Genomic DNA, 70,957 nt, shown 5'->3' on the forward strand with positions numbered 1-70,957 from the left:
TCCCGGTTACGAGGTAATGTTTATACTATATGGCATTTCCTTTTCTTTTCTTTTCTTTCTATCTTTTTTATTCTTCATAAATTCCACGCAGCCCTGGCATATATGGAATGCATTAGTGGATGGGAGATCAGAACAAAACCAATGTCAATTCTTAATGTGGGGTTATAGGAATGTCGTACTTAGAAACCTGAATCCCTCGTTTAAACGTTAATCCATTTATATCACCAGAGATGCGTGTGGTAGTCATTTTATAAGTACTTGCGGGGTATAGGGGTAAGGGTTGAAATTCAAATCTTCAAGAGAGAGTTTTACACATATATACACTTATATTAGGTTAGAGTAGAATTTTTATATTTAAAAAAATAAAAATAAAAAATCATTAATCCATTAAACAAAATTTAGCTACAAAATTGGTTGTAACTTAAGGTTACAAATTCACTCAATAAAATAAATATTATAACATATTTTGACAATCTAACCGTTGAATTACATGTTCTTTGCACTCTTAATATCCATCTTAAATTTTGTGTCAATTGGATATTATTTACTATATGATCTACAAACTTATATTTTGTGTATAATTTTAAATAACAAAAACTTATAATTTAAAAAATTTATTGATGACATATTTATTAATCTTTAATTTTCTTGAAATTTTGCAAGTATAGAGAATATAAAAAGAAGATGTAATTTAATGATAGATTTGTCAAAATTCATCTCCAGTAAAAAAATATTAAGTTTGTAGCCTAAAGTTATAACTAATTTTGTATCTAAATTTTGTCCTAACCCATTTATCTTAAGAGCAATCAACTCAAAGGGATTAACTTGGAAGAGGTTTATACCAAGGTTGATCGTAAAATAAAGGCACTTATGACAGATATTGGTTTACATTTTCATATTTCAGAAACCATTTTCCACCTCATCCAAAATTTATCAATTGAACCTCCACTCTTTACCCCTATTGTTTGTCACCCAAAATTTATCAACTGAGTATGCATTTGGATTGCATTTCTGGTTTGTGCGTTTGTGTTTTCCTCTTCTTTTTTTTTAGAAGCGCGTTTCACGTGGGAATTTTTCTGTCAGTGGGTCCCATGCACAGTGCACGGGACCAACTACCTCTTTGAGGAGCAAAATTTTCACTGGAATGACAGAGTGCATGAGACCAACTACCTATTTGACCAGCAGAAGTGTACAGGACCCACTATCTCTTTGACGAGCAAAATTTTCACTGGAATGACAAAGTGCACGAGATCAACTACCTTTTTGACCAGCAAAAGTTTCACTGGAATGTGTCTGTCATGCACTGTTTATGGAACCCACAAACATTTTTTGTTCAACAAACTTTCATTAAAATAGGTCTCATGGTACTATTCACACATTTAAAAATTATTTTGTTACAGTGTTTTCAGTTTTCAGCAAAATAAATGATATAAACGGACCTTGAATCTCCACCCACTAATGTCTTTGGTTTTCAGTGGTCAACCACTGTCATCGGTGTCTGCTAATTACCAATCACGATTTTTTTTTAATATAAAATATATTTTCCATAGCATTTTTTGGGAGAATTTTCATAAATGTAGCCAAAACATTTAAAAATAATTTCTTATATTTTCATTTGAAAACATTTTTCATCGAATCAAACACAGATTCATCCTCTAACATATATCTGATTGAACAACAAGATAAGCAATAGCAACTTTAGAATTGAAAAGTTACTTGATTAGTTGATTTGGTTGATTTATTTATTTTTTTATTTTTTTCCTTGATTAAGAAACTCTATATTGTTTTTTGTTTTTTTTTTTTTATAGGTAATAAGAGTATTATTAAAAAAATTGATAAACAGGAGAAAAAAAATACAAGGTGTTCATGATGGTGAACACAAGGAAATGCAACAAACAAACAAATAGTAACAAACAACAAGAAAAAACTTAAAGTGCAATACTAAGAGAAGAAATAAACTCCAAGATAGTGGAACAATACGAGAAGTCCCAACACCTAGACCAATCAAATAAAGTCTTTTGGCATAGAGCTTGTAATTGAACCAAGGATTTCTCAGTATCCTCAAAAGAGCGCCAATTTCTTTCTGTCCAAACAATACACATCAAACAGCCAGGAACCATAGTCTTGACTCTCTCTGCTTGCACATCTAGTTTGATGTTTGAATCCTTTTCATGAAAGGATTCAAAATGGCAAATCTGATTATATGACTTGTCAAAACGGCAAAACTTGTTCATTTACTATGTTTAGTATTGGTGGGCAGAAGTCGCTATTTTGCATCATGGGGAGGTTTATGTGCAAAATTCGAAAACATGGACGTATATGGTGTTATATTTTTTAATTACAATTAAATTTAATTCAATTATCTGTTGAATTTAATGAACTTAATTGTGAAACCCAATGTACTAACTTAACTTTAATTCTTTACCATGTCCATCTGTTTGCATCACATAGAAAACAGCACTGGCTTGCATTGACTCTGGCAGTTTCCAAGGGATCTTCTGTGTATTGATGAACAAGTTCCTGTTGCTTCCGTTTTCTTGTGATTTATCTTCTTTTTTTTTTCTTTTTCTTTTTTTGTGTTATGATCTTTTCATGCATCAGTCACTGAGGAAATGTCGTTACTTTTACTAAGATATCTGCTATAAATGGTGCTAAAAGAGCCTTTATTTCATTTTTGCTTATTGATTTGTACACGAATGGATTTACATTTTCTTTGGGAGTTCTGTGGGTATATGGAATGAAAAAAGGAACGTTATAGTGTCGTTTCTGGTTCAAAACTGTAGATTTTTTTCTGATAGTGGGGGATTTGAACCCTAGTTCTTCTCATAAAAGAGAGCAAGCAATATCATTGAGTTATAAGTCCACTACTAACCTCTGAGATCCAATGGAGGAGAGGGAGTTGAATCCTAGTTCTTCTCATAAAAGAGAGCAAGCAATGTCATTGGGTTATAAGTCCATTATTAACCTTTGAGATACTATAGGAAAGAGGGGATTTGAACCCTAGTTCCTCTCATAAAAGAGAATAAGCAATATCATTGATTTTTAAGTTAAATACCTACCTCTGGGATTGTAACTTCTGCTCTAAAGGGACTAACCTGATCTGGACATTAAATTATGTCATTAAGCTAATATGCATTCCCCTTTATGTTATTATGAATTTTTGGAATAACAATTTTTTTTTTTTTAAATAAAAAAAATTCAGTAGTTACAATAATGGGGTTAGGGGATTTGAACCTTGGTTATTTTTATAAAAAATACTAAGAGGTATCTGTTGAGTTATAAAGCTTTTGGCAAAGAGAAGCAAATAATTATTTGCTAAAAACAAGATATATTATATATCACAATAGAAGACCTAGGCTGGGCATTCAAGAAAATTCATCAAACTTTATACTAGATGGCCCCACAATAGAAGTGTTCGGTTGCTACATCAATGTTATACTAAAAGGCTCCATTGAAGAGATAGACCACTAGTGTAAGGCATTGTTTGTTTGTTTGTTTGTTTGTTTGTGTGTGTGTGTGTGTGTGGATACGAGGCAATTTTTATACTATATGGCATTTCCCTTTCTTTTCTTTTCTTTCTATCTTTTTTATTCTTCATAAATTCCACGCAGCACTGGCATATATGGAATGCATTAGTGGATGGAAGATCAGAACAAAACCAATGTCAATTCGTAATGTGGGGTTATAGGAATGTCGTACTTAGAAACCCGAATCCCTTGTTTAAACGTTAACCCATTTATACCACCACGCATCTTTGGCGTGATAGTCACTTCACAAGTACAAGTACTTGCAGGATATAAGGGGTAAAGGCTGAAATTCAAATCTTCAAGAGGGAGCTTTACACACATATATATTTATATTAGGCTAGAGTATAATTTTTATCTTTTAAAAATAAAAAATCTTTAACCCATTAGACAAAGTTTAGTTACAAAATTGGTTGTAGCTTAAAGTTACAAACTCACTCAATAAAATAAATATTACAACATATTTTGACAATCTAACCGTTGAATTGCATGTTCTTTACACTCTTAATACACATCTTAAATTTTGTGTCAATCGGATATTATTTACTATATGATCTATAAGCTTATATTTTGTGTATAATTTTAAATTACAAAAACTTGTAATTTAAAACATTTATTGATGACATAGTTATTAATATTTAATTTTCTTGATATTTTGCAAGTATGGAGAATATAAAAAGAAGATGTAATTTAATGATAGATTTGTCAAAATTCATCTCCAGTAAAAAAAATAATAAGTTTGTAGCATAAAGTTACAACTAATTTTGTATATAAATTTTGTCCTAAACCATTTATCTTAAGAGCAATCATCTCAAAGGGATTAACTTGGAATAGGTTTATACCAAGGTTGATCGTAAAATAAAGGCACTTATGACAGATATTGGTTTACGTTTTCATATTTCAGAAACCATTTTCCACCTCATCCAAAATTTATCAATTGAACCTTCACTCTTTACCCCTATTGTCTGTCACCCAAAATTTATCAACTGAGTATGCGTTTGGATTGCATTTTTGGTTTGTGCGTTTGCGTTTTCCTCTTCTTCTTTTTTTTATTGAGAAGCGTGTTTCACATGGAAATTTTTCTGTTAGTGGGTCCTGTGCATAGTGCATGGGACCCACTACCTTTTTGACGAGCAAAATTTTCACTGGAATGACAGAGTGCACGGGACCAACTACCTCTTTGACTAGCAAAATTTTCACTGGAATGTGTCTATCATGCACTGTTTATGGGAGCCACAAACATTTTTGTTCAATAAAACTTTCATTAAAATGGGTTTCATGGTACTATTTACACATTTAAAAATTATTTTGTTACAGTGTTTTCAGTTTTCAACAAAATAAGTAGTATCCAAACGGACCCTGAATCTCCACCCATTAATGTCTTCCGTTTTCGGTGGTCAACCACTGTCGTCGATGTTTGCTGATTACCAATCATGATTTTTTTTTTTAATATAAAATATATTTTCCATAGCATTTTTTAGGAGAATTTTCATAAATGTAGCCAAAACATTTAAAAATAATTTCTTATATTTTCATTTGAAAACATTTTTCATTGAATCAAACACTGATTCATCCTCTATCATATATCTGACTGAACAACAAGATAAGCAATAGTAACTTTGGAATTGAAAAGTTACTTGATTTGGTTGATTTTTTTTATTTTTTATTTTTTTTTACTTGATTAAGAAACTCTATATTGTTTTTTTTTTTTTTTGGATAGGAAATAAGAGTATTATTAAACAAATTGATAAACAAAAGAAAGCAAATACAAGGTGTTCATGATGGTGAACATAAGGAAATGCAAAAAACAAACAAACAGCAACAAACAACAAGAAAAAACTTAAAGTGCAATACTAAGAGAAGAAATAAACTCCAAGATAGTGGAACAATTCGAGAAGCCCCAACACCTAGACCAATCAAATAAAGTCTTTTTGTATAGAGCTTGTAATTGAACTAAGGATTTCTTGGTATCCTCAAAAGAGTGCCCATTTCTTTCCGTCCAAACAATCCACATCAAACAGCAAGGAACCATATTCTAGATGTCTGAATTAAATTTTTCCAGCCAAAAGCTCCAACAGTACACCAAGCCTTCCATAAGAACTGAATTGAAAATTTGTTGCAAATAAGGTGTCTACATCTTTTTAAAATTAAAAAAAAAAATAATAATAGTTGCGTGTTTTGAAACTTCAAATCTAAGACAAAGTGGACTTTGAGAAATTGATTTTCTAACAGTTATTTACGAAGTACCAAGTCTTAAATTATTTAACTTTGAGGAAAAAAAAAAAAAGAAAAAAAAAGGCTTACGAGTATGTGAATTGTGAAGGACTAGAATTTTAAAATTTAAAACTTTTTACTTTTCTTGAGCACGACGAAATATTATTAACTCATTTGATGGCTTAAAGTTTGATTTTTTTTTTCCTATAAAAAGAAAATTTATTTTAGGGGTTTGTCATGTGCTGTAATTATATCATTGGACAAATACATAAGTTTTGAATGTGAATAATTATAAAAATTTCTTTATAAAAATAAATAAACAAATAAAACATCAACCACGCTCATTCAAAAATAGAAGAAATTATAAGATCTACATGATGGACAAGTGATGTGGTTCACTATTCCACTAAAAAATTTTCACTTGTTTAAAATTGTTAGTTAAATTTTTTTTTTTTAAACAGAAATTAATTACTGATTCAGCAATTTTAAACAAGTGAAAGTTTTTAGAGGAATGGTGGATCACATTACTTGTCTACCAGAAGACTCTAATTTTTCCAAAAATAGTGTGTGATAAGACTAGTGGTGATTTTTTTTTTTTTTTTTTTTTGAGAATACACGCAAGGGAGAAGAAATGTGGTTTTAACATAAAGTAACATTACAAATTCCCCTCAAAATACATTATACTTTTAAGAGAAGACTAATTGTGATTGATATAAAATAAACCTATATATTTTGTCTATAAGCTTAAGCCAATGAGATTTTGACATGTAAATGATTAAAATTAATTCTCTCTGGGAACAATCATAATTAATTACTACTATCTTCTAAAAAAATATTAATTACTACTAATCATATGTGTTTAACCCCAGTTCTAATAATGTATGATTTGACTTAATGTTTTAATTTGGTGGTCCGATTTTTCATATGATGAGTCCCTTTAATCGTTAGGAGTTCTAATGATGTTTGAAATTAAGCTCTTATTCATCTAACAATTTAATTGACATTTATATCATTTCTTGTCAACATTACCATTTTACCCTTGAGCAATGAGCTGCTTACACACACACACATATATTGTCAACATTACCATTTTACCTTGAGCAATGAGCTGCTTACACACACACACACACATATATATATATATATATTTAAAGCAAAAATTTTATGTATTAAAACATGAAATCTAAGACAAAGTGGACTTTGAGAAATTGATTTTTTTGAGGTGGGTGTAGAAGTACAAAGTCGTATATTGTTTGTTTGTTTTCTTTTAAGATTTAGCATGTTTTTTTTTAGAATCATTAAGATTTAGCATGTTAACTGTGAAGGATTGGATTTTTGAGATTTAGATATTTTATTTTTTCTTATTAAAAAAAGGGTAAAATGCCCTTATACCCTTGGCATATAGTAAAATTAGACTCATTGCACCCGATTTTCAATAAATGACATTTCACCTTCAAATGATAAAAATAATTAACACCCGCACACTTTTTAAAAATAATTTTTGGGACAAAGTGTCAATTATTTTAATCATTTAGATGGTAGAAAATGGGGCATATGTCATTTATTTTGATCCTTTGAGGGTGGAGTGTTATTTATTTGAAATTGGGTATAAGTAGTTTAATTTTGCTATATCTTAATGGTTTCAAGAAAAATAAATTTAGGCAAAAATATCATTTTGGTTTCTACATTTTGTTACTTTCAATTTGATCTATACATTTTTGTAGTAGTTAATGTAGTCTTTATTGTTATTTTACTAATGAAAAATGCTTATGTGACACATATTGCACTGTTGGATTGTCTAATATAAAATGAATAAATACGATGTTGATGTGTCTAAATTTTATTGGTCCATATCAATGATTAGATGGCAAAACATGTCACGTATTTACAAATATTTTTCTTTTTTACCAATTTTTTTTTTGTTTTCTTTTAATTTTATTGGACAAAGTTAAAGTCGAATTGAGTGATGACGAAAACAAATCTTTCATTGTCAAAATAGAGGCGCTACGTAGAAAGTGTTGTTGCTCTGAGTTGATGCTAGAGACTTCAATTCCAATGTTGAGCTCTCTCGCTTGTCTAGATTATCCCCCAATTTGAGTTGTTTGGGTCTTTTTGTTTCGAAGGTGGTGGTTTTGCTTTATGGTGCTAGGTGTTGAAATGATGGTGGTTGGGTGGTGACTAGTGGTAGATTTGGTTTTTACAATATTTTTGGTAGATTTAGGTATTGTCATTTGTTTGGTTAAAAAGAAACTGTAAGAAAATTAAATGAAAAGAAAAAGGGAAATTTTGTTTGATTTATGGTATATTTATTAGAATTTGTTATTGTGATTAAAATTTATGATTTGTTGTTGAAGATTTTATGAAATTAGGTATGGAGTGTTTGATTTGTTTTGTGTTTGGTTGCCATGAAAGAGAGGGAGAAAATTGCAAGTAAGCTTTTTCTATTTTTTTAATTGAGGAAATAATTTTTTGCTTCCTTTTCTAATTTTTATTACTTTTTCTTTAAAATGCTGATGTGGTATTTTAAATGTTAAACAAACATTTTTAAATTTTATTTTACTAGTCAAGTCAACTTTAAGTATGCCAATTGTGTAATTTGTGTGCTACATAAGTATTTTTTATTAATGAGATAATGATAATTACTAAATTGTCTGCAAGTTGAAAATAATATGACTTAGATTAATTGCTATTAAAATGTAGGAACTAAATTGAAAGTGACTCAAAATGTAGGAACCAAAATGATATTCTATTTTTTATTTTTTAAATCCTAAAAAGAGGATTTTAATAAATATTGTCAACTTGTACATTTGGAGGGTTTAAATATTGTTTATTTTAAGTGTTTGTTATTGTTATGTCATTGGTTCAATACATAACTTTCGAATGTTGATAATTAGAAAATTTTCTTTAAATTTTTTTTAAATCTGAACAGCACATAATACATGTGATAGGATTAGTTGTAATTTTGTTTTTTGATGGGAGGATTAGTTGTAATTTTTTTATTTGATGGGAAGGATTAGTTGTAAATTGTAATTGATCTCAAATAAAACTAAAAAATTAAATGAAAATCATAAAGCGTATTATAAGCATAAAATCACATTGTTTTGGTAAGTAGTGTTCAGATCTAAAGCTTCTATGTTTTTGTACAAGTAGATTAAACTCTATTAGGTTTTATCATTAAATTGAGCCTATATAAGAATCCGGTTAGAGATATATGTGGCGTCCAAGAGCAAATCATGGAGAAAGAGACTTGATGAACATCATCTTTGCTTTGGGCCGAGTTGACTCACATCAAAAATAGTCCAAGAGCCTTTACCTACAAGACTTTTTCCCCTGACAAGTTTTTAAAAGATTTAAAAAATAAAAATAAAAATAAAAGCAATTTTATTTAAAATAATATAGAATATTGATGTTGTGAATAATTATTAATAAATAAAAAAGTGATATTAATGATCACAAAACTTTTTCCCCTACAAGTTTTTAAAAGATTTAAAAAATAAAAATAAAAATAAAAGCAATTTTATTTAGAATATAATGTAAAAGGGTTAAAGATTTAGGAGAAGGGGGATTTGAAATTGTGTATATTGTTGAATAAGCAAAGCAAGCTGTTGAAATCATATTTAGTTGTTTAGTTGATTTGGCTGTTCTGACCACCACCCAAACCCTCTCCTCACCCTTTTCTTCTCTCTCTCTCTCTCTCTGCACAAGTGCTCTCTCAAATACTGATTTCCCAAACCCTAGATTCCCAGAAACTCCAAAAAATCCCCAATTTCACAACCACCTCTCTCTCTCTCTCTCTGCGTGTTCTCGGAGCTCTCTCTAATCCACAGTGAGTGTGTGTGTTCGCTTTGCTTCTTTAGATCTTTCTCTCTCTCTATCTTTCTTGTTCTTGCTCAAGTTTCGCGACCCGACGACCGTTCGATTCCTGATATGGCGGAAGGCAAGCTCGATCTGCCAGACGATCTCCTCTCATCTAAGCCGTCCGATCACTCCTGGTCCGCCAAAGGTACTACCTGCTACTACTACTACTTCACCCCGCTCTTCTCGCTCTTTACTTCATTCTTTTGCTTTCAATGTTTATCGTTGCTTTTCTTTTTTCCTTCTCGATTTGCGTACGTATTTGATGGATTTGATAGATGCGGATTCGATGCGAGGTTTAGGGCTTTGTTGATCTGAAACCATCTCTTATTCCTTGTGCTCCACTATTTCATTTTCTGTTTTTTTTTTTCAACCTCAGCTTCGTCAATTAGGGTTTACTCCATTTTTTTTTTTTACATTTTTGTTTCTGTTTATTGCTCAGACTTCAGATCAAAGCGCGAATTTTTATTTATTTTTTGAATTTGGTTATTTGATTGATTTGCTGTTTTTCAATTTCTGGTTTATGCGGGGATTAGGAATTTGCATGTATTGCATATAATTTCGTTTTGAAATTGTGTTTAAAGTAGTTTCTTTGTCACTTCGTTTCGGTTTAATTTAGTGGAATTGGCATTGATTTCGTGCTTGTGATTTGGGAATGTAGTTATTGATTTTTTAGCTTTCATATATTTAGAGCTATGAAGATTTTGGTTCAGTGCTTGGAGTGTTTTTTTAGTGCCCAATTCAGCTCTTTTTATCTTTCAGCGAAAGTTTATTGTTAGTTATTTTCTCTCTATTGGATTGCTTGTATGCTGAACTATGTTTGTTACATTGAAAATGAAAGCTTAACATTTATTTTTGTGCTTTAATCTATGTTCATACTGTGCCAGTGGAAGCTTCGGGTGGGAATGATGAGGATAAGGTGCTTATGGGGTTACTTGATGAGTCAAAAGGTACCATTGTATTGTTTGATTCGTTTGATGTGAAATGATGAACTATTGAGGCCTATCCGTGTTTGTTGCTATTACTTGGTCTCTTGTTTTTGGTCTGATGTTTTTAATTTTCATTATTGCAGATCAATCAGCGTCAGAAAGCAGCATACCTCTATCTCCCCAGTGGCTTTATGCCAAACCGACTGAGCCTAAGATGGTATAACTTTAATCTGGCCTGCTAGAAAGCATAGTTCTATTTCTAATTCCTTTTTTTTAGTTGTTAATAAAATAATGTAGATGAACTTAAGCTATTGTTTTGTATCTATATTGTTGGTTAATATTTCACATCTTTTAAAATATAAAATAATTATAAATAATTATATTATTATTTGCTGTGGAATTGTACTTGTATGTTCTTATTATGTGTCTGTTAGAGGATTTTTTTTATTATAATATAATCTTGTTTTTACTTCAGTAACCCCCCCCCCCCCCCCCACCCTTCCTTTTTTTTCTTGGTAGTTCTGGATTTAGGCTTTATGCTATATGCATGTATGCCATATATGCATATATGCCTACTTCCCACGGCTGTAGTCCAAAGTGCATTCTCTTAGTTACCTGTTAATCATCAGATATTCTCATAGGCATTAGAATATATTTAGTTGCACAGGTAAAAGTCTCAAATTTAAGAGGCATTTTTCAGTTTGGGGTATGCATCTCAGGGTATGTTGGCTGCAGCTTCCCTTTTGTATATCATATTTCAATTTCAAGTAACAGGAGAACGATGAAAAAATTAAGTGCAAATACTGTTGTACATTTTGTCTGATATGTGAAAATTGATATTTTGTAAGTTCTGTAACTTTTGCCTACTATATTTATCATTGATGTTTTATCCTAATTTTTATTTGTGAGAAGGTTGGGTTGACATGGTTTGGACGTGATTTGGAAGCTTGGGAACACATTTGTGTGAAAGAACTTTAATATTATTGTGGAACATTTGTGTGAAAGAACTTTAATATTATTGTGCAAGTAAAAAGGCAAAGGGATGCCTCGAATGATATGGGTTGAAATTATAGGGAAAGACATGGTCATGTGGTAAATGGGAAATGATGGAGGTGATAGGAAGCTTTTTTTTTTTTTTTTTTTTTTGGAGGATTAGTAACAAAGGAACTCCATTAATATAAAGAATACAAGAAAAGGGCTAAGGTCCAAGTACACAGGGATTATACAAAGGACTCTCTAAGCGACCAAGTTTGGAACACTATATTTCTTTGTCTCAAGTGGACCATTTGGATGGAATACAATTCTCAGTCTTTTGAAGGGGTTAAATACCTGTTACTTCAATTGAAGCATTTTTCCCCTTAAATCACTTTTTGATTGGATTAAGAACATTGGGGATCTTACTTATTCTTTCTTGTAGTTCCTAGATCTTTGTAATTTTAGGATTTAACTTTTAATTTGTTATCTCGTGTACTCCCCATGTACCTCCGTTCTTGCACTTCTACCTGTTCTTTTAAAATAAACTTATAAAAATAATTAAACAGGGACATAGTATAGATAGAATTAGTGTTGAAAAAGGATCCATTTAGCCAACCCCTAGTAGTTGAGATTAAGGCTTGAGTTCAGCTGATCTCCTACTCCATACAAATTTATGTCCAAAGAAGATAATGAGTAGTGTTTTATTCTTTACTTGGTATTGCTTAAGTGTTTACTTTTAGAAAGCATATGATTTGTTTGATTTCTCTTCTGTGTCTAAATATAGACCCATATTTTGGTATAATAGCTAGGCTCTTAGCCCATCCTTAAGTTGGTACCATGCCAGATGTCTGTGCCTTCTTTTCAATTGATTCTTGCCCTACCTCTGCTTTTCAATTCAAGTGGAGTCCGTGATCAGTGTTTAATGTAGCAGAATACATTGTGTTTATATACTCATCCACTTGCCAGTCCTATTTCATGAATTTTAAAGCAACTTCCGCAATTTGATGATGGAATTTTTTATGATGTTTGAAATTTATTAGACAGCTGATTTTCAGTTTATATTTTTTCTGCTCATTCATTTTATGATTTTTAGTATTTTCATCTTATGACAGTATGATAAGGTTCATTTGGAGATTCACAATTTGACATTCAGTCATAAGGAATTATATATTTAGTGTAATTTCATTGTTGACAGGAAACACGTGGGCCAACTTCAGTGTCTCTTGGTAACCCTACCGATCCCAATCAAAAAGACAATTGGCGTCTGGATGGATCTGAGGACAAAAAGGATTGGAGGAGGACTGCTGCTGACAGTGAAATTAGCCGCCGCTGGCGTGAAGAGGAAAGAGAAACTGGCTTACTTGGTGGTAGAAGAGATCGTAGGAAGGCTGAGCGCCGTGTTGACAATGTCTCAATGAGAGAAACCGTCGAGAGTAGGGCATTGCCTACCTCGGATCGGTGGCATGATGGTCGTAATTCTGGGCATGAAACACGGCGTGATAGCAAATGGTCTTCTAGGTGGGGCCCTGAGGACAAAGATAAGGAATCCCGAACTGAGAAGAGGACAGATCTGGAGAAAGAAGATGCTCACAATGACAATCAATCTTTTGTGGGTAGCAACCGTTCAGTTTCTGAGCGTGATTCTGATTCTCGTGATAAATGGAGGCCACGCCATAGAATGGAGGTTCATTCTGGTGGTTCAAATGCCTACCGTGCTGCACCTGGATTTGGACTTGAGAGAGGACGAGTAGAAGGTTCAAACATGGGATTTACCCTTGGACGAGGGAGGTCAAATGTTGTTGGGAGAGGTTCATCTACTGGTTCCATTGGTGCTGCAGATAAAAGTGAAAGTGTCCCGGGGAGACCAAGCCACTCTGTTGATTCTTTTTGCTACCCAAGGGGAAAGCTTCTTGACATATATCGGAGGCAAAAGCTTGATCCATCTTTTACAATTATGCCAGACGATATGGAGGAATTAGCCCCCATTACTGAAGTAGGCTTTATAGAACCATTGGCTTTTGTTGCTCCTGATGCTGAACAGGAGGTAATGATGGAATTCCTGTATTTAATTTTCTTGTTCTTCTGGTGCCATTTTTTTTTTAATCAGTGATGTCAATTTTGTGTAATAACAAAACTATTCTTTTTCGTATAATTTTCTAAAATCTTTTGCGCCTTGTAATTGGGTCATGTGATGCTAACAGGCCATCCTTGGTGATATACGGAGGGGAAAGCTCACTAGTAGCGGGATGGTGTACAGTTTGTATAGAAAGGGGAGATCAACTGAAAATGTTACAGGTATTCTCGGCTCAAATGCTATGCTTTTAATTTCTGCTTGTATTCTTGGTCTAAATCTTTAAAAACATTCCTTTTATAGGTGTTGAAGACTTAGACTACACTGAGCAAAATCAGGGTATCCTACTCCCAACTTCCAATGATGAGGCTGCTGATACTTCACAAGAAGCTGCAACTGATGATGCATATCAAGCTGACGATGATGGTACCTTGTGGAAATATAGTTCCAAGAGGAATGCAGTAGATGGTGAGTTACTGTTTAACTTAGCATTTGGAGCTCATATTTTGAACCACTTTATACAACTTTGCTAGCTAATTCTATTTCTTAAAGATTCTAAATGTACTTCATTTACAGAAAAATATATTAAAGAAGCAAAAGTTAATGTTATTGGAGCAATCAATGGGCTGGAAGATGGATTAGCCCCAATAATTTCAGAAAGTAATGGTGTCTGTGGTGCCACAGAGATTGATGGTGCTCAGCATAGTGCTTCTCAGATGAATATTGGTGAAAAATGGCAGATGGCGGATTCTGATTTTGCCAAACATGTTCAGTTTGATGGCATTGAGTTTTCCACTTCATTTGACCTAAGATCCAAACTTCCCGATGATTCAAATTCTCTCTTTGTTGTGCCCTCTCCTGAGCAGAATCAAAGTAGAAACAGTCAGGCAAATGACTTGGATAGGGTAGCCCCACCAGAGGAGTTAAGTTTGTACTACGTTGACCCTCAGGGGGTGACCCAGGGACCATTTGTTGGGGCTGACATCATTTTATGGTTTGAACAAGGTTTCTTTGGGACAGACTTGCCAGTCCGCTTGGCAGATGCTCCTGAAGGAACACCTTTCCAAGAATTGGGCAAGGTATTGCCTTACCTGAAAGTCAAAGACGGATATGACAATAGCACTGAACCAAACTCTAAGCTAGAACAATGTGGTGCCTTTGAGGAACAGTTGGACACTAGTTTACCTGCTTCTGCTTCTCTTATGGAAATTAATTCATCTTCAGTAAATGACCTGTGCCCAACATCGACTGAGTTTAACAGCCTTTCAGCACAGCATGTTCAGTCAAGAGTATCTGAGCCTGAAGTTTCATTACAACTGCCACATTCTGAGGGTCAAAGCTTCCATAAGCTCATTACACAAGACGAAGGTTTATTTCCTATTATTAATGTTTCCTTTTTTCAAATTAAAAAAAAATTGGGTCTGTTTCCTTTCCAATCTTACTAATGAATGATTTTCGTTTTTCCTCCCTTCAGAAATTGTGTTTCCTGGAAGACCTGCAGACAAGGGATATTCTATTGCAAAATCTTCTGGGAGCAGTCGTCATTCTACAGACAATCCTATCAGCCACCCTTCTCTTCCAAATGAATTGACAGAACCTGGTGTATCAATTCAGAATGATAATAAGTTGCACCCCTTTGGCTTGCTCTGGTCTGAGCTTGAAGGTCATACAAAACATGCGAAGTCATCCGCTCCATCCACCATGGGAAGGGCTGCTCCATTTGGTGCTATGGGTGATCCAGCTCTTGCTGCAGAGACGTGGTCTGATGTTTATAGGAAAAATGCTCATGTTGACCCCAACTTGTATCAAGATGCCATGGCTGCTCGTCATTTGTCACTCATGGAACAGGAATCCAACCATTTTGATTTAGCAGAGCAGCTTATGGCACAACAATTTCAGCAGCAGCAGCAGCAGCAACTCCAACAACGATCTATGTTGTCTCCTCATGCACACATAAATGAATCAGTTTTAGAACATGTGCCTACTCAGAATCTTTTACACCAACAGTTGGCCAATCGTTCTGCCCCAGATTTGGATCATCTTTTGACACTTCAGCTGCAACAGCAGCGGCAAATTCAGTTCCAACAACAACATCAATTGCATCAACAGCAGCAGTTTCATCAACAGCAAAAGCTTTTGCAGGAGCAAAAGCTTTTGCAGGAGCAAAAGATTCTGCAGGAACAAAAGCTTTTGCAGGAACAAAAGCTTTTGCAGGAGCAACAGCAATCTCAAGTCCGGCAGGTGCTTCTTGAACAGTTGTTTCGAAGTCAAATGCATGATCCTGGCCTTGGGCAGTCACATGTTGATCCACTCAGAGCCAATCATCAGGCTGTATTAGAGCAGCTTCTTCTACAAGAAATGCAACAACGGTCTCATCATCCTTCAAGGCATAATGAACCATCTTTAGAGCAGATTATGCAAGCTAAATTTGGTCATATGCCACAACAAGATCATCAGAGAGATTTATATGAGCTTATATCACGTGCACAGCATGGACATCAGTCATTGGAGCAACAGCTTCTTCAACAAGACCAGCTGCAGGCCAGGCAGCTGTCAATGGGATTGAGGCAGCGGACTAATATTGAAGGAGAAAGGCATATTGGTTCTATGTGGCCAGCAGATGAATCTGATCAGTTTCTAAGGACTCATGCTGGTCCTCACCGAACTCACTCTTCAGGGTTTGGCCCAATGGATGTTTATCAGCGACAACAGAGGCCATCCCATGAGGAGCAGCTGAATCAACTTGAAAGGAATCTTTCATTTCAGGAGCGGCTTCGGCAAGGTCTTTATGACCCTAGCTCACTGCCATTTGAGCGGTCAGTTTCTATGCCTGCTGGTGCTCCAGGGATGAATCTGGATGTTCTAGCTATGGCTCGTGCTCATGGTTTGGATATGCAGGAATCAAGTGCACGTATGCAATCTGCTGGTCAAGTGGGTACATTTTCATCTGGCATCCACCCTCATAATCCCCATCATCCTTTGATTCCCAACCAATTTCATGGCCCTCAATTGGATGCAATTGAGGGCCGTTGGCCTGAGAACAATGAGCAGCTAGAGAATGACTGGATGGAATCCCGGGTTCAACAATTGCATATCAATCCAGAACGTCAGAAAAGGGAGTCAGAAGTTAAAATGACTTCTAGAGATCCAACTTTATGGATGTCAGAAGGATTTAATGATGAGAAGTCAAAACAATTGTTGATGGAATTGCTCCATCAGAAATCAGGTCATCAATCTACTGAGCCATTGGAGGTGGGTAAGGAAACAAGGGCACCATCTGGCCTTTATTCTGGGTTAAGCTCCTCAGATCACCCATTCACTCTTCGTCTAGACCGGGAAGCAGGTCTGGATAACACATTTGCGGTGGGTTCTTATGGTTCTAGTTCATGCGAACCATTACAGGATGAGCGGGCCACCAGTTTGGAGAGCAATGAAATAATGCCGTTTAGATCTGATTCTGGATCATTGGTAGAGGGAGAATTGCGCTTGGCAGGCATCAATGAGACTGGTCAGGCAATTTATACAAACTCTAACATGATCAGCAAGTCGAATATGAGCAATGAGTTCTCTGAGGCTGAGGGGAGGAAGCATGGGTCTAGAAGTGAGGGTGTGATGAAGGGTCCAGCTTTTGAGATTCAGGAAGGCTTGGTTGAGCAAGCTGGGTTGGCTGCTCTAGACCGTGGGGAAATTTTGATTAATGCCCTTAGCAGGCAGTCATCAATTGGTTCTGCAGGTAAGTTCTTTCTTAATTATTTCTTTGTATACCCTGCGTTATGGTCATATTAGAGTAATTATAGTTTTTGGACACGGCTTGTGTTCAGTGGAAATTTCCACTGGACACTTCCGGATTTGGACACAAGTCCAAGAGTGGACATGTGTCCACTATTTAACGTGTCCAGTGGAAACTTCCACTAGACACAAGCCACACCCATAGTTTTTTATATTTTTCCTGAATTTGCTATGATCATATTGATAATGGTTTTTTTTTTTTTGGACTGAATTTGCTCTCAGGTGGGAAAACAGGATTCTACAGTGACAAAATTGGTAATTCATTTGTGGAGGAGGTTTCCAAAGTTTCCAAAGAGCGGTAAGTTTCCTTTTGTATAGAACACCCAACTTTTCAAGCAAAACCTCATTTAATGCATTCTCTTTCATTTAAAAAGATATAAGTTTCTAAAACTGCTCTCTTTAGTTTGGGTTTGGCTTACCTTCAGTACTTTTTTAACTAGAGGTCTCTTTTTGTTTTAAATACACAATAACAAGTGGTAGTGGGCTTTAATCTCCACCTTTTATTTAGTTAGTGATTGATGTGACAATTTCTCATTAGAACAAAAGGAAATTCCAGTTAAAAAAGTACTGGAGGTAAGCCAAACCTCCTTAGTTTAAGCTTTAGTGAAAAGAGGGTTATTGACTTTTTAAGTACCTTAAAGGGTAAGTTAGGAAAGTTACTAATATTATGTTCATTGATTTTTCAATGAGGATCATATTTTGGGGTTATCCCAAAATGGGATGGAAGATCAACAATATGGGACAGCGTAAGCATGATTTTGCTATTTATTGGAAAAAGAAAAAAGCAAAAAAACACACACGCGCACACTTGTAAGCTCTATTCCATGAACTGTACTAAGAACCTGGACAGTCTTTGAGAACTTTTCTTTAATACTAGTTATATATCACTCTTTTAGAGTAGGAAGATGATGGGGTCAGTAAATTTGTAGGCAGACCTCCGTGAGGTTGGTCAAACTAACCCCATTAGGTTCTCATAATCTGTCTTTTGCTTGCTGGTTTTTATTTTTCATGTTTTATACTTTTCTTGTTCTTAATCATGCAAGATGAGATGGTGATGTTATTATTCCACAGTTTAATTCTGAAGTACTGCCTTATTATCGTATCATGCATTGCTTAGTTTGACCTCCTTTTGCCAGGGTGCCTGTTCCATTAAAAGGGCAAGACAATAATATTTTGCTGAGACGTCCTCCTGTCCCCCACCCATCATCATCACAGGAAGGATTGTCTGAGCTGGTCTCAGATCAAGTTGCAAGAGGGAAAATTTCTTCTAGTGGTGCTTCTGATGGTATTGACATCTCAAAATCCTCGTACACTTTTCTTCTCCTGGTTAAGGTAATGAATAATATGATTATATTTCTAAATTTTCAGGGGGAAGACGAGAACCTGGGGTGAATTTATTAAGCCAAGGTTCGGACATCATGGCATCTGGCAAGAAAGACATGCGATTCCGGCGTACTTCATCTTTTGGTGATGCTGATGTTTCAGAGGCATCATTTATAGATATGCTGAAGAGTAATGCAAAGAAAAGTGCACCGGCAGAGACTCATTCAACAACAGGATTTTCAGAGACAACAGATGGAGCACAAGGGGGACGAGGTGGCAAAAAGAAAGGTAAAAAAGGAAGGCAAATTGATCCTGCTCTTCTTGGTTTCAAAGTCACTAGCAATCGCATCATGATGGGTGAAATTCAACGCATAGAGGACTAGCCCTTTCGATTTGTATTTTCTTTTTCTATATGTTCATTCCTTAAAAAGTTGTATAGGTTCAAAGCCCTTGGTGTAAAGCGTCTAAAATTCGTTAATTTTTTCCCCGTGAAATGATGATACGGCAGAGGCCAAAATGCAATTTTACAGAGTTTACAGCATCATGACAATTTTGTACAGACTAACAAGGTCCATAAGGAAAGTATTCAGGTTATATAGATTTGTATATTTTGAGAAAGAATGTAGTTGCAGTTGGTTTTGACACTATAATCTTTAGAAGTGGCAGTTTTCTTCACCTCTCTGTGCTCACTTGATGTGTTATGGTTCGTAGCATAATGGTTTCCAAAGTTTAGGTCCACTGGTAAAATATTTTTGGGAACGTTTTTATTATTTTTGGGGTGTTTTTGATGATTGAAAAATGTGGTCAATCTTAAATGATTGTCAATCTTAAATGATTTTTGTTAAGAAAAATAGTTTCCTTGGGGTTGAAAGAGAATAGAACCGCCTTTATTAAACCCACAATCCTCCTTTAATCTCGACCCCCCCCTCTCAAAAGCTTCAAAGTGATTAAAATGCATCCTATATTTTATACAAATTTTGGACATAATTCTTACGTAAATGTCACTGTATTCAAGTTTCACGCATTAAGATGTCTCAAAATCTTCCAAATATCCAAAATAAATCTAAAACTATAACAATAATCTTTTTTATTTTTATTTTATTTTTAGATATGATAGTATTTTAAACTGTTATTCAAAAATAATTTCCGTAAAGAATCTCTAAAAGGGCAAATATCATTGAAATGCCCTTGAAATCTTGAAAAGTTTCAAAATACCTCTAATAGCCTCTTAAAACGTCATAAATGATAAAATGGTTTTCCTAAGGAATCTCCAAAAAAAATGACAAATTCTGTCAAAATTTCCAAAATGCCTAGGGAATCTTGAAAATTATCAAAATACTTCTAACAACCGTAAAATAAATAGTATGTATTCATCATTGTATTTTATTTGTAGATTTGTTCAAACTTCAAAGCGGCTAGCAAGAAAGTGTAGTCAGAAAGTTAGATAAGTTTTTTTCTAATATTGTTAAACATATGTCTATAAGTGGTAAATATGGTAGATGCCCATTTTGTAATATAAGAAACTCATGGTCCTTTTAATCTCTAGTCGATTTTTTACTTACCTTTTGTATTTATGCATCTTCTTTTTCTATATAAAGGGATGAAGACCATTGGTAGGACTCAACAAATAATAATATTACTTTTATTATTATTATTATTCTACGCCATCCATCTTGGTGAAGAGATAGGAGTGATGAGACTCTGACTTTCGTCATTTAACTAATTTCGTCATTTAACTAAATAACCAGATGAAGGGATAAGATAAATATGCAAGAAGCGATCAAACATGTTATATGATATATATATTTTTGGCAGACGATATTGAAGTGTTAGATAGATAAAAGCCAAAGTTCCATCACTTTTTTATAATCCTTCCAATCAATTAATCTAGGACTAATTTATGTATCAAAAGGTCTAGGTTCAAAATTTTCAAAAAAAAAAAAATTTTTTTGTTATTGATTGAGGTAGTTTTGTTAATTCAGGAATGGTTTTCCAATGAATTGATAGATGATGAAAATTTGATGTCTCAAAATTTCTACAATTGTTTCCCAACGTTTAAAAGTTGCACAAATAAAAAAAGTCGAGCTTCTTTTTGGAGTTTTCAATGTTGTAATTATGCATGTAATGTGAAATTAGTTAAATGAACGGGTTAGGTCCCCACCTTTAATGGATAGGTTGGATGAATAAGGGGTAATAACTATTTATTTAAGTAGGTACTGAATGTGTTGAGTAAATATATATTCGACATGTTTATAACTCGATTCAAGACCCTGTACAACCTATCCATTTGGTGATGATAGGCTAGGCATCAGTGGTGATCTACAAGAGGTGTTCCAACTTGGATAATTTACACCCTCAAAATTTGCTTCTTTTCTCTTTTTACACTAAAAAAAGTTGCCAGTAGTTTTTTTAATTTTATTTTAAATTATCAATATTTTTATCTTGATTGTGCTGACTTGATTTTAGTTGTACAATATTAATGTTTTAAAGCACTAAAATTAAAGTCGTCATTTGACATCTACATAAGATACAGCAAAATTGTAACTTTTCGTAAGAGAAACACCGAAAAATGTTTTCCAGAGTATTTTTAAGAACACTACCAAAGATTCCAAAACAAGCAGTTTTTTTTAAAAACTATTTTCATAAAGGGATAGGATCATGAGCCAAGGCTTTATTTTAATAGATCAGAAGGAAAAGTACTTGGCGGTGAACAACCAACAAAATACATTCTTAAAGCCCATTTTCCTAAAACATGGACAACCCTAACCTAGTTAAAGGGGAACTCCTCAAAGCTCTGGCAAACCAATTCAATATCTTTGATTAAGGCTGACTGAAGCTGAAGGCAGCCAATTTTTAGTCAAAACATTTATACATTCTTTGGGGTCATTTTCTATACCAAGAGCTTCAGCCACAGGAGAACAGTTGACAAGCACACTGTATCATTAGAAATTGCTACATCAGTATTCAACTTTTTTAAACTCCCAGAACTGTTTTATTACACAACTAGAAGTTTAGATCTGGCTTGGCTTTTCCATGCTGCAACTGATTCCTTACTCTCCAAATATAGTCAATGGCAATGACTACCTGCAAATAAACAGAATTGCTCACTAGTTACTCCCTTTAGGCCTTAGCCAAAAACTCATCTTTATGGAAGTTCCATTGGAACCCAAACCAGACAGCTTTTGCCAAGACATACTTTTGGAAGAAATGCAAAACTTGATTCCTTTTTCAACACCACAAATGCAACATGAAGATCATCAATCTGAAATAGTTTGTCTTGCCCTTTCTTTTGTTGGAAGAGTCCCAACAACTATTCTCCACATCAAAATTTATAATGTTTCATGACCCTTCAAGTACCACAAATTCCTCCACCCAGCACATCTTGTATGATTGGATCTATCAGCTTGACTACACCGATAAGCTAATTTAATTGAAAAACATACATTTTTAGAGCCAAGCTACATCAATTTAAGAGGGTTGGGAGTTCTTCTAATGGGAATAATAGCCTTGCAGGACTCTTCAACAAATACTTCTCTCAGTATGATAACAACCCAAGAATAGTTTTGAGTGTTGATTAGGCTTGAAACCATCAAAATTCTAGCAGTCTCTGAATTCAACATAAAACACCACCATTGTCTTCAGAAAGACAATGTCTTTGTGTGTGTGTGTTGGAGCCAAATTCCTTGCTATTTAAGTTTAATGAAGTGGGACTGAGGGTTATCATTGTCACACTAATGGAAGTGTGGGGGTTTAAATTAACACAATTTGTCACAGGTATAAAAATAAAGCCATAAGGGTGTTTTGATCCCAAAATATTATCAGTCCCATAGTATAAGGCATGTAAACGGAGATTTATAGGCAATTATACTATAAATTTTTTTAAAAAATTTACATTAGAATCACATGACTAATAGGAGTGAAGATTACCATCTTTCAATTTAATAATTTCTCAATGATCCAAGCCAGCATTTTACGCTGACAGCATTGCTTAAGACTGAATCCACTGGCCTTGGAAGAGTTGCGTGATTGTTTTACCCATGATCCACTCCAACTCAGATGATGATAATGGAACTTGATTGGCAATAAGAGACACTGCTTCTTTTGCTCCTTTATAACCGCATTCAGGAACAACAAATGGAAAGTCGCTGCATAATAGTATTTTGAGAATTTATTTTTTTTCCCCATTTGATGTTTCCATTTTCCCCCCCACCCTCTGGGAATATGAAATATTATCTTTAAACTGAATGAGTAAAAGAAAAGATAAAAATTACCTGCCCCACATGACACGGTTAGCACCAAAGCTAGAAATGATTTGGGAAAATATGTTGGATAAATCCTGATATGGAAATGGCATTCTTGACACCCTAAAAAGTGCACTGAATTTCACATAAACCTGCCAAATTATGAATAGTTTAAGTTATCAACTGAATAACTGTTAACAATTGCTCAGCAAGAAAGAAAAGAAGAACAAGTATTATGAGTTATATATCAGGACTAATATTAAAACCAATTTAAGTACTCTTGCTCAATTACCCTGGGAGCCCACTCTGTCTAGCAAAAGACTTAAGGCGCCTTAGATAAAGCTCTAGACAAAGTATAGCAATTATAAAACAACAACAACTTCTCTCAATCTCAAGACTTCCAGCACAAGTGAAAATATAATGTTCTCGTATGATATTCTAGTCAGACTAAGATCAACCTTGGTGATCTCAATATGGCTGTAGCTGGAAATAATCAGGGCTTGCATATATGCTGTGTCTTTTAATGTTATTCAGGACGTGTTACCTGTGGGAATCTAGATAGCTTTAGAAGCTCAGAAAAGGCCAGACTTTCATCATCATTTCTGCAAATTGACATGTAATAAGTATGAAAGTTAATGCGGTCTTCTATCTAGCAAAAGATTGGAACGGTTCTTTTAACAGAGTCAAATTACAAAAGAGCTCACGTTGGTGGTTTGCAGAATGCCAAATGATCAAGCAAAACAACCGTTGATGGAAATTCTGTGCACAGTTTCTCAATTTCTGAAAGATGCAGTCTGAGACCCTGAAATACACATCTGATTAATATATTATCATCTTGACCCCTGTAATCCAATACTTATGTGCCAATTATTGCCCCAGCCACTAAGTAGGTGAATGCACAGCAATTAAGAACGTGAAAACAGAGTAAAATAATGCAATATGTTAAAATAAATTTAAGAAATTGGTTGGGACCTTTTATTTAGATTATTGTTTTGTAATTACTTATATAGGTTTGAGCGGACTAGATAAGAATCATACTACCTTCATACACATGAAACCCACTGGTACTCCAAGTTCTCCTGCCTTGGAGAACATAGCCTTGCCAACTTCATTTGTCATCTGCCAAAACCATCCAACATGTAAATATAAATAAAAATAATAACGCATGTGCATAGTTGAGATCTGCCATTTCCTTGCACTGCCTTAAATCTAGTACAGATGTAAGAGATCAGGACACACCATTTGATGGAATGCTGCAAGGAAATTAATAACATCAATCCTAATGGTATTTGGTAGCATTTATGTGATTCTCTAACACATGGCATATTGCCTTTTGCCCTCTTCTGTATTACATGCATCTGTGATATAGTTTAAAGGGATAAACAGACCATTTGATAGGAGTTCTGGAAAGAAACTTCCAATTTTAGAACTCAAAAACTAGTTTCTGTCCTTATATTTTTACTTTCATGAACCATTTGCTTGCCTGATGTCAGGGGCTAGAGTGGACAAACAGCACTTACGAGATTAATGTATGTGAAAAGAGTATAAGAAAATTTTCTTGCTTTGTCCTAGACGATGAGATAACTAGTGCCAAAAAATACCCTAAAATATGTTTTAAGTTTTCACAAATTTGATATATGAAATAAAGGGGAGGAAAGAAAATACATTCAGGATAAACAGCAGAGACTATGCTCACTTGGTGATTACTACCTGCTGACCAGATGGCCACAAATATGGATTAAAGCGAACAGCGCGATAGCCATCCTATCATGAAAGAACAGAGTCAACATTAATGCTCTGAGAAAACAGTGGTACATGTTATATGAGATATTCAGTAGACCTTTAAAATGAGATGCTCAAGCTGCTTAACCCCACTTCCATCTTCAGCAGGATTTGCCAGGCAGCAACCAACAAATTTGGTTGGGTACTTGTTCAGGACACTGTCCAATGATTAAGTTATTAACTTGGTAAAAGGTAATACCTTATAGTGTTACGTGGTGAGAACCATAACATGGAAGCAATCAAATAAGAAAAACTACTATAATTAATAAAACACATCAAGAAAATATGAAAGATCTGGCTATGAGTCCTGCCAACTAACTGTTTAGCAAACACGATCCAGAGATCACTTCTTGAAGGAAGTGTGGCTTAAAAGTGGAGGAGTTTTAAAACGTGCTAACCAACTGATGAACTTCTCACCTTTGACCATTGTGATCTTTGAAAATTCAAATTTATAGGGAATAGATAGATCCTCAGGTTTAGTATAACTTTTAAGCCATGACTCCAAAATGAGTTATATTGGTTAGATGCTCACATCATATAAGCTGCAATAGATGTTTCATCCATGCCAAGAAATAATTATAAATGTGACTTTGAAGCATTTTGAAATATTGATTGTTACACAAAAGGGAGTAAAACAAAATCTAGTACATATCTAAAAACTAAATATGGGTTCAACAAACCTTGTCACAAGAGAATGATCAAACTTATGATTAATTGGCTGTACAATCAGTGCACCATCTACACCTGCTTCTGCCATGCACTGTGGATAGTAAGACATAATAACAGTTACTCCAAACTCGGCATATTAAGGAGGAAATGACAAAATGGATTTGTTTTCATATTCAAAATGATTAGAATAAGCACATCCTTCAAAACCGAAGTTACTTAATCAAACTTACACAGATTCTTTATGACAGAAATTAAAAATAGCCCATGCCCAAAAACTAAAAAATTTATCATCAAAATATCATAAAATAAAAGCAGCAAATACAGAGACAGAAAAACACACATAGGTTGAATAAAAGGCATACCTCAAGTAAGAAATCAACATTTCCTGGTAAAGAGGGCTCTTGGCCAGGAAAGTAAGGATATTTATCTGCAGCCTTGAGAAAAAAAAAAAAAAAAAAAAAAAAATAGAAGCAAAATTTCACTCATTCTAGATATTCTAAGAAAAAAAAAAAAAAAAAAAAAAAAAAAAAAAAAAAAAAGCAAAATTTCACTCATTCTAGATATTCTAAGAAACAAGAAAAGTACTTTCCAAAATGCTTTGAGAGTGGTTTTACCTCCTGGGGAGATGCCCATACATGTAAATGTGAGTCTATTATTTTGGTCTGAGAAGGAGTCTTGGTTTGTGGTTCACTGGTGGTGGCCATTTTGGCTGCTGAGATTCTAAACTGGGGTTTCTTCGAAAGATAAGAGATGGGTTGTGGACAACAGTAATTAAAATGGTGAAGAGGTGCTGAAACTGAAAGCAGAGGCTTAAATCTCATTGCCATTTTTGGCTTGCAGAGACTTTGAGCTGGAGGGCTTAATTGAAAAAAAGCCAAAAGGGTCTTGAAGAATTATGAATTTTTCATAAAGTACATGTAGTGGCGACTTTCTGAGTTTTTACGTCGACATTCTAATCTTCCTAGAATATTTAGTAACGATTTGATAAAATTTGTTACCAAAATTCTGTTACAACCAACTTTTTTGTTGTTGTTGTAAATGTGGTCTTTACCTTAAGATATGATTTTATTTATTTGTTTATTTTTATAAAGTTGCTGGATAATTACCCTTTTTCATTATCAGATTAAGAAATTAATAGATTTTTTTATTGATGATTTTATTTATTTATTATCTCGTTCATTATAACTTTTGAGACCAACCAACAAATAGAGATGGTATTCCTACAGTGTTGAAGTTTTCAGGTTGGTTTTCTTATAAGAAAGCACATTGTCGAGGTTTAAAAAATCACAACACCCAGGCCAAAAGAAATAACACAAGGGGCCATAGAAAGTGACTCTAGAAAAAAAGATTGAGCCTATAGCTAGAAAAAAAAGAAAAGAAGAAGAAGAGTGGTAAGCCCAAAAGCCATAAAGGGACAAGCCTTGGAGCCTATGAAAAAAAAAAAAAAAAGGGAAGAAAAGGAAAACACCCTATCAAGACTTGAAGATTGAAGAGAGTCTAGTGTAAAAAATTGAGCTGGGACCCTCAGAGGTTGCCAAAGGCTTGGGATCCCTGGGACATGTAGCACAGTTAAGATATGATCAAGACAGCTCAAAGGGAATACCAAAAAACACGAGAAACGAAGGGCAAATATGTCCTTCTCAAGCACCCAGAGATGCAGTAAGAAAGTAGAAAAGCTGAGAGCAACTGCTCACGATGCAAAGGAATGGTACCCTGAGGAATCCATAATGAGGAGCTATAAAAGGAAGCAGCAGGAAAGATTTTCGACCTAGCAAAAATGGATTCCACTCACTTGGGAAAAATGACAAAAGGGAGGACGGCCAAAAGCTGGGTTTGAAAAGGTAAGAAGTTTTTAGGAACGTGAAATTGAGAACAGCACCCTAAGCACACCCTGGAATGGAAAGTCAGCCATGGGCTTTCAAATAAACAGCACCTAAAGGAGGAGACTATGAGAAACAGGGAAAGGCTCAACCTTCGAGTAATAGGCACAAAATGGACTCTGGTTCCCAGGGAAACAAGAGAGAGGAGAATCAATAGTCTCCTAGGACCCTAGAATGACACTATAAAAAGGGGGGAAGCAATAGTTAATAAGCACGGAAAAATTACGGAGAGAACTCAGTAAAATTCAAGGAAAAAATAGTGAAATATCTTCTGGTATCCCAGAAACAGCTACTATAGTACATACTTGGATTCAAAATGATTCAAACTTTGCAAGTCTTAGAGGCTTGAATAGCCATCAAAGTCTGCAATTTTTGAGCTTATTTGAACCTTGTATCAGGTCTTAGTGAGCATACTGTAATCACAATTAAGAAAAAAACTAATAAAGTATTTCTTATTAATTTGAGGATCCCTGACAATTTGTTTTGTGTATTTCCTGAATACTTTGCACTTCTTTGCTGTTTTCATTATTGTTCAATACAAATATTCTTGTTTTCTTTGCTAGTTTATGTGTATTGTAGGAAGTTTGGCCTGTGCACCACTTAGTTCTTAAACAGCTCCCTTTAGCTGAGGTGAACTAAGCCCAGTCTACCAAACTACAACTATTTGGCCCAGGATCCTTGGACCGGTGTGCTGAAGAAAAAGGCACGTCCACACACATTAATCTTTAGAAAAAATAATTAATATACTATTCCTTTTTCTTCTCAATTTTTTTTGCCACAAATATATCAGTAGTTTTTCATTCTACAATACTACCATAACAAAGTGAATTGTAAGTTTTTCCAATGCAGCCGAGTCATCAAAATTCGCTTTCATCAAGTAGAATATTTCGAGGCTATTCTACAGGATAGCATAATATAGTTTTTGATAACTTATTTACTAGAATAAGGGAAAAAAAAAACTTATTTCTGAGAAATACGTATGGGTGAAAAAGTGTGTGAAAATGCGTATAATGTTGTTTAAAAACTGAAAACATGTGTTTAAACATATGTACCAAATGGCCCTTAGTTTATAAACTTTATATGTTTATTTTCTTGCTAGTAAAAAAATATTATGAAATCAACATTATTATCAAATAGACAAGTGTTGCACTTTCTGAGTAACTTTATATGCCCGGTGCTTTCTTTGTTTTATTAATATATTATGTTCTATAAAAATAATAGGATAAATTAAAATTTACTCACTTGTGATTTAAAATTTGACATTTTACCCACTTAAAGTTAGTTCAATTAGATTTCTTTAACCCATATTTGTTAAAATAAAGCTAAATATGTAATTTTGCTATTCTTTTATGTTTCTCTCCTCTAAAATCACAAAAAACATAAAAATACAAGATTAATAAGATAAAAAATAATCCAGCAGAATATTTGCATCATGAGATTTCAAATTACAGATAAGCGACTTAAATTTCGTTTAGACTTTAAGTGGGTAAAGTGTCAAATTTCAAACCACAGGTAAACAACTTAAATTTCGGTCAAATCACAAGTGAGTAAATTGTAATTTTTTCAAATAAATAATTTATTTTGATCTTTAGCAATATCAACCTTTTTTATTCATCAATCTAACGAAAGAAACCATCTTTACATAGTATAAAAAGATTAGAGAAAATTTTACCCAAAAAAAAAAAAAAAAAATTAGACACAAAATTGATGCATTTCAAAGCGTTAAGGACCGAGAAATAACATTAAAAAGTTGGGGGACAAATAGAAAACACCGCGAATATTCGTATGGGATGCCAAAAGGATGCAATGGTCATTTGCGAAAAACGAAGGGAAGTTTGTGTAAATTACACAAGACATTGTCAGTTGTCACTTGTCACCGAGACCTCTCTCGAATTCATCGTTCCTCACTCTCACTCTTTCGAGTTGCCAACAAAAAAGTCCATCCTCCTGCCTCTTCATTCTGGCTTTATTATCACTTTCTCACTCTCACACTCACCTGACCTTATTCTTCGCTCCCTCCGTCGATGGCGTCTTCACTTACAACCCTTGTAATAAATCAAAAACCTTTACTCTTTATTTATTTTCTTCATTTCTTTTTCCCACACTTTCTCGGCAACCAAGCAGGGCGCACATTCATACATAGTTGTTTCTGTTTCAATTTCAATTTTCTTCCCATTTCTCTCTCTTTCTAACTTGCGATTTTGCAGTCAAATGTGGGGTCTCTCTCGGCTCCAACAGGCGTGTCGAACAAGGGGGTTCTGTTTCCCACGTGTAACTCTCTCAAGCTTCGGAGATCCTCATTCTCCACCTCGTTGCGTATAAGCCACCTCCCTTCTTCGTCGAACCCTTCTTCTCGGAGAAGACCCGGGTTTCTTAGCCCAGTTCGAGCCAGTGCTGAGGTTAGGGTTTTCACTTACTCTCTGTTTGGTTACTGCGAAAATATCTATGTTTCTAACATTTAAGAGACTATGAAAAAAAAAAAAAAAGGAAGAAAAGGAAAACACCCTGTCAAGACTTGAAGATTGAAGAGAGTCCAGTGTAAAAAATTGAGCTGGGACCCTCAGAGGTTGCCAAAGGCTTGGGATCCCTGGGACGTGTAGCACAGTTAAGATAGGATCAAGACAGCTTAAAGGGAATACCAAAAAACACGAGAAACGAAGGGCAAATATGTCCTTCTCAAGCACCCAGAGATGCAGTAAGAAAGTAGAAAAGCTTAGAGCAACTGCTCACGATGCAAAGGAATGGTACCCCGAGGAATCCATAATGAGGAGCTATAAAAGGAAGCAGCAGGAAAGATTTTCGACCTAGCAAAAATGGATTCCGCTCACTTGGGAAAAATGACAAAAGGGAGGACAGCCAAAAGCTGGGTTTGAAATGGTAAGAAGTTTTTAGGAACGTGAAATTGAGAACAGCACCCTAAGCACACCCTGGAATGGAAAGTTAGCCATGGGCTTTCAAATAAACAGCACCTAAAGGAGGAGACTATGAGAAACAGGGAAAGGCTCAACCTTCGAGTAATAGGCACAAAATGGACTCTGGTTCCCAGGGAAACAAGAGAAAGGGGAATCAATAGTCTCCCGGGACCCTAGAATGACACTATAAAAAGGGGGGAAGCAATAGTTAATAAGCACGGAAAAATTACGAAGAGAACTCAGTAAAATTCAAGGAAAAAATGGTGAAATATCTCCTGGTATTCCAGAAATAGCTACTATAGTACATACTTGGATTCAAAAGGATTCAAACTTTGCAAGTTTTAGAGGTTTGAATAGCCATCAAAGTCTGCAAATTTTGAGCTTATTTGAACCTTGTATCAGGTCTTAGTGAGCACACTGTAATCACAATTAAGAAAAAACTAATAAAGTATTTCTTATTAATTTGAGGATCCCTGACAATTTGTTTTGTGTATTTCCTGAATACTTTGCACTTCTTTGCTGTTTTCATTATTGTTCAATACAAATATTCTCGTTTTCTTTGCTAGTTTATGTGTATTGTAGGAAGCTTGCCCTGTGCACCACTTAGTTCTTAAACAGCTCCCTTTAGCTGAGGTGAACTAAGCCCAGTCCACCAAACTACAACTATTTGGCCCAGGATCCTTGGACCGGTGTGCTGAAGAAAAAGGCACGTCCACACACATTAATCTTTAGAAAAAATAATTAATATACTATTCCTTTTTCTTCTCAATTTTTTTTTTGCCACAAATATATCAGTAGTTTTTCATTCTACAATACTACTATAACAAAGTGAATTGTAAGTTTTTCCAATGCAGCCGAGTCATCAAAATTCGCTTTCATCAAGTAAAATATTTCGAGGCTATTCTACGGGATAGCATAATATAGTTTTTGATAACTTATTTACTAAAATAAGGGAAAAAAATAACTTATTTTTAAGAAATACATGTGGGTGAAAAAGTGTGTGAAAATGCGTATAATGTTGTTTAAAAACTGAAAACATGTGTATAAACATATGTACCAAACGGCTCTTAGTTTATAAACTTTATATGTTTATTTTCTTGCTAGTAAAAAAATATTATGAAATCAACATTATTATCAAATAGACAAGTGTTGCACTTTCTGAGTAACTTTATATGCCCACAATGGGTGCTTTCTTTGTTTTATTAATATATTATGTTCTATAAAAATAATAGGATAAATTACAATTTACTCACTTGTGATTTGAAATTTGATACTTTACCCACTTAAGGTTAGCTCAATTAGATTTCTTTAACCCACATTTGTTAAAATAAAGCTAAATATGTAATTTTGCTATTCTTTTATGTCTCTCTCTTCTAAAATCACAAAAAACATAAAAATACAAGATCAATAAGATAAAAAAAATCCAGCAGAATATTTGCATCATGAGAAATAACCTTAAGTGGGTAAAGTGTTAAATTTCAAACCACAGGTAGACAACTTAAATTTCGGTCAAATCACAAGTGAGTAAATTGTAATTTTTTCAAATAAATAATTTATTTTGATCTTTAGCAATATCAACCTTTTTTATTCATCAATCTAACGAAAGAAACCATCTTTACATAGTATAAAAAGATTAGAGAAAATTTTACCCAAAAAAGAAAAAAAAAAAAAAAAATAGACACAAAATTGATACATTTCAAAGCGTTAAGGACCGAGAAATAACCTTAAAAAGTTGGGGGACAAATAGAAAACACCGCGAATATTCGTATGGGATGCCAAAAGGATGCAATGGTCATTTGCGAAAAACGAAGGGAAGTTTGTGCAAATTACACAAGACATTGTCAGTTGTCACCGAGACCTCTCTCGAATTCATCGTTCCTCACTCTCACTCTTTCGAGTTGCCAACAAAAAAGTCCATCCTCCTGCCTCTTCATTCTGGCTTTATTATCACTTTCTCACTCTCACACTCACCTGACCTTATTCTTCGCTCCCTCCGTCGATGGCGTCTTCACTTACAACCCTTGTAATAAATCAAAAACCTTTACTCTTTATTTATTTTCTTCATTTCTTTTTCCCACACTTTCTCGGCAACCAAGCAGGGCGCACATTCATACATAATTGTTTCTGTTTCAATTTCAATTTTCTTCCCATTTCTCTCTCTTTCTAACTTGCGATTTTGCAGTCAAATGTGGGGTCTCTCTCGGCTCCAACAGGCGTGTCGAACAAGGGGGTTCTGTTTCCCACGTGTAACTCTCTCAAGCTTCGGAGATCCTCATTCTCCACCTCGTTGCGTATAAGCCACCTCCCTTCTTCGTCGAACCCTTCTTCTCGGAGAAGACCCGGGTTTCTTAGCCCAGTTCGAGCCAGTGCTGAGGTTAGGGTTTCACTTACTCTCTGTTTGGTTACTGCGAAAATATCTATGTTTCTAACATTTTAGTATTTTTCCCAAATGTAGAGCTCAATGTGAGTGTGTGTTTATTTTATTTTATATTTTGTTAAATTTCAGGAAGCTACTGTACAATCAAAAGTTACTCAGAAAGTGTATTTGGATATAAGCGTTGGGAATCCAGTAGGGAAGCTTGCCGGAAGGATTGTGATTGGATTGTATGGTGATGATGTGCCCCAAACTGCGGAGAATTTCCGCGCCCTTTGCACAGGTTGTCTCACTAATTCAGTTTTCTTGCCTTCTTTGTTAGTTGTCTGATCTGCGGAGAATCTCAATTGTTAACTGGTTATCTTGATTAGGAGAGAAGGGCTTTGGATACAAAGGTTCGACGTTCCATCGTGTAATCAAGGACTTTATGATTCAAGGAGGGGACTTTGATAAAGGAAATGTGGGTGATTTTCCTATGCTTATACTTTCATAGTTCGTTTATGTTTAATGTTTTGTTGCACTGCAATGATGATCACATTATTGATATCAGTGAATTTATTTTTTTGGCTATTCATTAAAATTTGAATCGACGAAAAAACTCAATGAAATTAATGTAAGAGAACACTATCAGCCACCTATCAAAAAAGTAGGATAACAATATCAACCAATTTGCAACATTTGTTGTTCTTTGGCCATTTTGAGAAAGCACATTGTTAGATTGTATGAAAAGGTAAGAGGCCAAGAGTTCATAGAAGAACAAAAAAAGTCAATTCAGCAGGCTGTTAAAGTCAATTCTAGTTGTATCAACAATCCTATGTAACTATAGGACCACATTTTTTGATAAGTAATAAAGATTTATTGATATAAAAAAGAGAGAGACACCCAAGTACACAGGGAGTATACAGGGGTGTACATATCAAATACAAAAATTACATAAATCAAGTAAATCCGAAATTGAAGAAAAAGGTTGGTTTCTCCACACTGAGAACCAATCCAATAAGGTTTTGAAAAATAGAAGCTTGAGATCGGGCATAGAACGCTCATTGTCTTCAAAACTCCTACTATTTCTTTCCTCCCAAATACACCACATCAAACAATGAGGAACAACCATTCATATATCTCCATTGCGATGGCGACCAAAATGACCTTGCCAGCAAGCAAGAAGCTCAACAACAAACATTGGCATAACTCAACAAACTTCAAATAAACCAAAAACCATATCCCACAACTCCAGAGCAACCGGACAACGAAGGAATAGATGGTCCACAGTTTCACTATTACACTTGCACAAAAACACCAATCCAAAATGCATACCTTTCTTTTCCTTAAATTGTCAATTGTTAGATATTTCCCCAAGGCAACGGTCCATACAAAGAAAGCCACTCTAGAAGGAATCTTCTGCCTCCAAATGCTTTTCCAAGGGAAAAACTGCTCACTATGGCCAACTAGAAGATGGTAGTACGCACTAACCTCAAACCTCTTACTCTTACAAGGTAGCCAACATCTCTTATCCTCCCCAATCCCCCTTACATGAGTGCTATAAATGGTATTTATGAAGCTCCAGAAAGCTTCCAATTCCCGATTATAAACATCCCTACAAAAATGTATCTCCCAATGAAGGACTCCATTGGTGTACCTCATTAGATCAGCCACACTCGCCTCTTTGTTTTGACAAATCCTATATAATTCAGAATAGCAGTCTGCAAGAGGAGATGTTCCACACCATCTATCTAGCCAAAACCGCACTTTTGATCCATCTCCAATTTCATACAGAAAAAACCGAGATAAAGAAGGCCACCCCCTTCTAATATTTTTCCACAAACTAACTCCAAATGGACCAGAGAATGAGCTAGAACACCAACCACCCTAATCACAACCATACTTCACCTCTATCACTTGATGCCATACAACATCCCTTTCTTGCCCAAATCTCTATAACCACTTCCCTAATAAAGCTACATTGAAGGTTCTTAGGTTCCTAATCCCCAAACCACCTGAAGAGAGTGAAGTACAAACCGTAGACCAATTAACAAGATGAAATTTGGGCTCATCCCCTAGGCCACCCCATAGAAAGTCCCTCTGAAGTCTTGCAATTTTGTTGGCCACTAAAGCAGGAATAGGGAATAAAGAAAGAAAATAAGTTGGAAGGTTGGAGAGAGTGCTTTTAATTAAAGTGACTCTACCTCCCTTGGATAAATATAACTTTTTCCAACCTGCTAATTTTCTTTCCATCTTCTCTAGAATTGGATTCCAAATTGTCTTGTCCTTGAATTTTGCCCCCAAAGGAAGACCCAAATATTTCATTGGAAGAGACCTTTGCTTACAGCCTAAGACAGCCACCAAAAGTTCAAAGTTATGAACTGCCCCCACAGCCACCAGTTCAGACTTACCCAAATTTACCTTCAAACCTGACACAACCTCAAACCAAATGAGCACCATACGGAGAATTAGCATCTGATCAATATTAGCATCACAAAAAATTAGAGTATCACCAGCGAAAAGGAGATGGGAAACCACCAAAGATCTTCCTGCAGAATCACCTACGTGAAAACCTGACAAACGACCTTCATGGATAGCCTTATCCAACATTCTGCCAATGGCTTCCATAACCAACACAACTAACAAAGGGGACAAAGGATCACCTTGCTGCAGCCCCTTGAACTCCGAAAAAACCCATGGGGAGAACCATTAATAAGGATAGAAAAACAAACTGTTGATAAACAAATTGAAATCCATCGCCTCCACTTATCAAAAAAGCCACAACGTTCAAGCAAGTGTGTAAGAAATCCCCAATTCACATGATCAAAGGCCTTTATGCCCAATTTACATAACAACCTTGGTTGACTAGACTTCAATCTACTATCAAGACATTCATTAACAATAAGGTCAGAATTAAGAATTTGCCTATTTAGAACAAAGGCATTCTGAGGTGCTGAAATGATATCTCTAAAACCATGCGAAGTCGAATAGCCAAAACTTTAGCAAGTATTTTATACCCCCCCCCCCCCCCCCCCCCCCCCCAAAAAAAAAAAAAAGGCTGATAGGTCGAAAGTCCTTTACTTTCATTGTTGTAGCTTTTTTAGGAATGAGAGCAATGAAAGTTGCATTCAAGCTTTTTTCAAATTGACCTGTAACATGGAAATGGTGGAACACAGCCATGATATATGATTTGAGAATCCCCCAGCAAGCTTGAAAGAATGCCATCGGAAAACCGTTTGGCGCAGTTGACATAGGACCGCATTTGGTATTGATATAGATGGCAGCTTGAACAGGTATTTTATCTAGCTGAAAACCTAAGTTTCTAAACTTGAGAGTCTTCGAGTTCCCCCTAAATTAGTTGTGGCTATGGATATGGCTGGAGTTTTTTTCTTTTCCCTTGTCAAATATATTTGTCTCCTGCCAAGAATCTTGTAGCTCAATTGGCTCCTCTTGGTGTTTCCAACGGAGATGTCTAGGGTTCAAATCTATATATATATATATATATATTTGTCTCCCTTACATCCTAGTTCCACAACTTAGTTATTTTATTGAAACCTTGATAAATAATTTTTACTGGGTTATGACATAATGTTTTGGGACCCAAAGTTTTAGGGATTGAAGCTTTTTATAGTGAATAAACCACGACCTCTCCCAGACCCCACAAAAATGGGAACTTCATGCACTAAGAAACTATTTGGTAGTTGATTAGAATCTATAGATGTGAAGGATTAACTTTTCCATGCAATCTCCTTGAGATGGAGAATACCATCCACTGGCATTCTAAGTTGGTAGGGTGACATTGATGTCAGTGCTAGGAAGAAATTTTGAGGTGTAATGCTGGAGCTCTAATTCCATTGAGACTCTTCAAATATTGCCTCATTTAGAACTGTTGATGGTTTTCTCTTGGAGGAAAATTTTCCCTCCTTTTTAGAGTTTTGAGACAGATAGAGAGTTCCTCCAATCCATTACATGGCAACCAAAATGATCATCCATGTGTAAGTTTAATCACACAACCTCTTTAATTAGTCATGTGAGTTTTGGATTACTTAATAAGTCATGTTATTAAAATACACGTATATGAACATCTGATCGCCGCGTAAAGGATTGGATGGATTCTTTCAACTTGGTATGGAGGAAAATTTTGTCCTTTTGAGACTTGTTCAACCCATATGAGTATTACCATCTAGTTGCAACCGCATATAACAGACATCCAATAGAGACCCTTGTTTGTGCTACCCTGATTTTTGACAAAATGAGTAATATTGATCTGATTTAGAATCAAGTTTGTTGATTTCAAATGTGAATGTGTATGATGTCTATATATAAAGGTCATACCTAACCTAAGATAATATGATGGAACCTTTTAGTCCTAATAGAAGGTTCATAGTTTCTCATGAACAATTATTTAAATCATGTCCAATATCTTCAAAAAGTTTGCCACATTGAACCCTTGGGTTTGGGATTTATAATCTACATGAGAAAGTATAAATTATCATGTAGTAACGTGGCACCTTCTAATGACCTTTGGCTCAAATGGCACCTCCTACCTGTTGCGGACGTGAGATGCAAAACATGATCTCCCGAGTGATATTTATTTTCTAGGTTTTAATTTTCCTTTCCGTTCCTTTCCTTTTATGTAATTGGTTTGGAATTTATTTACTTTCCTTTCCTTTCCTTACTTGGTCAAAAGGTAGTTCCTTTCCTTCATTGATGTAGCTTGGAAACTTTATTTATAGGCATCAAGGTTATTCTTATTGTAATCTGATAGTAGCATGAGGCTCCTAAACTTAACTGAATAAAGCCTTGTTCCAACTTCTTTGGCCAGTTGCCTGGATTCGTTTTTATCCTCTCAGCTTTTACAGACTAACACTGAATCTTTTATCAAATAATAGGCCATTTTAATTTGAAAAATTCCTGTTTGCCATCTTGTTTCTGTTTCTGGAAATGAAAAGTAACTTTTATTTTGTAACCTTGGTTGTATCTTATGTGGGCATTTAAGCTTGAACTTTCTAGTAGATCCCTCAACTGATTCTCTATTACTCGAATTTGCAGGGAACTGGAGGCAAAAGTATATATGGTCGTACATTTAAAGATGAGAACTTCAAGTGTAAGTTAATTTCTACTTCTCATGCAACAATTGTAGCTGGTTGGGTTTGTTTTTCTATGGAGACCACCTCAGACCACCTCAGATCTTTGCATGTTAGAAAAGGATAAATAAAAGATATCAGAATTTATTGACTGGTGATGTGATCCATAGTATTTTTGTTTCATTGTGATTTTCTATTAAAAAACTGAGAATTGTTGGTATGAATTTATTGGCTGGTGCTTTCTGTCATATTAGATTTTTGTCATAGTAGATCACCTTTTCTACTCTCTCTCTCACGTATAGATTGCAACTGTGCCATTGCTCACCTTAATGATGCTTTGCAGTGTCTCATGTTGGACCGGGAGTTGTTAGCATGGCAAATGCAGGCCCCAACACCAATGGAAGTCAATTTTTCATATGCACTGTTAAGGTACCTAAATGCATACGTTTCTATGTTCTTCTTATTAACTGGCTGAGAGACTTTAAATGCTTTACCATTCTATGTTCCTTTATTCCTGTGTATCAGAATCCCCTGTTTTAGGGATTAGAGAATACATACACCGGAACAATAGTTTTCAATGTTTGTCTTTGCTAGGGAATCAATTTCTGAAAAAGTTTGCACACCAATTGTTTATTGAAATTGCAATGGTCCAAATGTCTAAAAATTGATTTATCTGTTGAAACATTCCTAACCAACTTCACCTGAGAGGGTCAGTCGGTTTTGACTTTTGATGGAGCTGATGCAGTCATGGAAGATTGATTTGTAACTATGTAAATTTGTTTATTCGAGATTTATTTTATGTGACCCATGTGTCAGTCAATGAGACTCACGTGTGAACTCCAATTGAAGTAAAAGTTGCATGGTGTAAAGATGTTTTAGGGTTAATGATAGAGTGTGGAGTTTAAGATTTTATAGAGAATTCAATGATTGGGAGTTAGCGGCTTCCTACTCCATACTTCATTTCATCCAAACCCAAATTCCTAGGGGTGGAGGGTGTGATAAGCTTTGTTGGGATCTTAATGGAAGTGGGAAGTTTGATATTCGGTCTTTTTATCATAAGATTTGAAATGCAGCTCCTTCCACTTTCCCTTGGAAGGGCATTTGGAAAGTTAAGGTTCCTAAAAGGGTGGCTTTTTTTAAGTGGACAGCAGCTCATGGTCAGATTCTAACCTTGGATAATCTTATGCTTCGTGGTCGCTCTTTGGCGAATTGTTGTTGTATGTGCTGTTGTAATGCGGAATTTGTGGATCACCTGTTTCTTTTTTGTCTGATAGCTTATTCTTTGTGGATGTATATGCTTGGGTTGTTTGGGGTTGATTGAGTCATGCCAGGTTCAGTTGTGGACTTATTATTTTGTTGGTATCATTGGCTTGGGAAGCATAGTTCTGATATTTGGAATTTGGTTCCAGACTGTTTAATGTCGACTATTTGGACTAAACGGAATCAGCGGTCTTTTGAGGATGAAGGGAAAACTGTGGTTCAATTATTAGAGTTATGCCAATGGACCCTCTTTGATTGGGCTTGATGTCGGGGTTTCTCGGATTGTTCTACTCTTATGGATTTTCTTTCGTATATTAGAATAGAGTAGGGGCTGCTTCTGTATTTTTGTTCCTTATTTTCCTTTGTTCACTACCGTGAACTCTTTGTATTTTTCTTACTATCCTTTTATTAATAATATTCTCTTCTTACTAATCAAAAAAAAGTTAAAATATATATATATATATACATATATATATTTTTAGTTTTATTTTATTAGTTATGGTTAACTTTTTTATCTAGGGGCAAATTTGAGATTTATGCAATTCTTGCGAATTAAGGGTATTTTGGTAGTTTACTCAAGTCTAGAAAATTTTAGGAGATCGTCAATATCTTAGGTTTTATTTTCTTTTAGTTCAAGTTAGTTTTTTATCTGGTTTTCAGCTTACTAGTTAAACTAAGAGGCCTAATACTACTAATACATGAAAGAGTCCTTATATATATATATACACACACTCAAAGGGGAGGAAGCGAAGTTTCATCTAGTTAAAGACTTTGCTGTTTGTCAGCCAATTCAGTTGGGGGGATTGGGTACTTGAAGTCTTCAAATTTCCAACATTGCCCTTTTAGGTAAATGGTTATGGCAATTTGCTGGTGAGACAGATACTTTGTGGAAATTAGTTACAGTTAAAAAATTTGGGTGCGGCATAGGTGGTTGGAGCTCAGGGTTATCAAATGAATCACATGGGGTTTCAGTTTGGAAACACATTAGAAGTGGTTGGGATAGATTTTCTCAGTTTGTACTGTTTGAGGTGGGAAGTGGCTACCATATTCGTTTCTTGGATGACATGTGGTGCGCTCACGTTCCTCTTTGAGTGTCTTTCCCATGTTGTATAGGATTGCTCAGAGGAAGGATGCATTTGTAGCTGATGTTTTGGGTGGACAGAATGGGTCTATTCATTGGGATATTCATTTTACTTGTTCTATCCTAGAGTGGGAGTTGGAGAGTTTACAATCTTTCTATGCTTTATTGTATTCCACTAATGTTGATCGGAATGGGGTTGATAAAATGGTGTGGAAGCCTGCAAAGACGGGATGTTTTGAAGTTAATTCTTATTATAGAGCCCTAACGACTGGAGGAAGTCATGTCTTCCCTTGGAAAAGTAATTTGAGGGTGAAAGTTCCTTCTAGAGTGGCTTTCCTTTAATTGGCTAGGGGAAAGATTCTCACCTTGGATAATTTGAGGAGGAATGTTTATATTTTCAGCAAATGTTGCATGTGCAAGAACAGTTGGGAATTGGTGGATCACTTGCTCCTTCACTGCTCTTATGCACATAATTGGTGGATGTTTGTGTTTAGCCTCTTTGGTGTTTCTTGGGTGATGCCTAAGCAAGTGGTGGATCTGCTAGCTTGTTGGAATAGAGGGGTAGGAAGGTGTTGGGCAGCAGGGGAGCAATTCCACAATGCATTATGTGGATTATGTGGCAAGAAAGGAGTTTTAGAACTTTCAAGGGGGAGGAGCAATCCAGCATTGAACTGAAACAGTTTTTCTTGCTCACTTTGTCTGACTAGATGACTGCAATGAGCGGTCTTTTTATCCCTCTTTTTTGGAATTTTTAGATTTGTGTTATTTTAATGTTTTGTTTCCTTTAGTACACATCCTGTTTACCATAGGAATAGTTTGTATGCTTCTCTCTTCTATTAATAAAGTTCTTTTACCTACACACACACACACACACACACACACAAAGGGAGATAGAGTTTGATTAATAAAAATATTGGGAGCATTGGTGCATGTTGGCCTTAGTGTCCACTGTTCTTTTCTCCATTTGTCCTCTCTTTTCTTCTTCTCTTTCTCGCGGTGAGTACTATTCATACAGCCATAAACACCATAGAATTCTCTTTTTTCCTTTTCCTGACAGCCCCAAATCAAGCCTTTCTTTAACTATCAAAGCCCTAAAATCCCGCATACTTTCTTCTACCAAATAGCCATCAAATAACTTATCAAGCCTCCTTTTAATTCCTTTCTTAACAATTCTCACCCTTGATCCGTAAATTCTCCTAACCCTAAACCAACCACAAGCACATGTAGACAAATTTCCCCATTTGTCCTATGTCAATTAGGTTTTAGAGTCAGATTCTTACCACAAGTTATTTGTTGAAATCTTTTTTTGCCTACTGCGCGATAAAGTTTCTCACCCAAGATAGTGGTGAACAGGAAATTAAAGTCTTAAGGCTTTTTCTCAAGACTACAAAGGAACAGGGAAGACTTTAAAGCGTGTTCAATAGATGCAAAACTAGAAGATTTTTCTACAATACGAGAAACTTTGGATAAGCTTACAGTTGCTTTTTTGGTTAAATATCCTTATAGAACAGCAACTTATCAAGAACTTAGATATTCCAAGTCGACCCAAAATATGATGGATGTGGCCTTACCAATTTGCTGCCACAACAACCTCAATTGGGTGTTGGTTCAATGCTACAAGGGGTCGGATTAAGGAGAGAAACTCAGCCTTATGATTCACCTCAAATCCAACTTCAAGAACAACCAAAGGGATGCATTACAAGGACAAAACCTCTCTGCCTCTTCCCTCCTCCTCTCTCTGTCACAAAGCCTCCCCTCATCAAAGCCTCCCCCATCACCCCACAATGGAGGCCATCTTTGTCTGAGGTCTGATCCAAAGCCACCTTGCAGGTATGATCTTATGGAGGGAAATGATGGCTGGTTTTGATGATAATTTTTCTAATCAAAGACTTTGATTTCTTTTACATATTTAATAATTGTTTTGAATTGTGGCTTGCATGTCCATTCAGCTAGAGTTGGGGTTTTAGAACCTGTGTGGACATGGCCAATGTTAGCTACCTTTGGGAGCATTTTGTCTCTATCTTTCAATTGGTTCAATACTCCAATTGGTCTTGTTGAAAGCCACTATAGTACTCTATTTTTGTAGATGATGATGTTGGTGGTGGTGGTGAGGTTGTAATCTCAAATTACCTTGCATGGATTACTGGGAACAATGACCTTGTATAGATTGCGCTTGTATATACAGTTTTGAAAATGATTATATACCCATGGCGTTTATAATTAGCTATGATTTGGAACTTCTATGTTCTATGGGGGTTTTGGATACACTGTCATGGCCAAGGCTGCTATTATCAACTATGATGACCAAAACCAGGAGGTACACTTCAGTTGGCTTTTCAAACTAACTTGTTGCCATTGGTTTCCAGCATTTTTCACCTAACATGTTCAGTTCAGGACCTTGGGTGACCGGTCTATATGCAACTCATGCCGAATTGATCTGTGAACACTCCAACTTGTCAAGCCCTGAACTGGGGAATTGTGTTTCATTAATTATTTCTCCTGGTTTTGGTTATCAACTATGAAGACCAAAACCAGGAGGTGCACTTCAGTCGGCTTCTCAAACTAACTTGTTGCCATTGGTTTCCAGCACTTTTCACCTAACATGTTCAGTTCAGGACCTCGGGTGACTGGTCTATATGCAACTCGTGCCGAATTGATCTGTGAACACTCCAACTTGTCAAGCCCTGAGCTGGGGAATTGTGTTTCATTAATTATTTCTCCTGTCTAAGATTCAAAAATTGCTAGTTGCATAGTTTTCAGGGTTCAGTCAGCTCAGCTGATTACACTAAGCATGCCATATAAGGGGAGATTAATATCATAATATGATTCTGAATATACTTCTTTCTTGGTTCTTCCTTTCTGCGTTGGCTAACTGGTATCTTAAGTAGCTTTTGGCTGTTGAATGCATATTGGATGGTTTACTGCCTAGTTAAACAAAATTCTTTAACATGTTTATTTTTGGTGGCCTGGTGTGTATAATGGAATGTCACATTTGCTTAATGAAAAGAATTTAGAAGAAGTCATATTATAGTCATATAATGTTATGTTTCTCTTTTATTGGCAGACACCTTGGCTGGATCAGAGGCATGTTGTGTTTGGGCAAGTTCTAGAAGGCCTTGATGTTGTTAGGCTGATTGAATCACAAGAGACAGACCGAGGAGACCGTCCCAGAAAGAAGGTGGTTGTATTTGACTCTGGTGAGCTTCCAATGGTCTGATGCGGGTGTTCCAAGTTGTTTTTCTTTCCCTTTGCTTTGCTTGAACCCTTCTACCCAATTCATAGGGCATCTCTTTGGGTGAGTTCTACACCCAACTACAAAGGATTTTTGGTTAAATTTGTATCCCGGAAGAAATAGAGTTCTAGCATTGGGTGCTATGACCAGATTAGAGAATTCTCTACTATTGTTGAGGATTCTTGAATATGGAGGAATTTTCATACATTACATGCAATGTGAATCAGATGGAGGCTAGTAGGAAACTTAATGAGATTTGTGCACTACCAATTGCTGTTATATACCTACGCTGGATGCACTGTTTTCTCTTCTTTTGCATTTATTTTTTTCCTGTTGATTTCATTACCGCTACTGTTGTTGGGCTTGAGCAGTGAAATTCATTAGACTTGTGCATCTCTATTTGAAAACTCTGGCCTGGGAAGTGGGAACGACTTTGGTCCATTAGGTCTCTCACTTATAATTGAGTTACTAAACAAAATGACATCCAAACTTCCAAGAATTAGGAGTCCATTTAAAATTGAACGGACCTGTTAATGGGCCTGAGCCTGAAACCTGCACTCGGCTGGACTGTAAGAAACATCCTACGATTTGTGGCAAGTCAAAGGAACGAAACGAATTTAATGAGTGTCCAACTTTAAAGCTAATCAAAAGATCCGGTTTAAAAACGTGTAATTTTTCAGTGGTGGCACGGCATTTTCACAGTAGCATCCAATTCATCAGGTTCTAAGAAACTAGTATTCCCGACTGTTTATTTTGTCAAAACTGAAAATTTTTTGTTGAAAGTACTGTAGATAAAAGTAAAAGTTAGTTGAAATAGTACAGTGAGACTTATGAATATATAGTATCAAGAAGTGCAGTGGGGACTATAAATAGTCGCAAAAATAAGTTGAAAAGTAAAATAATTTTCATTTTTTATTTCAATCCAAACAGAGGCATAATATATAAAATTAAAGTGGTTGCCTTTAGGCCACATAATTAGCTACTTAATTTGCAAAACTGTTATCATGATCATAACATTATGGGCCTAAAAGATAAGGATAATGTTTTACACCTTCCACGTTTTTATTTTTATTTATTTTTTTAATTATAATAAAAAAGTATACTTTTTCTCCACTCGTGCTGCAAGTTGGCATTTTTTGCTACTCTTTGAATTTGGAAAATCATTAGATAGTCTAGTAGCAATGTTTCGAGCTCTCAGTGCTCTCACATGGTAGGTGGCCATGAATTCATCCATCCTCCTGCATTCTATCGTATACAAAACCATGTACAAAAGCGAATTCAGATCAGGTGCAACACTTAGGGTATTGCACTTGATGCAATTGTAATCAATGGCTGAGATTGAAAGTTGAAAAAACAACTTTCAATCTCAACCATTAAATAAAATATATTAAAAAGTAAAAAAAGTAAAAAAAATATGTGAGAGAAAGTGGGTGAATTGCATTAGGTGCAATACCTGATCTCAACCTTACAAAAGCATAATAAGTGCAGCATATGCAATAGGTATTGCACCTAATCTCAATCCTACAAAAACATAATGAATGCAGCATATGCGATCTTATAATAGTAGTAAGCCTTGAATTTTTAGACTCTGAGCACACCTATAGTTACAGAGATTCCTTACGCAGACATAGCCACATAATTACCTTAGGTTTCGTACACAAGTGTGCCTAATCCATAGAACCACTTATAGAAAAGCTGCTGCTTTTTTTGTTTGTTGAGATGGCCTTCCTCTCTTGAACCCATTTGGCTATAAGCCATGATTCAGAACCATAAATTCATTATCTTATCATCATTGTCCACAATACCATATAGGCTTTTCGTTATCATCTTATCCAATTGTCTAAACCGCAAGACCCATTAATGATATTTTTACTATTACTAGTACATACTACTATTAATAACAACAACGTGAGATACACTATCAATGGCGCTACAGTTTAATGAGAATAAAAATGATAATAATAAAAAATGTAAAAGGTTCAAGTTGTAGAGGGAGGGTTGTACTTGTAATACTGTTGTAGCATGTGGAGTCGTTAAACTTTTGACTTCAGTGTACTCTTTCTAGCAATGGTTACCACTTTCCAAATGTGGGATCGAAAGTTACCCTTATGAGTTATGACTTATCATTGGCCTTTTAAGAGAAACAAACCAAAAAAATTAAAAAAAGGACTTTTTACATCTTTCTTGAAAGTTAAATCATAGTAAATGATAAAAGAAAAAGTCACAGTATAAAATGACATTAAACTACACATGTAATACAGAAATAAAAGCAAAATGCAGCATTGGTTATGCAACAAAATTAATATACTACATTTATTATAAGCAAAAAGTCTACATTCTGATTCTGACACAGTACAATAGAGAGAGAATATAAAATTTACAAAAGTGCAAAACACAGTATCCATATACCAATATCTACACTAGCAAACCTCAATGTTTTTTTTTTTTTTTGAGAGGCAAACCTCAATGTTATTATTGTAGATTCTTCTAATGAGAATGACCCTAGCTAGTCACTACTATAGCATACCTCGAGATTATAAATTAATTCAATTGACCGTGATAAGACTTAGAGAACTGTTGAATTCAATTGCATGTGGCCCGATGAGGATTCTATACGATTCTGACCGCGTGACTATGTGTGAGTCGGTAAGGTAAGTAAACTTCTTCAACTTTCACAAATAAATTCACAATTTTTATTATAATTTTTTTATATAATAAATTAATGTTTTTTCCAAAAAAAATATAGACTTAATATATTTTTTTTCTATTAATTACAGTCAATATAAAGTTATAAAAAAAATAGGTTCATTTTATCACTTTTAACAAAATTTCCTTCTTCTATTAATTCATGCTAATTTTTTTTATCCTTTTTAAGCAAAATCCCATTTATTGTTAACGTTTTCCTAGATATTTTGAAGAAAGGAAAACCTTAAATAAAACAAAAAAGAGAAAGAGAAGTCCAACTTGGGCACTGTCACAAACGGCGGGAGAAGCCCAAGACGGGGTTAAAGTTGGGGGTGGGGCCCACATAACCCATGTGGTCAAATTGGGCCGCGACATAAGACAGGGATTCTGACTCCACGTGTACTGGCGGCTGATATGTCGACAGGATTTTGCCACTTGTACAATGGAGTAGACCCAATAAATTAATCACAACCAAAACCAGGGACTTGGAAAAAAAAGGTGAAAGCGATAGGACATGTGGGCGCGTACGTGGAGATGCGTGAGATTCTGTCGGTGGACTTTTCAATTTTCAATATCATTATTGTCATATCATCATGCCCATCACTCCTTATTCATTCATTGCCTAATTACTTTGATAATCATTTTGTTTTTTTGGTTTATTAAAAAATTCGAATTGTTATGTTGTATACTTTCAGAGAATTATTAAATATTAGAAGGTTATGTCATTTATTAGGCTTGCTTATATTAATTTATATATAAATATCTTTGAGAAATTATATATAAATATCTAACAAAGTCTAAACTGTTGTGATGCATTCCCCACCCACTTTGGGTTCCTTATCCTAACTTTCTTTCTTAATTTAATTCCACATCTTATCTTTTGTGTAGGCTATAATTGAGAATTGGACCGGAGTTTGGAATTCTATCTTTGTTTGTTCAGAAAGTATGATTTAAACCATATGCTTATGGTTAAACATGTCTAAAATAAGTAGTATAAAATAGTAGAAGAACATGTCTTAAATAAGTAGTATAAAACAGTAGAACTCCTACAAACTTTTAAGAGGAAAAATTGAGAACTAAAAACTTTTTTGTTTTTTGGTTTTGTTTTTTCTATATGATAGAATCTTAATTTAGTCTAATTTAAATATATATATGTGTGTGAAACTTTCTCTCCTAAAAACTTGAATCTCAGTCATTGACTTCTCAATTTCACAAAAACTTGTACTTGTAGAGTGATTAACATAACAAGGGTTTGCGATGGTAAAACAAAAAATTGAAAATATGAAGTTTTTATGCCTAGTTTTAATGTTATATAATTTTATGATGCAACATGGTTTGGGATTAGGATCAAACAACTAGTATTGGTTAAAGAAAAAAAAACTAATAAGGAAGCATGATGTAAGAAGGAAAGTTGGAAAAGGAAGCAGTAAAAAAGTAACAAATGGTACTCATTCGACATGGACTACAGATGGCTGTAAGGTTAGTGTTTCGGTAGTGACCTTACCAACCAAAGCACTAGGTGCCACTTTCAGAAAATGCCTAGTATGAAAACTACTTAGGAAGAACTTTGCAATTCAATTTGATCAATGTGTATTACTATATTGCAATCTAGCTCAATCGACAGTGTCACAACGCACTTCAATTTGATCAGAATTGTAACAAAGTCAATCTTGGCGGCGCATTCATATATATATATATATATATGGAGGGTCCTGGCCCTCATTACAAGCAACACAGCACTTCAATCCAATATTTGAGCCGTGTGTTTGACAGTTTTTCAAGTCATTTTCACCAATCAACTAAACTATGTCTTTGTGCTACATGAAGCCCGACATTCTTTAATGTTTTCAGGGGCCTTGATCTCAGATTAAAAACTTAAATCACAGTCACATTAAACTCACTTCCATCCTCTTTTATTTAAACAATATCATGGCATTAAGATTCTGCCAGAAAAAAAATAAGAGAGAATATTCTGAAGTAATGGAGCAGTGCACTTGTATTTTCAAAACACAAAAAAAAAAAAAAAAAGGATGGGAAGGGTTGGGTTGAATTTGGGTTAATTGTTTTTGGGTTAAATGGGGCTCAATGGGTTTTTAGTTAAAACCCAATAATTACTGGGTCTAATTGGGTTGATACTCATTTAACCCAAATAATAATTCGGTAAGTTTGGGTTCAATTAGAGTAGGTGAGTTTGAGCGGGCAAATAGATTTAAGCTTATTTTGCCACCCCTAATCCACAAGTATAAGTGTTTGTAGGGGGTGGGGGGTAAGAGTTGGGGTTCAACTTTCTAAGAAAAAGTTTCACGCATATATACACTTAGATTAGGATATAGTAGAAATTCTATCTTTAATAAAAAATAAAAATAAAAAACTTTAGTAAGAATAGGCTTTTGTACTGTGCTTGTCAGGCACGTTACAAGTGGCCTTTATTCCGGCATGCATGTTCAGCCGCCTTAAAAGTCCAAATGTCACAACTACAATGACTTGACTAAGTCGGGGTGTAATGTGTCTTCTTTACTGCTGAGCTTGATAATAAGTAATAACCAATATTTCGCTTGGTGAAGTATTTTTTTTGGCTCAAAGCATTAATTATATATAGAAGAAAATTCAGATATTATTGATTTGACTTTAGTTCAATATGTAATGAATTTATTTATTTTTTTAATAAAATTACGATCTTTTCATAAATAAAAATTAATTAATTAATTTAAAAAAAAAAAAAACTTTATCTAAGCGTTAATGATCAACCTACACATGAATATATTCATTTGATAAATAAATTTAGCTTCTCTCTAATTTCACTTTCAGACAATCGGCCAATTTTTCTTCGCTGAGAATGATTATTGGCTCCACCTTTAGGTGATAGTTCATTTAATTGAAGTCAATATTTCTTAATTTATTTGAAACTCCTCTTTCTTGTAATTCTCCTATTTATGAGTCAAAAATTTTGTAATTCAATTAGTTGGTATTTTTTGATATTTCTATAAAGTTTAGAGTTTAAATTCTCGTCTTCATTATAATTATCAAATTATAAATAAACCAAAAAAAAAGAAAAGGCTTTATGATGCCCAAAAATGCAAGAGCTAGTCTTGTCACGTGGACCACAAAGCCAGACGAATGTTGAGTGTTTACCCCAGTTCATATGAAAAGGCAATCATTTATTAAGTTTACATCATGAACGCACACTCCACTGTCTAGGATTAATTCCCTACGAACAATCATTCCAAACATATTGCATATTAGTAAACTATAAAAAGATCCATATAGAAGACTAACCGATTACATAAAGCCTGGAATTTCTGCTCAAGACCATCAAAGGCTCTCATTACTACTTTACAACCCACATATGATATATATATGCATACATGTTCATATGATGTTTATGTTCTCTTATGATTACAGAAATATAAAATGCAATAGCATTCCTTGTAATGATGAATGGGCCGGGTCACAGTTGGCAAAAATAAAAAAGCCTTTATAAAAATTAGCAAAAAGGGGGCACACAATATATATATGCGTGTGTGTATATTTGTGCTTGTGCGTATGTCTTGAAGGTTAATGAGCGCCTTGAGCAGTAGAGCCTTACGAGTAATGGGCGTCTAGTTCCAAAGTGCATGTAGGTAGTTTATAGGGGAATACTTTATTCATGGGTTTTCAATAGAAAATTAAGAAATTCCAATCCTGGTTATTCCTGTCCTTCCACACCCTTTCAACATGTTAGGATTTTAGTGTGTTGGCAAATTTCGTGCCATATTTGATATTCCTTTGTACTTCATTGAACTATTTTTCATTGTATTTTGTACTTTTAATGGGACTATCTTGTAATTGTCTGAAGAGGTCAAGAGCTGAAGTTGGAATTGAAGAGCGCACAAGCGAGCTGCAAGGGTCAGGTGAGTTATTTTATTTGAAAAACTATTGGATAGAAAGCTCTCCTCTCACCTCACTTATTTCATTGTCAACCGAGATTGTTAGAACCTGAGAGAAGTTTGTTAATTTCTTTTACTGCTATTCCTAGACATAAACCTCTCATATATAACCCTTATTTCCCACAAATTTTCTAGTAAGAGAATTCCAAGTTATTGTGAAGTTTGAGAGCAACATAAACATATGTTGTGTTTTGGAATTTGTGAAATGTCTTTTGGCTACGGTCACATGGCTTCTTAATAAATATTATGTAAACATTTGATTTTCATAAAAGCCAAGTACACTTATAACAATGCAATTAGTTTCAAGTAAGAAGGGATTATCCAATAATTACAATTTTTCATATCAAATCACTCATTTTAAAGGTTATGGAAGGAGTTATCGATTCAAAAAATGTTTTTAAACGAGTCAAGGTACAATATATATATATATATATATAGTGTTGTAGGGATAAAGGCCTAAGATTGTATATTGGGCCTTGAGCCTCATCTGAGGACGTGGGTATGTTCGAGGAGAGGCAAATAACCATAAGAGGTTCCAAGTTTAAAGTCTCATAAAGAAGGAACGGATGAAGGATGGTTCGATGAGTAACTCCTCCTCGGACGTGATGAATACGATTCAAATTTGTATTCCAACAACCTAGGTGACTCTCCAAAAGGCTCTCACGATAAGGACGTGCATCATACACGTATAAAGGCGATAAGAACTCAGAAATATCTAAGGAAAAGCTGTTACCGTTGCATTAAATGCACTGCATTTACTTTTCTGGCCGCATTTATGTGGAGAAGACACCTAAACAGTGATGCTTTGTCTACCACAACTCATAGAAAGCCAAAAGAGATGTGTGATGGGACATGCACTCCAGTGAGGGTTTAGATGATCAACAAGTGTAGGGTCAAGATGGTCCAAAGGGGAGCTATATAATGTGAGAGACCCTCCATAAGGAGTCCAAATCCTCTGTCTCATCAATTGTGCTCCACTTCATGTTCCACCAATAAAATTTGGACAGCTAACCTTTTTCATTAAATGAGATATCTCATTAAATGAAACAACTAGCCTCTCTCATTAAAGTCAGAGTTATCTCATTTAATGAGAGAGGCTAGTTGTCCAAGTTTTATTGGTGGAGTATGAAGTGGAGCACAATTGATGAGACAGAAGATTTGGACTCCTCCATAAGGAAGGGATCGGAAAAAACTAGAGAAAAGACATTGTATTAATCAAAGTTGTACTTGTAATCAATTTTGTTGATTTATACCAAGATTTGCCTCCTCGGACAATAAATTCATTTAGTCCTATGTGCTCTGATTTTTGCTTGATCATCTTTTAAATCCATACTAGCCGTTGTTAAATTCATAGAGGGCCTAGTTCTTTAACCCACTCTCTACAAATTTATTGTACTAGGCTAATTGGGCCAATATCTCATATCATTTGGGCTTAGGCTGTAAAACGAGACCTTACAATAGTTATTCTATAAAGTTATGATGATAAATTTAATTTGAAGCAATTAAAATAAATCAACTCGATCATTTCAAAATTTAGGGCTTTGGATGGAAGTATAAGCATAGTAACTTTTTATTGAATTAATTTTTCATAAATCCCACTGTTATATATTGAAGTGATATCTTTTGGTTGTTGTTAAGAGCTTCCTAAGAAGTTATTATATAATTTGTGTGATTTTCAACGAAAGTATTCTAAACTTGAAAGGGTGTAATGAATTTGTGAAGAGCTACTATGAAAAATCCAAATTCTAAATGAATCCACAATTTAACAAGTACAAAAGGTTGAAACTATTTTGTTAGAAATTAAAGTGTCATGTAAGAAATCAAATTGAATTGTATATTTTAGATACTTGATTTGATTTAGGGGGATGGATCATGTAAAATAGCGCCATGTGTTCCTCCCTGACACTCTCAATGCTTCAACTTTTATAACATCTTAATGCAGGATGTCGCGAGTTACTATTTACGAGGTGAGTTCAAGGTTGATCCATATTAAAAATGTGATATTGAGCGCAATGAGCAGGAATCAATGATGGAAATATAATGCACAAAATTAATTGTGAAGGTTTGGTAAATTTTATTCCTTAACCATTCAGAATTTCCATATATATAAACTCTAGCTTCTCCACCAAGGCACCAACACTTTTGTCATCGTTCATCGCCCAATAGAATTTGAAACCTAAACATGCTGGTAAGTGGTAACTACCGTAGACGTACTCCCAAAAAAAAAAATCCTACCATAGATCGATAGACGTAGACCAAAACAAAAAATAAAGTAAAATAAAATAGAAGAAGAAGAAGTAGAGGAATCTGATTGCCATTAAAATAAGTAGGTGATAAATTTTAGAAGAAAAAAAAAATCTTGTTTAATGCATAAAAGACAAGAAAGAACGTATCCTTAAGGAATGATGTGTATGCAGAGTCATCAAGGAATGATATGTAACAAGCACTTTTATACGATATCATATAAGTTGTAAAAATAATCATATATTAAATTGAAGAGTATACCTAAACTACCCTAAGGTCATTTATTCAAGTTCGATTAAATTAACTTGTCATAATAATATCAATTCCAGGCTATCATATTAGTAGAACAAATATATTTATTACTCAACTTGACCAACAAGGCAACAACCCATTTTGCACCCATTAAGAATTTAAATGCAACACAATCACTATGAAAATTTTCTTTTTACTCTTCATGTTGCTACTAGGGGAGAGAAAACCAACCTAGACCCGACCAAAACCTATCGACATGAATCAATCCCGTCAAATACAGTCGCCTCTGAGCACAACGTCAATTGACTACAGGTTTCATTCATTAAACCCGACCATATTCGAGTTGGGTCATGCAAATCCTTAAACTGGACACTCTTGATTAATTTTTAAGCTTTTATGCGTCTCCATTCCATTAGCCCTCTAGATTTCTCACCTCTCCATGGTTGAAATGTTGCACCATATCTTATTATCTCTATCTTCCTCTTTAAATTAAATGCAATATAACTTATTCTTTTGTGATTCCATAATATAAATTTTTTGGTTTTTTTATTTATTTATAGGCATATTTTATGTTTATAAGTTTTTAAAATAAATAACTACCAAAATCTTTAAAAATATATTTAAAATTAAAGGAATTCTATTTCAAATACTTTTTTTTTTTTTTTAATTTCTCCCAACATATAAGGATACGAATGCAAAAATGTTCCTGGTGTGTCTGACACAAACATGCCGGGGATTTTGAGGTGTTCATAATTCTTTGTTCCAAAATGAATGCTTTAAATGCATGGTGTCCAGTGTCCACTTCTGAGCCCCTTCACTATGTCAGCCCGGCTCTATAAGACCTTAGCACACACTACTTTCAAAGGTGGAATCACTTGGGCTATCACTGACTCTCTCAAAGTTACCTCTATCTACTCATCACCAGGGCCTTCATGTTGAGAAGTGCTCATATAAGGCTTGTAAGAACTTAAAGCCTACCCTCATAGTGGCTGAAACTGAACCTCCAACAGGCCATGAGAGGCTCTCATTACAACTTTACAGCTTTTATATACATGCACACATGTAAATGATGTTTTTGTTCCCATATAATTAAAGATATATAAGTGCAGAACAATACCTTTGTAATGATAAATGGGGAAAGTTTTATATATATAGACCTGGCCTGAAGGTTAATGAGTGCCTTCAGCCTGGGAGTAATGGGTGTCCACTTTGAATTAAAGATAAAGTAGAGATCACAGTTTGAGTTCATAAGTGTAAGCGGTCTCCAGGGGAATACTGTATACATGGTTTTCAATAGATAAGGAATTCCAGTCCTGGTTCCTGCCACTAAAATTTCCTCTCATTTATCTCTCTTACGATCTTAAACAAAGCACAATCCATAACTCAACTCACCAAAGCTCTTGATAATCATAATAATCACAGATTAAAGTACTAGCATTCTCAAATTAGTACCATACACTCACACTTCGAACTTAAACCTGTAGTCATGCTAATTTTTTCCAGATTTTGTATTGTTAGTACCAAAACATGCAGAAGTCCTGTGTAACCAGGAAAATTTGAATCAACTGCTGCTACAGAGGACAATATTGTAAGAATATTTGGGTTCTTCATTGAGCCTTGAAAATTCAATCATTTGGCCTTCCAAATCTAGGGGTGAATATCTGGCCAATTGCTTCAAGCGCAGAAACATTCCAACTCTCAGCATGCCTAACAATCTGTTGAATGAAAAGAACAAACTACCTGTAATTAGCAGCAATTTTGGCCTACGCACCAGAAGTTCACACATGCACATTGCTTCAATAGAAACAGCTTTTATTTCTTACTTTAAACTCGTCGTCTAATTCGTAGATTGTACTCCCATCTATGCAAATTAGGGGCCTCCATGGAAGTTTCAGGTAAGTCCTGCAGGCGAAAAAAAAAAAAAAAAAAAAACAGCTAATAATTAGGCTGGACCTACAGCTAGTGGTAAAAGGAATATTAATAGGCTGACGCAATCAAGGAGAAGTGTTTTTGTACTTCAAAAGTGCAAGAAAATAATAGCTGTTTGTGGAAGTGAGGAGGCAACAAGCCAATAGTGAATCAATTACACTAGTTCCTTTGAAATATTTTCAGTTTCAAATCTGCAGTAGAATAATCTTGATTTGTCCCAAAACTAAATAAAAGCCCACACATGACCTCCTTCGTGCAAGGCATCTCATTTGGAAATGGCATTATCACATTGTAGAAATGGCAAATATATAATGGTGCAACAGATAGCACGTAATAATAGTTTTGATTTACATATGTATTTAGTGTGCCTGGCACACATCATAGTTGATAAGCACTGAGGTAAATTACATTTTTGCAGACGTTGGTCTTGCCATGCAAAACAGTACTATATTACTTAGTAACTGCATTTTAAATATTTTTCTATGGTACCTACCACACTGCATGGTCAATAAAGTAGTCAGCAAGCAAATCGCACTTCTCTCAGCATTAGCATGGATGTCCAAAAGAACAGTATAATGCAAAGCACATAAAGCAGAAATACACTTCATTGCATGAAGCCTCTTGAGTAAAGAATAAGTCTAGTGACAGTGGCAAGCAATAAAAGAAGTTCTAGTGGTGGGTCTATTTGAAAGTGATTGCTCACCAATTATAATTTTGCCATTTTATCAAATTACAAAAGATGGCGTGAAAAGAGTTATCATTAGTAGAATAGGTTTAGTAAAAATGATATCACAAATAACATACAACTCTAACAAAAAATTATAATAGAATAGGAAAAATTACTGCATGATATGCAGAACAAACTATGAGTTGATGGGGATTAGCTTCTAAGAGCATTTATTTTCATTATTTTAAAAGACATATAGAGTAATCTACTATTTTATACAAAGAACAGTAATAAGTAAATTCTTAAACACCTCCCTTCCCTGAAGAGAGCAAGTACAAAGAATATCTGAGCTTATTTAGCACCAAAACACACACACACAATTGACCATGTTAGGCACCTTAGGTTCCACGTTGCAAGCACAAAATTAGCTTTGGAATTGATACCCTGCAGTAAAGTCATATTATCAGACACTAATGAATTCCATATATGTCTTGATTTGATAATAAATTATGTGAATAGTGTTGTACAAGAGTAAAGAGCCCATGCTCCATATGCTTTAAATTCTAAAGCAGACAACTTTACAAAGTCATTATAAAAGAACAAAAGGCAACAAGCAGAATAATGTGTCTTACAAAATCCTTGAAGATCTCGAAATCCATAGGGTTTCCATCGAGTAGATCTGGAGCTGACCTTAATGAACTAATGGGGGGTTCAAATGGGATATAACTCATTATTATGTGGCATAAAAAATATAAATAGAACCAGATAAAATACAAACTCAACTGATTTCTTATAGTTGGCTTCTAGGTATATGAAAGCTGGATTTGCAGAAACTGTACATCTCTTTTTCTAGAAAATTGCAGTTTACCATTTCTTTCAAAATACCCCAAAAGAAATTCTGTAAACAAAATTCTGCCATCACCCAACACCCAAAAAAAAAATGAAAGTGGAAAAAAAAAATAGACAGCCTTTCATCTTCCATTTATTCATGTACTTCTAAGTGAAACTATATGACTCAACTTGGCATCACAGAAGACATCCAGAATCTATACAGAAACCCATGCAAAACAGTATAAAAAAGGCAGATTTGTAAAATGGAGACAAACTCACAATTTCTTTGTTTCACATATTCTTAAGAACAATGCTAAGCTAAATATGGAGATAACTCATATTTTCATGTTTCCATTGGATTTCATAATCTTAGCCTCTCCCTCTGTAATGTGCAGATATCCAACCATTCCATTATTATAAATAAAATCAATTTTCACATAGAGAATGACTACCTTCTCAAGCTTTTGTAATCCAATTGATGGACAGTCAAAGAAAGGAACTAGCAATTTCAAGTTGCGTGAATACAACTCCTTACCTGAAGGTGATGAGCAGAGATATTAGTTTATCTTTCACATAAATATTTGCACTTTTGCACACAGTGGCAATTTTTAGTCACTCTCAGAAACTCAGAAATAGGGGAGAGAGAGAGAGAGAGAAATTTAAGGCATCTGGTATTATTTGGGTATGTCACAAAATCTGGTTAGATACTAGATACAAGGATCTAAGTTGAATTTTCACCTGTACACAGAATACAAAGATTGATGTGATAGTGTTACCTAATAAAAGGTCAATCACCTAGATACACAACTTGGACAAAATTTAAATATATCTATCAGATTCAACAGGACAAATTTTGCTTCAAATTTAGAAGATGTAAGTCAAAAGTCGAGCATGATTAACAAAAGGCAAGTAAGATAACAATTCTGACTAAATTCATAATTAGAGATGTTTGTTTTTTTGGTGTTATTCCATTCTTATAGAATCTTAATAAACTGAAACTCAGACATATCAAACAACCAATCACAACGAAAATTGTGGAAACATTCTAATTAGAAAAATACACCATTATTCTTCTTACCTTGAAATCTGATAGTTGGATCTTCAAAGATACAATCTTCAGCATAAATTGCAGAAGTGAAAACCCCTATTTCAGATGAAAAGATAATATTACCGCACATTGCCAGAAAAATGCCTAATAGTTAACTGATTTCAATTCAAGTGAATTTAGTTCACAAAGAAAGTATAGAGCTCTTTCAAACAGTTCAAAGACACCTGTGAGCAGATGCCATACAGAGAACATACCACTAGTCGAGATTATACACTTAAGGTGGACAGATCTATAAGATCACTAAGACATCTCATTGGGGAGCATTAGTGATTATAACCATTTAAGCTGAATACTTCTCTTGGAATTGCCTCACTTTCTTTTCAAGTTAGTTCTCTAGGGCCTGGCCCATTTCCCTTTTTCAAATCAATTCCTTTAACTAATTTATAATTTCGTTTTTTAACCCACCCATTAATACAAAGAAAATTTTGGAGTGTAAGAAGGTACCTGTTACAAAGTAGGCATTCTCATAATCAGAATTGAGGATCAGTACAACATCATCAATGCCTGAAACTTCAATCTCTTCTCTCTTTTCATCTCTTTCTCTTTCCAATCTGCAAAATATCAAATTAGCAAACACAGACACGCATACACACATCCTTTGCGAATTGTCAGTAGATTGTAGAAGTAAAAATGCAATTAGAATTTAGAACAACTCCACTAAATAACTAATTATTGCAGTCAAATTACAGTTTTTATATATATATATATATATAACATAGAAATTCTACTCAAGACTAATCTAAGTGTATATGTGAGTGAAGCTCAACCCGATCTTTGCTTTCCACACCCCACAAGAACTTTTGTGAGTGAACATCACGCCATAGGGTGCACGGCAATCAAATTACAGCTCATATATCATTAATCAATTGTTCACAGACACTTTCTGATGATGCCGAAAAATATCAACAGTGAGTTGCACAATGCTCGTATCCTCGCCACAGCACCTGCACAAAGAAAAGAGGTCTTACAGAGAGCACCGGTGTGGTGCCGGCCAAGTACCCTCCGAAGGTCAAGTTAGAAAGGATGCTCACAGCTCTAGAGTGCTAGAGAGGGGTTAATTATGCGTACCTTCGCTTGTGAGGGTATTGGGGCTTTTATAGTGGCTTGAGGTTGACATCCCTTCCTTGGCCCGGAAGTCTTTTCCTTATAGGACTCTTCTTATAGAATCCTAAACGTGATGAATAAGTATCCTCTTTACGCGGAAGATTTTTACCTCATATACAAGATTTCCAGAGTCCTATTAGCGCAAGGACTCTATTTGGGCTCTTATGAGAATGGGTTTAAATATCCCTCATTAGGGGCTCAGCAGGCCCATGGATAACTAGCCCACCATTCTTTACCCCGTCCATATCCAGCCCGTTCACGTCTGATTCGTGCACAGGAGGCCCGTGCAAATGATGGATCCGTTTATTTGGGTTTTAAAGAGATTTTTCCCCTTTCAGTTGCCCCCTCACTCGATGGGTCCGTCAGCACTTATGAACGGACCCATGGGGTGACGGATCTAAGACTTGATACGCCCGTCCGTAGGCTTTCATCCGTACATTGCTGAGTCAGAAGCTGGCGCATTAATGACCTGCGCCAAATGTCAACCTGTCAGTGGCTGTTGTTTTGGAACGAGGCGTCGTTTCGTCTTCCGTGCACTCCCAGTATAAATATGAGACCTCCGCCTCTCATTTTTCCACTTGCTGCTGAAAGATATTTGTCAGAGCGAGTCCGTCACGTCTGTCAGAGCACAACCCGTTCACTAAAGTGTCCGTCGCTCGTCGCATCCTACTACAAGCTTCTGGTGAGTTTATTTTTATATCCGTCCTTTCTCTTTACTTTTATTTGTACTTAATGCGCCCGTCGTTATCTTCAACCCGTCAGAGTCTTAGGTTTTGTAATTACATGTAGGAAATGTCTAGTGCGTCAAGTAACCAGTCGGTCGTTCCCGACGGGGCGGACTACGAGGGGATATACCCGTCAGGTCCCAAAGACCACGACGTCTCAAGCGAGAGTAGTCCGTCGTCATCTTCCTCGTCCTCAACACATGAGGGCCTGGAGATGATTGGAGTCCAGGAGGTTTCAGATGACGAGGAGCAAATAGTGAAATCCATTGTGGGGGTTGATGGACTTAGGGAGTTCATCTTGCCCCCAGAGTGGACGGTCCATGCTTTTACGTCGACCATCAAGGAGGGTCATTTCAATACAATAAGGGACCGCTACCAGATTCCTGACCATATCCCACTCCGTCTACCTTACAAGTCAGAAAAATGTTATTACGAAGGAGTGGACGGGGTGGGCGTGTACGAGCAGGTGCTAAAGGCTGGGTTGAGGTTCCCGTTGAGTTCACTACACCGCGAACTCTTAAATTACCTAGGCATATCCGTCAGCCAGGTGTCCCCCAACGCCTGGAGAGTCTTCATTGCCATGGAGGTCCTGTACGAAGCTATGTCGGACGGAGCAAGGAGGCTTACAATAAGAGAATTCCTCCATTGCTACCGTCCAGACGAAATAGATAAGTCTAGGGGTATGTACAGCTTCGTCCCTAGGAGTCCCGTCCTGAAAGTTATCTATGAGACCCCGGACTCAAATAGGGACTGGAAGAGTCGATACTTCTTTATGGAGGGTGACGACTGGATGAGTCAACCAGGGGAGACGGACTTTATGCCCGTCGACACAGTTTGGGGCATTTTAAACTCATCTGGTATGGCCCGTCATAAACCACTTCGTCTATTTATGAAACTTCTAATGCCTCTAACCTCCGTCTTCTATTTTGCAGTTCGACGGCGTCCCCAAGTTACACTCGAGGAATTCAGCTTCCTTGAGAAAATTTTTGCCAAGACCACACCGGAGGAGAGGACGTGGGCCAAACTCGTCAACCTTGATACCATCCACCGGTATTGCGACGGTCCCGAGCCCACCCCGGCAGCCTTAAAGTACGAGAAAACGACCCGTCTGCGTAAGTCCGTCCTCCCCACGCCTTTCACTTCCTTTTTTTTGTATCATGATTATTGCTTCTTAATCCGTCATCCTTTTTCAGAGATGGAGGATGCCAAAAGAAGAGCGGCCATTAGACTCCAAGCCGCGAAGAACAAGAAAACAGGGACGGACGCCATGGGGACGGGCTCTAGCAAACCCTCTCTAAAACGGAAGCTGCCTCAGAAGAGCGAAGGTCCGTCTAAGCAGCCTAAGGTTCCTCTGGACCCGGTCCTTGGCTTGATGGCTGAGGGGAACAAGTCAGTCCCTCCGTCTAAGCATGGCAGAGGCAAGGGGCTAATGACCGGTCAGCCAGGTGAGCAGAAGAAACCACCCGTCTTGCTCCGCGAGGATTCCAAGTACGCCTTGGAAAGGATGTCGTCGATCATCACTGCCGACGACTACGAGGACCTTGGGAACCACTCGACGGAAGCGATGGGAGAGACGGCCCTCTTCAGTATTGTCCAGGTTATGATCCGTCCTACCTTATTTATCCGTTCATCCCTTTTTGCTTTATGTTTTTGTTAACTTATTTTCGTCGTCTTTAGGCTATGATCATGTCAAAAGGCCTCATGGGACGGTGTCTCAACCAAGAGACGACCATTGGTCGACTACGTGAGAAGGCCAAGATAACGGAGGGGGAACTGCTCGACCTGAAGGCTTGGAAGATCACAACTGAGAAAAAGCTGGGGATGGCCGAGACGGCCCGGGACGAGGCCGTTCAGATGGTGGAAAACCTGAAAAAAGCCTTAGTGGACAAAGACGACGAGGTCCGTCATGCTAAGGAGGAAGCCGTACGAGAGTACCGTGACTCCAATGAGGTCATTGCGGAGCTGAGTGTAGTCTATAATGACGGGTTCGACGATGCTCTTCGTCAGGTGAAGAGGCTGTATCCCGATCTGGACTTGTCCGCCGTCTCCGTCTCGGCCCCGGAGCCGTCCACTGCCCAGCCTGCTCAAACGGAGGACACCGACGCTCTTTTTGATGAGGATGGCGCCGTCCGTGAGGCCCCATTGGATCATACTGCGGTGGACAGCAAAGCCAAAGATGCTGGGGACCGTCCAGATGAAGAGGAAGACGGAGCTTGATTATGCCAACCTTCCCTTGTAATAACTTAGTTTTTTTTTTTTTTTTTTTTTGTGGAACAATTCGTAGCACCCGTCATGTTTTGCGGGCTTTATTTATATACTGACCGTTCAGCATACTTATTATATAATGGGTCCGTTGACCTTTTATTTTATCTCTGTGGATGCATTTTTTTTTTATTTCTCAAAATATTTTCATGCTTAAGTGAGCTCCGTCCTGTTTTCTGTGGTACTTCTTTTCATTACTTGCTTATCTATAAGGGCCGTCATCCTTTTGGATGATTTGTATGACTTGTTTTTGAACGGTTCGAAAATGTCAGTTTTGCATAATCTGAATCCATCCGTTAGGTGGACCTCAAACATCCCGCTGGGCACAATTTAAACCCACAATTTTAGGTATTGTTTTTTTTTTTTTTTTTTTTTTTTTTTTTTTTTTTTTTTTTTTTTTTTTTTTTTTTTTTTTTTTTTTTTTTTTTTTTTTTTTTTTTTTTTTTTTCCTTTTTTTTGTTTTTTTTTTTTTTTTTTTTTTTTTTTTTTTTTTTTTTTTTTTTTTTTTTTTTTTTTTTGTGCCCGTCTGAGTTTGCTCATTACATGGACTCAGTAGTACCCGTTTATTTGGGTTGGCCTGTCCTCTTATGGACGACGTTGTGGGTCCGTCCGTTATGTGGACTTTAGTTTTCATCCTCTTGGGATGGTCCGTCCATTTGGTAATTATTCGTATTGATCCGTCTATTATNTTTGGACCAAGTTTTCCTTGTGAGGGATCTTTAGCTGCTCCTATGACCTTCCGAAGCACAAGGTCTCCGATCTGGAAGTCTCTGTGTCTGACTTTGGAGTTGTAGTATTTTGCCATGAGATTTTGGTATCGAGCTATTCTTTGTTCAGCTGTAGTCCGGGCTTCGTCGACTAGGTCTAGCTGCAGTTGCAAAGCTTTTTCATTCTTGTCTCCATCGTAGCTCTCCACTCGATAGGTCGTAAGACCTATTTCTGCTGGGATGACGGCCTCGCTTCCGTATGTCAGCCTGAACGGTGTTTCCCCCGTAGGCGTTCTTGCCGTCGTGCGATATGCCCATAAGACACTTGGTAACTCATCGGGCCATATACCTTTTGCCCCCTCGAGCCGGGTCTTGATTATTTTGAGCAAGGACCGGTTCGTGACTTCGACTTGACCATTTGCCTGTGGATGTGCGTGCGATGAGTAGTGATTCCTGATGCCTAACTCTGAGCAAAAATCTCAGAACGCCTTGTTGTCGAACTGTTTCCCATTGTCAGAGATGAGGACCCTTGGTATCCCGAATCTGCATATGATACTCCTCCATACGAAACCTCTGATGTTCTTCTCTGTGATGGTTGCTAGTGCTTCCGCTTCGACCCACTTAGTGAAGTAGTCGATCGCTACCACTAAGAATTTCAGCTGTCGCGCAGCTGTCAGGAGGGGTCCCATGATGTCTAGTCCCCATTGGGCAAATGGCCAAGGGGCCGTCATGGGGGTCAGCTCTTCGGTTGGTTGCCTAATTAGGTTACCAAACCTTTGGCATTTGTCGCAGGTCCTGACGTAGATTTGTGCGTCTTTCTGCATTGTGGGCCAGTAGTATCCAGCCCGGATCAGTTTGTGCACCAGAGACCGCGCCCCCGAATGGTTTCTGCAGATGCCTTCATGGACCTCTCTCATTACATAGTTTGCCTCCTCGTGACCCAAACACCTTAGATATGGTCGTGAGAATCCCCTTTTGTATAAGATGTCATTGATTACTATGAACCGCGAAGCCCGAACCTTCAACTTTCTGGCTGCGTCCTTGATGTCCGGGAGCGTGCCTTCTTTTAGGTAGGCTAATAGGGGTGTGGTCCAATCGTATTCTGGATTTACTTCCTGCACTTCCATCTTATTGTCAATGATTGAGGAGTATTGGACGAGGGATAACACCCGATCAGGGGTCGTCATGGCCACTGCAAAGGCGGCTTTTGCGAGCCGGTCAGCACATTCATTCTCCTCTCTTGGGACCTGGACGAATGTGACCTGGAGGGAGTTGATCCGTCTTCTGACTTCCTCTAAGTATTTCTTCATTTTTTCCCCCTTGCATTCATAGGTGCCACTAATCTGATTGACTACCACCTGCGAGTCGCAATGTATAATCATGGCCTCTGCGCCTGCTGCTTTTGCCAGGTCTAATCCTGCCAATAATGCCTCATACTCTGCCTCATTGTTGGTGGTCGGGAAGTTCAATCGGATCATGAACTCGATCGTGTCTCCGTCAGGGGTTTGAATTACCACCCCGGCGCCTCCTGCTAGCCTGGTTGATGATCCATCCGTGGGATACTCCATAGTCTGAGGGCTTGCGGCTCTTGCTGTCCTGTTTGCGTATACTCGGCGATGAAATCAGCTATGGCTTGGCCTTTTATTGCGGTTCGCGGACGGTAGTGTATGTCAAACTCGCTCAGCTCTATTGCCCACAGGGCCATTCGTCCGGCTGCTTCGGGCTGCTCATTGCCCTTTTAAGGGTTGATTGGTTAGGACGACGATGCTGTGGGCTTGAAAGTACGGTTTCAGTTTTCGGGGCTGCGGTTATCAGCGCGAAGGCCAGCTTCCCATGTGGGGGTATCTTTCTTCAGCTCCTCTGAATCCTCTGCTTACGAAGTAGACGGGCCGCTGCGCCCCTTCCTCTTCCCCTTACCAGGGCCGCGCTTACTGCCACCCGCGAAGCGGCTAGTATAAGTAGAGATCTTCCCCTGGTTGGACGGACTGAGCAAGGGTGGTGAGGAAAGGTATTTCTTCAGATCTTCAAATGCCTTTCTGGCGGCACTCCTCCGTCCACTCGAATGATTTCTTCAGTACGCGGAAGAAACGGTAAGCACCTGTCTGTTGCTTTTGAGACGAACCTGTTCAAGGCGGCAGACTCCTTCGTTCTCTCGTTCAGGCTCTGTACCTCCTTAGTCGTTCTTGGCGGTTCAAGCTCCAAGATGGCCCGTATTTTTTCTGGATTGATCTCTATTCCTCTTTGGGACACCATAAAACCAAGAATTTTCCTGCCGTCACCCCAAATGCACACTTGTCCGGATTCAGCTTCATGTTGTATGACCGTAGGGTATCAATGTCTCCTGGAGGTCGCTTAGATGATCATTTTCAACGGCTCTTTCACCAGCATGTCGTCAACGTAGACTTGCACGTTTCTCCCAATTCTGGTGTGCGAACATCTTGTCCATTAATCTTGGTATGTTGCCCCGGCGTTCTTGAGTCCGAAGGCATCACTTTGTAGCAAAAGAGGCCTTGGCTGGTGACGAAGGACGTTTTCTCCTGATCATGTTCCTCCAGCTTGATCTGGTTATAGCCGAGGAAGGCATCCATAAAACTTAAGAGCTGGTGTCTGGCCGTGGAGTCGACCAGTGCATCTATCGCGGGAGGGGATAACTATCCTTTGGCATGCCTTGTTAAGGCTGTGAAGTCGACGCACATCCGCCACTTTCCACTGGCCTTCTTGACCATGACCACGTTTGCCAACCACTCTGGGTAATACACTTCCCTTATAAAACCGCCTCAGTAGCTTTCCAACCTCTTGCGCTATTGCCTGTCCCGTTCAGGAGCAAAAACTCGCTTTTTCTGTCCGGACCGGGGGGTTGAAGGGTTCACACTTAGCTTGTGGACTATGACGGAGGGGTCGATCCCGGCATGTCTTCATGGTTCCATGCAAAGATGTCCTGGTTTCTCCTGAGGAAGGTTACGAGGGCCTGGCACACAGGTTGGCAGGCCAAGTGTTCCAATTCTGGTTGTTCTCTCTGGTTTGGACTCGTCGAGTATTACTATCTCCATCTCTTCAGCTGGTTCCGTGACCGTCCGCTGTTCTTCTATACACATCGCCTGATAGTGATCTTCCATTTCCTAGCATGGCAATGTAGCATTCTCGGGCGGTTGCCTGGTTTCCCCGCAATTCCCCATCCCTGGTCCGTTGGGAATTTGATCATTAGGTGGTATGTGGATGTTGCTGCTTTCCATGAATTAAGTGTAGGTCGTCCGAGAATACCGTTGTAGGCGGATGAGCAGTCTACTACGAGGAACATTACATTCCTAGTGAGCTCTTGCGGGTAATCACCCACCGTTACCGGGAGGATGATGGAACCTATTGGGAATACCCTGGTTCCTCCGAAGCCAACAAGGGGAGCGCTTGCCGGCACCAATCGTGCTCTGTCTATCCCCATTTGCTGGAATGCTGGATAGTATAGAATGTCTGCTGAGCTGCCATTGTCGATTAGCACTCGATGGACGTTGTAGTCCCCACGCGTATGCTGACGACCAGCGCATCGTCGTGTGGATGATGAAGCCTCCTTGCATCTTCTTCGGTGAATCCTATAATAGGGCTCTCCATCCGTGTGGTGTTATGCCTCGAGCTCGTCATGTGGACGTTCAAGACCGATCTTAGGTACATTTTTCGAGCCTTTTTGGAAGAACCAGTAGATGCGGTTCCGCCCACTATCATCCTTATGTCTCCCATAGGGGGTCTTGGACACTCGTTGTCCCTCCGGGGGCTGGCTCTTGGCGATTATGGTCCGTTTTCTCTTTGTTAATGAACTTCTGCAACTTCCCTTGTCTAATGAGAGCTTCAATCTGGTGCTTTAGGTCATAGCATTCGGCCGTGTCATGGCCATGGTCTCGGTGGAAACGACAATACTTGTCTCGCGACCGTTTACTTGGGTCGCTCTTCAGTTTTCCCGGGAATGTCAGCTTCTCCTCGTCTTTGATTTGCATCAAGACTTGGTCAATCGGGGCGTTCAGGGGAGTGAAATTAGTGAACCTTCCAATCGGGGGTTTCGAGCGTCTGTCGTCCCTTCTGTCCCCTGTTCTTTGTCTTTTCGGCCCTTGGTCCTGGCGTATGTCCGCCTGGCGTTCTCTCTTTTTGGGCCTTTCCTCCCTCGCAAGCAGTGCGTCTTCCGCGTTCATGTATTTGGTGGCCCTGTAGAGTACTTCTGACATGGTCTTGGGGTCGTTTTTGTATAGTGAGAACAAAAACTTGCCCTCCCGCAATCCGTTCGTGAAAGCTGCCACCAGTATCTTGTCGTCGGCTTCGTCAATCGAGAGGGCTTCCTTATTGAAGCGGGTTATGTAAGATCTTAGCGTCTCGTCCTCTCTCTGCCTGATGCTCATTAGACACGCTGTAGACTTCTTGTACCTGTGTCCTCCTATGAAGTGCGAAGTGAACTGAGCGCTTAGTTCCTTGAAAGTGTTGATTGAGTTCGGCGCCAGCCGACTGAACCAAATCCTCGCGGAACCCTTCAATGTAGTTGGGAAGGCCCTGCACATGATTTCGTCCGGTACCCCCTGTAGATGCATCAGGGTTTTGAAAGTTTCCAGGTGATCAAGAGGATCCTTCATCCCGTCATAGCTATCTATATTCGGCATGCGAAACTTGTGGGGTAGGGGGAAGGAGTTCACGGCGGCAGTGAAGGGTGAGTCGGTACGATTGACCAGATCGTCAAGGTCACTGGAGACTCGCCCCTTGAGGGCGTTCATCATGACCTCCATTTGTTCCCTCATTGCCTACATCTCGGCGGCTATATGTGGTGGAGTCGCATCCGTGAGGGATGGCATACTTACGTGCTGCCTCTCCGGCCTGCTTGGGGCGTGGCTGCCCTCAGGCCTCTCCTGATTCCTGTTTGGAGCGCTAGTCCCTTCCTGGTCTTCTGGTCGGTTATTTAGTGCTGCATTCTTCTGGCGCAGCTGTTCTTCCAAGTCGAGGTTCCGTTTGGTGAGACGCTCCACGGCAGCACCGAGAGTTTGAACTTGTCTCTCGAGGGCAGTCGTGGGTGGTTCCTCTCCTTGCACGTCATTAGTTGTTGCCATTAAGCGAGTGAGTACCATGCAACCCTTTAGTCCGGGAAACGATAGTGCGGCTTAATCACTTCAAAGCGTTTCCCACAGACGGCGCCAACTGATGATGCCGAAAAATATCAACAGTGAGTTGCACAATGCTCGTATCCTCGCCACAGCACCTGCACAAAGAAAAGAGGCCTTACAGAGAGCACCGGTGTGGTGCCGGCCAAGTACCCTCCGAAGGTCAAGTTAGAAAGGATGCTCACAGCTCTAGAGTGCTAGAGAGGGGTTAATTATGCGTACCTTCGCTTGTGAGGGTATTGGGGCTTTTATAGTGGCTTGAGGTTGACATCCCTTCCTTTCCCCGGAAGTCTTTTCCTTATAGGACTCTTCTTATAGAATCCTAAACGTGATGAATAAGTATCCTCTTTACGCGGAAGATTTTTACCTCATATACAAGATTTCCAAAGTCCTATTAGCGCAAGGACTCTATTTGGGCTCTTATGAGAATGGGTTTAAATATCCCTCATTAGGGGCTCAGCAGGCCCATGGATAACTAGCCCACCATTCTTTACCCCGTCCATATCCAGCCCGTTCACGTCTGATTCGTGCACAGGAGGCCCGTGCAAATGATGGATCCGTTTATTTGGGTTTTAAAGAGATTTTTCCCCTTTCACTTTCCATTACAGTTTTTGGCTAACATGGAACATACCATGTTACACATAGCCATATCAACAGTTTAGTTGTTTCCATAGAGCAAAAGGTAAAAAAAAATATACAATGTTGTGAATCTTGTGATCTATTTTGCAAGCTATAGAGTGAAACAGCTTATTAGATCATTCAAAAGTTATGTAAGGGACTGTCAAAGATAACATTCACATGCTTAATTGATGTACAATGTACAAGAACCAAAAAGGGAAAATACCCATTACATGAGGATGAAAATTGAAAGCTTTGGTGTACACACCTTGAACTGGAATCGTTGGAGGAAGAGAAGAGTCTCAAAAGCTCAGTGACTCCACTGACCACGAGTTTCAATACCTGCGGGGTTTTAGTTTTGGTTTTGGTTTTGGAGTGAGAGTGATTGTTATCCGGTGTGGTTGAGGAGCACCGAGGCCCGTGGACCTGTAGTCTCTGCCGCAGAATCAAAGGTGATGAGACTGTAATTGCCATTTCTCTCTCTCTCGCTCTCAACACTGTTTTTTTGCTTTTGCATTTAAGTCTTTATTTTAATTCTATTTTTAAAAAAGAAAAAATTAACGGATGCCATTAGCTTAAGAAATAAGTTAATTGCTGAGATTTTTATTTTTTTTTTAATTTTTCCGTACATGACACGGGCAAGTTAAGGACTTGCAAAAAATTAAAATCCTAAACCTAAAATTAAAAACTAAAGCTCTCAAACAAAAATCCCAAATTATTAATGTTGTTGTATGCTTCAAAAAAACAAAACTTGTTGTAAGTCTATGCCTTACGGTTTCCAATGCCATAATTATAATAGTTAGAGCATTCATAACAGAGCTATTAAAATTGTTAAAAAGCTATTTTAACAGCTCCAACACAAAAAATTACCCTTTGTTAAAGTTGCTAAAGTTAAAATTATTTAGTTGGGGGTTGAAAGTGGTTTGTGGGGCTATGGAGCGGTGTGATGTGGCCGTAAGTCAGTAATGGCTTTAGTTGGAGGCAGCTTCAGAATTACAACAGTACACAACTATGGGTAGCAGAATTTGATTTTCAGCCAAGGAGGTTAATTGGCGGGCTTAGTATTTGTGTAAACTTTTTTTTTGTTATGTGTGTCACATATATTTTATTATGTAATAGAAAATTTTTTGTTCAAGAGAATTTATTTGTTTGAGACATAGAGGTTCGGTTTCAAACTTATGATTTTTCTGTGAACAAGCTTTAGTCGGTATATCAAAAAATCTAATTGATGTTTTTGCCTTTGTACTGAACACTTACCATTTATTTGGTTTTATATGCATATATTAACTTTATACTGTATATTCTTATTTGAAGGACTTTTCTAAGGGGTGTATTGGTTGAATTAGATTAAGACTCCTTTAGCTCTAGGGTTGTATTTGGGCTAAAATAAATATAGAATTTATCTGAGTTGACCTTTTGCCCAGAAGCTGCCTCATATTTCTCAAGAATCTCCTTAAGCTTCTCACATTCTTCACTGTTGGCTTTACAAAAGAGGAGACTGTTATCAGCAAAGAAAAGATGAATGATCTTAGGGCATCCCCTACATAAAGATATGCCATTCAATAGCTGATTTCTTGCTATTTCATGGAGGAGGGCTGAAAGACCTTCGGCACAGAGAAGAAAAAGGTAGGGTGAGAGGGGGTCTCCTTGCCTGAGGCCTCTAGAGGGGACAATATTTCCAAAGGTATCACCATTGATAATAACAGAATATGAAACAGAGGAGATACATCTCATAACCAAGCTAATTCACCCCTCATTGAACCCCATCTTCCTCATGGCGCCTTCAATAAAGCCTCATTCAATCCTATCAAAGGCTTTGCTCATATCAAGCTTTATTGCCATAAAGTAGTCCTTCCCCTCTCTTTTATGCTTTAAGTAGTGCATTAATTCATAAGTTATAAGAACGTTATCTGTAATGAGTCTATCTGCAATAAACGCACTTTGATTGTCTGTGATAATAAGAGGAAGAAAAACTTAAAGAAAATTAGTTAAAGTTTTAGAAATGAGCTTGTAAATCACATTACATAGACTGATAGGCCTGAAGTCAGTCATTCTTTTGGTGTTGTTTGTTTTAGGGATGAGGGCAATATTATTTTTGTTGATAACATCTAATGATATGCCAGAATTAAGAACTTTTAGGACCATGTTTGAAACATTAGAACCAACAATATCCCAATATTTTTGAAAGAAGATAGCAGACATACCATCAGGCTCTGGAGATTTTGTGGGGTGGATCTGCTTGAGAGCAGTCACAATTTCCTCCCTGGTGAAGTTTTTAGACAACTCCATGTTCATTTCCTCAGTTACAATGGTGGGAATTGCTGCTGTAACCTCATCAATCAGACTTGGATTAGAAGTGGAGTAGATGTCTTCAAAGTAAGTTACTACAGCGTTGGCAATACTATCCTTGTCTTCACACCACCGCCCAAACTTATCCCAAATTCCAGTGATCATGTTTTGCTTCCTTCTTTCGGACGCCCAAGCATGAAAAAATTTCGTGTTTCTATCACCCTCTTTTAGCCAGTGAACCTTAGAATGCTGCCCCCAGTAAATTTCTTCATCATCCCAAAGCCCATTTAGCTCTCTCCTAACGTTGTTAATTTCCACCCCAAGAAAACCATCTTTGTCTTGCTCGGTCAAGTTGGAGAGCATTTTTTGCTTTTCCTGAATCAGCTTTGGAATCTGACCAATGGTAGAATAATTCCAAGAAGCAAGCTCAGAAGCACAAAGCTTTAGAGTCAGGTCCACTGTAACCCAAATCTTTGAATCCACATGAGTTAATGACATTACGAAAACCTTCCATCTGATTTTGCATTCTATTTGCACCTCCCCATTTTTCTTCCATGGAAACAATCTCGTTAAAATCTCCAAAATAGAACCAAGGGAGATGCATTTGATTACAGAGGAGAGAAAGTAAATTTCATGATTCATGATGGAAGTGCATTTAAGGATGACCATAAAAACCAGAAATTCTCCATTCTAGGCTAGAACTTACCTCAGTAACAGTTGCATTAATATGGAAATTGCTGAAGCTCTTTATGTTTAGGTTTACTTCCCTTTTCCATAGAAGGGCTAGACCTCTACTATGGCCCTGGCTTGGCACAAAAAGACCATTTGCAAAGCCCAATCTATCTCTAACTCTCTCCATACGTCTTTTCCTAAGCTTAGTCTCCAAAAGAAACACTATTCTGGGATCCTAACGTTGCACCAAATCGTGCAACGTACGAACTGACCGAGGGTTCCCAAGCCCCCGATAATTCCAGCATAACGAATTCATGGCTCCCGGTGGTGCTGCCTAGCAGCCACCACCAATAAATTCAATTCATTTAAACTTTCAAAGAAGCCACCACGCTGCTTTTTGTGAATTATACTCTCTTCATTCTCAATAAAGACTACAGAGCCTTGATGTTTAGCCCCTAAAATTTGATTTTTATTCTCAATCCCTTGGGTTTGGGCCTGCCCTTTCTCCCTAGCTACCCTTTTTAACTTCCCTTACCCTTTTTACGTTTTACTTACCTCATGGGCTGGTTTGTGTTCCTCTACCGTGACACCAGCTTAATACTCCTTCTTGGGCTTGTTTGGGCTAATAACTTCAT

At 36.9% G+C, this 70,957-nt stretch overlaps 4 protein-coding genes and 1 long non-coding RNA gene across 8 annotated transcripts; 3 read left to right on the plus strand and 2 right to left on the minus strand.

Annotated features, from left to right (window-relative positions):
• The first annotated feature begins 9,345 nt into the window (after nucleotides 1–9,345).
• LOC112017475 (protein ESSENTIAL FOR POTEXVIRUS ACCUMULATION 1) lies at nucleotides 9,346–19,355 on the plus strand. The gene is made up of 11 exons (XM_024049927.2): nucleotides 9,346–9,741; nucleotides 10,481–10,543; nucleotides 10,666–10,739; nucleotides 12,693–13,541; nucleotides 13,699–13,792; nucleotides 13,872–14,036; nucleotides 14,145–14,936; nucleotides 15,043–17,301; nucleotides 17,580–17,655; nucleotides 18,494–18,642; nucleotides 18,726–19,355. Exons 1-11 carry the CDS (start codon nucleotides 9,666–9,668, stop codon nucleotides 19,061–19,063), a joined length of 4,935 nt encoding a protein of 1,644 aa, XP_023905695.2. The 5' UTR covers nucleotides 9,346–9,665; the 3' UTR covers nucleotides 19,064–19,355.
• A 1,962-nt stretch (nucleotides 19,356–21,317) lies between these two features.
• On the minus strand, nucleotides 21,318–26,267 carry LOC112017546 (uncharacterized). 2 transcript variants are annotated; one of them, XR_002883487.2, is made up of 11 exons: nucleotides 25,987–26,266; nucleotides 25,735–25,806; nucleotides 25,384–25,463; nucleotides 24,762–24,861; nucleotides 24,632–24,685; nucleotides 23,963–24,040; nucleotides 23,626–23,723; nucleotides 23,466–23,523; nucleotides 22,952–23,073; nucleotides 22,608–22,825; nucleotides 21,318–21,764 (listed from the first exon to the last, which is right to left on the minus strand). XR_002883487.2 is itself a non-coding variant. In XM_024050014.2 (10 exons), exons 1-10 carry the CDS (start codon nucleotides 26,197–26,199, stop codon nucleotides 22,669–22,671), a joined length of 1,032 nt encoding a protein of 343 aa, XP_023905782.1. In that variant the 5' UTR covers nucleotides 26,200–26,267; the 3' UTR covers nucleotides 22,522–22,668. The 2 variants fall into 2 exon arrangements, 1 of the variants encoding a protein (XP_023905782.1); XM_024050014.2 differs by lacking the exon at nucleotides 21,318–21,764 and having other exon boundaries at nucleotides 22,522–22,825; nucleotides 25,987–26,267.
• Nucleotides 26,268–31,987: 5,720 nt separating this feature from the next.
• Nucleotides 31,988–43,456, plus strand: LOC112017485 (photosynthetic NDH subunit of lumenal location 5, chloroplastic). The gene is made up of 7 exons (XM_065765215.1): nucleotides 31,988–32,187; nucleotides 32,347–32,538; nucleotides 32,671–32,821; nucleotides 32,910–32,998; nucleotides 37,570–37,624; nucleotides 37,948–38,033; nucleotides 43,010–43,456. The coding sequence occupies exons 1-7, from the start codon at nucleotides 32,164–32,166 to the stop codon at nucleotides 43,160–43,162; spliced, it is 750 nt and encodes a 249-aa protein (XP_065621287.1). The 5' UTR covers nucleotides 31,988–32,163; the 3' UTR covers nucleotides 43,163–43,456.
• Nucleotides 43,457–49,401: 5,945 nt separating this feature from the next.
• Nucleotides 49,402–51,845, plus strand: LOC136064053 (uncharacterized). The gene is made up of 2 exons (XR_010625701.1): nucleotides 49,402–49,752; nucleotides 51,731–51,845. It is a non-coding gene; the product is annotated as an uncharacterized LOC136064053 (long non-coding RNA).
• A 1,627-nt stretch (nucleotides 51,846–53,472) lies between these two features.
• LOC112015965 (uncharacterized) lies at nucleotides 53,473–67,870 on the minus strand. 3 transcript variants are annotated; one of them, XM_065765224.1, is made up of 7 exons: nucleotides 67,630–67,870; nucleotides 57,264–57,370; nucleotides 56,790–56,855; nucleotides 56,164–56,246; nucleotides 55,278–55,324; nucleotides 54,108–54,186; nucleotides 53,473–53,999 (listed from the first exon to the last, which is right to left on the minus strand). In XM_065765224.1, exons 1-7 carry the CDS (start codon nucleotides 67,833–67,835, stop codon nucleotides 53,910–53,912), a joined length of 678 nt encoding a protein of 225 aa, XP_065621296.1. In that variant the 5' UTR covers nucleotides 67,836–67,870; the 3' UTR covers nucleotides 53,473–53,909. The 3 variants fall into 3 exon arrangements, with proteins under 3 accessions (XP_065621296.1, XP_065621297.1, XP_065621298.1); XM_065765225.1 differs by having other exon boundaries at nucleotides 53,909–54,024; XM_065765226.1 differs by lacking the exon at nucleotides 53,473–53,999 and adding an exon at nucleotides 55,513–55,579.
• Nucleotides 67,871–70,957: the final 3,087 nt, after the last annotated feature.

This window comes from Quercus suber, unplaced genomic scaffold, assembly GCF_002906115.3.
Source record: "Quercus suber isolate HL8 unplaced genomic scaffold, Cork oak 2.0 scaffold_616, whole genome shotgun sequence".
In the NCBI taxonomy this organism is placed as follows: Eukaryota; Viridiplantae; Streptophyta; class Magnoliopsida; order Fagales; family Fagaceae; genus Quercus; species Quercus suber.

What these genes read in the sequence shown, in the direction of transcription:
- LOC112017475 (XM_024049927.2), top strand. Translation starts at nt 9,666, where the DNA reads ATGGCGGAAGGCAAGCTCGATCTGCCAGACGATCTCCTCTCATCTAAG. An exon ending in CAAGAGGAATGCAGTAGATG is followed by an intron (nt 14,037 to 14,144) that starts GTGAGTTACTGT and finishes CTTCATTTACAG; the next exon opens with AAAAATATATTAAAGAAGCA. An exon ending in TTCTAGTGGTGCTTCTGATG is followed by an intron (nt 18,643 to 18,725) that starts GTATTGACATCT and finishes CTAAATTTTCAG; the next exon opens with GGGGAAGACGAGAACCTGGG.
- LOC112017546 (XM_024050014.2), bottom strand. Translation starts at nt 26,199, where the DNA reads ATGGCAATGAGATTTAAGCCTCTGCTTTCAGTTTCAGCACCTCTTCAC. An exon ending in TATGGGCATCTCCCCAGGAG is followed by an intron (nt 25,807 to 25,986) that starts GTAAAACCACTC and finishes TTTTTTCTCAAG; the next exon opens with GCTGCAGATAAATATCCTTA. An exon ending in AACCGTGTCATGTGGGGCAG is followed by an intron (nt 22,826 to 22,951) that starts GTAATTTTTATC and finishes ACTATTATGCAG; the next exon opens with CGACTTTCCATTTGTTGTTC.
- LOC112017485 (XM_065765215.1), top strand. Translation starts at nt 32,164, where the DNA reads ATGGCGTCTTCACTTACAACCCTT. An exon ending in TTTCCGCGCCCTTTGCACAG is followed by an intron (nt 32,822 to 32,909) that starts GTTGTCTCACTA and finishes TATCTTGATTAG; the next exon opens with GAGAGAAGGGCTTTGGATAC. An exon ending in TTTTCATATGCACTGTTAAG is followed by an intron (nt 38,034 to 43,009) that starts GTACCTAAATGC and finishes TTTTATTGGCAG; the next exon opens with ACACCTTGGCTGGATCAGAG.
- LOC112015965 (XM_065765224.1), bottom strand. Translation starts at nt 67,835, where the DNA reads ATGGCAATTACAGTCTCATCACCTTTGATTCTGCGGCAGAGACTACAG. An exon ending in TCCAACGATTCCAGTTCAAG is followed by an intron (nt 57,371 to 67,629) that starts GTGTGTACACCA and finishes GATATTTTGCAG; the next exon opens with ATTGGAAAGAGAAAGAGATG. An exon ending in CTTGCAACGTGGAACCTAAG is followed by an intron (nt 54,187 to 55,277) that starts GTGCCTAACATG and finishes TTTCGCCTGCAG; the next exon opens with GACTTACCTGAAACTTCCAT.